The sequence below is a fragment of the Vitis riparia genome, chromosome 8, assembly GCF_004353265.1.
Source record: "Vitis riparia cultivar Riparia Gloire de Montpellier isolate 1030 chromosome 8, EGFV_Vit.rip_1.0, whole genome shotgun sequence".
Classification (NCBI taxonomy): domain Eukaryota; kingdom Viridiplantae; phylum Streptophyta; class Magnoliopsida; order Vitales; family Vitaceae; genus Vitis; species Vitis riparia.
The window spans coordinates 974,360-1,039,105 of NC_048438.1; the positions used below are offsets into that span (position 1 = coordinate 974,360).

The 64,746-nt window shown below is 32.7% G+C and overlaps 4 protein-coding genes and 1 long non-coding RNA gene across 12 annotated transcripts; 3 read left to right on the forward strand and 2 right to left on the reverse strand.

Moving 5' to 3' along the window:
• The first annotated feature begins 14,165 nt into the window (after positions 1-14,165).
• LOC117920885 (putative pentatricopeptide repeat-containing protein At3g23330) lies at positions 14,166-22,800 on the forward strand. Of its 5 annotated transcripts, XM_034838561.1 has the most exons (8): positions 14,166-14,367; positions 14,453-14,492; positions 15,444-17,865; positions 17,944-18,095; positions 18,192-18,263; positions 20,688-20,858; positions 21,982-22,104; positions 22,231-22,800. In XM_034838561.1, the coding sequence occupies exon 3, from the start codon at positions 15,559-15,561 to the stop codon at positions 17,854-17,856; it is 2,298 nt and encodes a 765-aa protein (XP_034694452.1). In that variant the 5' UTR covers positions 14,166-14,367; positions 14,453-14,492; positions 15,444-15,558; the 3' UTR covers positions 17,857-17,865; positions 17,944-18,095; positions 18,192-18,263; positions 20,688-20,858; positions 21,982-22,104; positions 22,231-22,800. The 5 variants fall into 5 exon arrangements, with proteins under 5 accessions (XP_034694452.1, XP_034694451.1, XP_034694450.1 ...); XM_034838560.1 differs by having other exon boundaries at positions 15,444-18,095; positions 18,176-18,263; XM_034838559.1 differs by having other exon boundaries at positions 15,444-18,095.
• Positions 22,801-23,532: 732 nt separating this feature from the next.
• On the reverse strand, positions 23,533-38,159 carry LOC117921202. Of its 2 annotated transcripts, XR_004652301.1 has the most exons (5): positions 38,023-38,159; positions 37,256-37,318; positions 36,510-36,651; positions 30,850-30,966; positions 23,533-24,189 (listed from the first exon to the last, which is right to left on the reverse strand). It is a non-coding gene; the product is annotated as an uncharacterized LOC117921202 (long non-coding RNA). The 2 variants fall into 2 exon arrangements; XR_004652300.1 differs by lacking the exon at positions 23,533-24,189 and having other exon boundaries at positions 30,633-30,966; positions 38,023-38,158.
• A 4,525-nt stretch (positions 38,160-42,684) lies between these two features.
• Positions 42,685-49,283, reverse strand: LOC117920210 (UBP1-associated protein 2A). 3 transcript variants are annotated; one of them, XR_004652220.1, is made up of 3 exons: positions 47,813-49,283; positions 45,317-45,406; positions 44,452-44,819 (listed from the first exon to the last, which is right to left on the reverse strand). XR_004652220.1 is itself a non-coding variant. In XM_034837615.1 (2 exons), exon 1 carries the CDS (start codon positions 49,202-49,204, stop codon positions 47,813-47,815), a length of 1,392 nt encoding a protein of 463 aa, XP_034693506.1. In that variant the 5' UTR covers positions 49,205-49,283; the 3' UTR covers positions 42,685-44,272. The 3 variants fall into 3 exon arrangements, 2 of the variants coding, with proteins under 2 accessions (XP_034693506.1, XP_034693505.1); XM_034837615.1 differs by lacking the exons at positions 44,452-44,819; positions 45,317-45,406 and adding an exon at positions 42,685-44,272; XM_034837614.1 differs by lacking the exon at positions 45,317-45,406.
• A 2,960-nt stretch (positions 49,284-52,243) lies between these two features.
• LOC117920194 lies at positions 52,244-53,670 on the forward strand. Its single transcript, XM_034837582.1, has 4 exons — positions 52,244-52,523; positions 52,668-52,844; positions 53,347-53,603; positions 53,665-53,670. The coding sequence occupies exons 1-4, from the start codon at positions 52,244-52,246 to the stop codon at positions 53,668-53,670; spliced, it is 720 nt and encodes a 239-aa protein (XP_034693473.1).
• Positions 53,671-53,882: 212 nt separating this feature from the next.
• LOC117919598 lies at positions 53,883-54,684 on the forward strand. Its single transcript, XM_034836791.1, has 4 exons — positions 53,883-54,078; positions 54,161-54,291; positions 54,397-54,472; positions 54,566-54,684. Exons 1-4 carry the CDS (start codon positions 53,949-53,951, stop codon positions 54,667-54,669), a joined length of 441 nt encoding a protein of 146 aa, XP_034692682.1. The 5' UTR covers positions 53,883-53,948; the 3' UTR covers positions 54,670-54,684.
• The last annotated feature ends 10,062 nt before the right edge of the window (positions 54,685-64,746 follow it).

Below are 64,746 nucleotides of genomic sequence, written 5' to 3' on the forward strand. Positions count from 1 at the left end.
ATAAATAAAAACAAAATCAAATTTCAAAATCCCATTAAAAAAAATATATGATTGAGTACGAAAAATGTATATAGAAAAAATAATTAAAAAATAACTAAAATACAAATTATGGATTCATGCATAGGGTTGGTTTTTAACTATATATATATATATATATATATATATATATATATATATATATATATATATATATATATATTAATTTTAAGACCTGGAAGACTTAAATAGCAAATTATGTAGGAGAGACAGAATAGACAGGGGAATTATAAATGTAAGGAAAAATATTTTAGTAAACAATATTTACATGAAAAAAAAACCCGAAAATTATAAGTCAATATCTATATGGACAATATTGAAATAAAAATATAATATATGATATCGAAGAGCCTTTTGGTTCAAAACATATAATATCTATATAAAACAAAATACAATTTTTATATAAAAAGTAAATCCAAACTTGAGTTTGATGTTTTAAAATTAACTTTCACTTTTTTTTTAAATATACAATATATTTTAAATTTTGGTTTTTTTTTTCAAAAATCTAAAAATAAAAACTAAAAAAATAAAATAAATTAGATATAGTCTTAGCTTTTCAAATTGGGTTTTTGGGTTGACTCCATTAATTGACTCAATGATTCAGTGGCATATGTAATTTTTATAACATTGAAAAAAAAAAACATATTGATCACATTTGGTAACATATTAATTTATTTCAACTTAATCAACTTAACTATAAATATTAAAATTTTAAAGTATGGACTATCTATTTCAACCTTTTAAATTTTGCTTGCTTATTTGCAAAGTGTCCTAGGATATATTATAAAAATTATATTTATATTCTCAATCATATTTCTTTTTTAGTCCTAATTTTTTTTAAACTTATTTGCAAAGTGTCATAATTAATTAAATATTGTCCTAGGATATATCATAAAAATTATATTTATATTTTCAATCACATTTTTATTTAATTCTAATTTTTAATATTAACCTAAACTATGTCCAAATATCTAGGGATGACAACGGGATAGGTTTATGACGAGTAGCCCCCATCCCATCCCTACACTCTTTATTCAAAATAATTATTATCATCATCCCATTAAAAATAAAATAAAATGAGGCAAGGTGAATATGTGAATTTCCCATACCCACACCATCCTATCTGGTTTAACATTTAAAAAAAAAAATTAATGAATTTTTTTTTCTAAAAAAAATTAATGAATTTTTTTTTCTAAAAAAAAATCATTTAAAATTTTTTAATTACATTAAAATAAATATATTTTATAAATAATTGAAATATTATAAATTTTATAACTTATTTTATTGAAAGGTACTTGCTCCTAACCTATTTATTTAAATTTTAAATCGGCCACGTTAGGAGTGGGTGGGATAGGTATCTGAAAAATACCCGTCCCATTGTCATCCCTACAAATATCTAAAAAAAATTTATAGCGGAACTTTTTCTTCAAAACTTAATGAAGAAAATCTTGTGACAAACATCTCAATAAATTACACGATGTTACAAATTTTCTTATTTTAAAATTTACTAAAGAGTTTAGTTAAAAAAAAAATTGTTATTCTCAAAATTTTCTAAACAAAGTTTAAAATAGAAATTAAGACTTATGATATCTCATTCTTTCTTACAACTTTACTCTTTTTTTTTTCTATGTTCATTGTCAAACACCCTTCTTATTTTTTATTTAAAAAATAAAATTAGATTTACCAAATATGTTCAAATTCATAAAAATTTAGAACATAATTTAAAACCCATTTATATTTTCTACTTTGAAATAGATAAAACAAAAATATATCATAACATTACCTTAATTTTATAAATATTTAAATGTCTATCACATATTAGTTGGTTGGCATCATGGGTGTGAAGTCAACAAAAATTGGTGAGAAATGTGAAGTGTTAATGATAACACTATTATGGGTTGTAGACTCAATCTCAATATCATTGAATAATCTAATCTCAAGATCATTGAATCATCTAACCACTATGGTAGCCCAAAATAAATAAATAAATTATATTTATATACTTCAAACACAAAGCATTTAATATTTGTCAATTTTAGGGAAGGTTTACAACATGTTTGAAAAATGATTTTGAGAAGTATAATTACTTTAAATTTTAAAAATTATAATTAATAAATAATCGTTTGATGGATAATTCTTTCAAAAATTGTTTATTCATTATATAATACTGTAACAACCCGCTTTCAGTCACAACTTTAAAATGTATCTTCATGGATAAAAAGGAACTCATACTTATATAGACAAACAAACTCTCATATCAGGGTTGGGAATTGGCTTTGATACCATCTATAATTATCTACTCTCAATCGTGTAAATTTTGTCTACTTTAAATTCAAAGACGTCGTGGTTTTAAAATGTATCTACATAGTTAAAAGGAACTTATACTTATATAAAATTATGAACTTTCTATATCACAAATATACGACTCTATATACTATTAAATCATTTTTTTTCTTATTTATTTCCAAATGGTTGATGATTTTCCTTTAAAATGTTTATAATGATAGTATTACTAATAAAAATATTATAAACTAAAAACACTTTAACCATAATCACCTTTACCTAGATCATTTTTTCTTTTTTCTTTTTAATGAAAGGAGACTATAAAATAAAATACCTACAAATACGATTGAAAGATGGGTTGTAATAATCTTTAAAACTAAACTTTCTAACATCTTTAGATAAATTTGACCACCAAATGTTTAATTCTAAATTACAAATACTTTTCTTTGTTAGACAATATATTGTTCTATTTGCTTCCCTATAAATAAGACAACAATCATAAATATTTGGATCATGAGATAACTTTCAAATCCCCTCTATTAATAATATAATAGAACTAGAAATATTACTTTTTTTATTATAACAATCTATAACTATTCTCGAGTCTCTCTCAATCTATAGGTTTAAGAACTCATTGTTCTTAAAAGCTAATATATTATCTCTTAAAGTCATATATTTTACAATAATTATTGAAGCATTACCTATGCCTACTTGCAACCATTTTTATAGCACCATTAGAGTATCTTTATATGATTATTAATTTGTTTTTAGAAATAATAAGAAATATTTAAGTATTTTACTAATATTTTATTATCTTATCTTTGCCTCTACCCTAAAGAAATCACCAACTAACTTTCATAATTTAAAATTAATATAATAAATCAATGTAAGGAAAAACCAACTCAATTTTTTATACCTAATATTCTTAGATTAACTAATCACAAAACATATAAAATCAATTTATGTACTAAGACATCATTCTTTTTGTTCTATTTTATAAGATTCTAGTGCAATAATTTAAATTATTAATTATAAAATTGAATTATTGAAGCTACCACAACTCAATTTCCTTTCCCATTTATGCAAGCATAGTGTGTTATTTTTAGGTGAACATGATGACCCACCAAAGAGGTTTTGGTTACCTTGGCAATCACCTATTTTAATTATTAAAAAAAATAAAATAGTAATTATTTTTAGGTGCATTTGAGGGACATTTCAACCACCATTAGCATACTAATCTCTATCACTATGAATTATTTTGAATTTCAAATCCAAAACTTTGGTCATTTCTCCAAACAAGCCAATGAGATTTGATTGAATACTATTGAGATTTTGTAATTGACATAGGTTCAAAGTTGTTTAACTAAAATGCAAATAAAATCCCATATTGATATGATGGGTTTTGTATTGAATCATTTCATTTTTGGATGCTTTCCAAGTATCCAAAAGGAGAGGTCACAAATTAAAGAGACAAAAAGGCAACTTTTTTATTTATTTTTAATTGCTTTCTAGGGTTTTGTTTTTAGGAAACTTCCATTTATTATTCTATTATTTTTTTTAAAAAAAGTGAATCATTGTTTAATTCATTTTGTATTTTTTATTTTCGAATGACAAAACAAACATATCGAAACCGAAATAATAGATTAAAAGAATTCACAAACACATTAAAATAGTGACAAATTGCATGTGCAATGCATGTGAAAATATGATATTTTTTTGGGCACCAAATCTCAAACCCTAGGGACACAATTTACCAAACAATTATTTTTCCTACCTAAAAGGTCTACCATTGATAATGTTTATCTAGAGGAAGCACATGTCACCAAATATCTAAGTGGACCAAATCATATCCTCTAAGGGTAGCCTCCAAAATCCCAAATGGACCAAGGCCAAGGGCACCATTGTCCCTCCAACTAAATGGGTGATGGTGAAGATGATAGACGAGTGACTCAGCACACATTGCAGGACCAAATTGGAAAATGATGTGTGAAGGGTGGTGCATGGGCCAATGTACCAAGCCCAACTCCATCAACATGTTCTTTGATTCTCAAGAATAAAACATTCAAACAATGAAATCCCACATCGGTCCCACATCCCAATAGCATGGGCAGATATTGTTGACTTTGATTGATAGGGTATTTTCATTTTCTCGTATTATATTAGACTGACATTTAGAACTTATTTGAATTGATTTTTTTAGGTTTTCTAAAGTTCAAATCTTTTTTTTAAGTTGATCAAAGTTTTCATTTGAATGATTTCTTTGAAAAGTTTGATTAACCCCATATTCAACCCAGAGTTTCACCTTAGGTATTAGAGACCTCGATATTTTTTTGTCCTTTTTGAAGTGGAATAATTACCTTAAAAAGAAAGTTAATGAAATCAAAATGATTAAGGTTAGCTAAAGGGCATATTTGACAACTATCTTCAAGAATATTTTTTTATTTTTTAAAACAAAAAATTAAAAAACACATTTGATAATCAGAAATTATTTTTTATTTTTAAAAATAAAAATAAAGAATATATTTTAGTTATTTTCACTTATTTTTTAGAATTATTTTAAAAAATAATTATACAAACATATATAATGATTAAAAATAAAATTCTAGACATAAAGATTATTTTTTAAAAATATTAAAAATATTTTAGATTTCAAAATAGACTTTTATTGAATAAAACACTAAATAATAGTTTTTAAAAATTATTTTTTAAAACTATTTTTAAAAATAGATACCAAATAAAGTCAAAATCCCTCTTTTTTACATAATACTATGATTACTAAATGATATTCTTAGCTTTTTAATAGAATTTTCATCAATGAAAATTAATAATCATGGTAATCTTCATATGGAGAATTAATTCTTTGAGAAATAAGAGAAGGAATAATAGTAAAAAGGATTTTTAACTTTTTATGAGAATTTATTATTATAAAAATAAGTATAAAATTATTAGCCCTAGAAAAAACCCCTCTTTAAATTTATTTATTTATTAATAATAGATGGAAAATAGGGTTCACGTGAATCCCAGATTAAATATTGCATATTTTAATTGTGCCATGCATGTGGACTTGGTAAGTCAAGCAACCCCTAAATATCATCGACAAACCCATGTGGCTCTTTGTTGCATTAATGGAGCCACCACTCCTATTGGTCTAGGATCACCAACCTATATATATATATAGTTGAAAACATTTTAATTTATTTTAATATAATTTTATTAACAATATAAAAACTACTTTTTACCTATCAAAAACTTACAATGAGTTAAAAAAATTTATAATCTATTTTCTTATTGTCTAAAATATTTTGAAGTAGAAGAGAGTTTTTAAAATTAATTTATATTATAAAATAAATATCATTGTATAAGAACAACATAGGTGTTGGTTATAAAATAAAACAAATAATAATTATAATAATAAAAATAGAATACGAAGATATACAACTTTTCACATATCTTTTGAAATAAGAGCGTTTAAAAAAAATACATAACTTTCTTGATATAATTTAGTGATTCAAGTAAACAAAACTCTTGCGGATGGGTTCTTTTCACTGTTTCTAACCCAAACATCATGCTAATAATGTGTTATAAGATAAATGTAGATGTTGAGAAGAACAAAATTTTAGAAAGCCTTTACATCGTTTTTTTTCCTTTTATTTTGACTTTCCATACTAATATAAACCAGAGAAATATTTAACAAAATTAGTTTTTTCTCAACATTTTTGTAAAATACAGAAAGAAAAATTGGATGAAATGTAGATTTCTTATTAGAACAGCTTATTCAAAAGGATCTCTCCTTCTTCCATAAAATATTTTGTTTTTTTTCCTAAATTTTTGGGTTCAAAATTGATTGCTTAGTTGCTTCATATAATTCATAAAACACTAATTTTCTCGAAACCTCTTATTTATATTTCTTATCAAAATATGTTATTCGATGATGTTTGTCTAACAAATCCCCTCTCCCTCACTAACCCCAGTAAGCATTCAAATATCTATCTTGCATTTATTCGATGATACTCTTAATGGGTTAAATACTATATCAATGAATTTTTCATCTTGCAAATAAGACATAAAATATAAGAATTCTTGAAAGAGTACATAGAAAAACGCAATGCTTTTTAAAATTGATTAAAAAAATTACTAACTCAAATTTTAAAATATTTTTTAAGGATATAAAATAAGTATTTATCTTTTGAATAAGTGCTTTTATTTTATATATATATATATATATATAGAATTAAAAAGAAATAAAAAAATAAAAAATGTCCTGAGGAAGCTTCAAAAAAAATTATTTTTCACATTTAAATTTTAAATCGGAATTTTATTTTTGAAAATAATTGAGAATTATTTGTAGAAGTATTTGGAAAACCTCATATCATACCCACAAAAGTTGGAAACGAAAAATCATAACAAGGAGGAGCAGAAGCAAAAATCATGAAAAGACAGCCTATTCACTCCATACATTACTATAAACAAAAAATGTACAAAAGAAAAAGACATGACACAAGGATGAAAGGCTCTTTTCCATGAAATATTACGGATATGGTTGGAGAGAGAGACATGAGAGTGGGTAGGTAAAGTCACTATCTTATCCCTCCGAATAGAATGGCAATCTCAACTTCAAAAAGGACTTCTCCACCACAAACCACTCATCAATATTCATCCCTAAAAAATAACAATAAATGAAAAAAAAAAAAATAGCCACAATATGGATTGTGCACACCCTAACCCTATGTTTGAATCTTAAAAATAATTTCTACAATAAATGTATTTTATTTAATTTTATAAAACTTTAAAATTTTGTATTGAGGTACAATAATGTTGTTTTTAAGTTTAGAAATAGGTCACCCGATAGGTTTTTTTAATAAAAAAAAGTTTAGAAGGCATGATTTTGAAGCCATAAAAGATTTGATGTTTTTTGCCTACCCGTATTGGACACCGATTGTTTGTTAATAAGATGATTAAAACTTGTTCCATGAATTATTTGGTATTAATTTTTACTTTTTTATTTAATATTAGAATATAAACTTATATTTGAAAATTATATTTTAAAATAATTTTATTAAAAATGAACATAATTTTAAATTTTATTATTATGGTTTTTAATTAAAAAGACTAATGTTCCATGAGAACTAAAACTTGGTCTAATGAGATTTCTATTTAGATACTTCTAAAAGCTATATTTAACTCTTTTTAAGTGTCATCCAACATGATCGATAGAAAAATAACTGTTATATTAATTATTGTATAAAATGAAGTGAAAATAAATCGGGAAGGCATAATGAATATATGTATTTATATAATGCACTCATACAAAGGATAAAAAAATCGATATTATTGTTTCATGAGAGTATAATATAAAAGTGACTAAACTTTAATTTATGATAAAAAGGTAAAAACAAAAATAATTTATAAAATTTAAATTGACATTTGAATCTATTCACACTTCCTATTTTTTAATGTTGAACCATAAATAAGAAATATTGTTTTTTTTCATTATTTTTAGAAAAGTAGTGTGATTCATGCAAGTGAAATTAAGGGATTTACCTTTCTAAATACATATAAGAAATAATAATTTTATACAAAATTACATCATATGTCATTTTTTCTCATAATTACCAATTCACTGGATCCTCTAAGGGTATCAATCATTTGTCTTTTTGACAGAATTGCTAATAAATTATTTTGTTATGATAATTTCTTTATATTTTTATTTTTATTTTTATTTGTTTTTTTTATTTTTTTCATTTTTTGGGTTTAGCAAAATATTGCAGCAATAGAGCTATCATTTGAAAGATGTGAAGACACCATCAATGGACCCAAGCTCACTTTTTGCCATAGAGATGCATGGCCATCCAACATATTCAAGGTGGCCAAGATATCTTGAATGGATTGATGGAGAAACAAAATGATTTTATGTTTTATGGGTCATTTTAGGTTAATTTTTCGATACCATACAAAAAAAATTGATAATCCGTCAAAAATGCTCATATGACAAAAATGTTGTCATTTTATTTATACCTTAGATTTATAATCTATTTATCAGTAATTATATTTTTTTATTTGTGTCTAAGTTCCATTTCTTTATATTTTAATTTATTTATTTTTCATATTTTATATATACATACATACATACATACATATATATATATATATATAAACTCATTAATGTCTATTAACTTTATTTTATTTAATTTACAAAGCTTATATGCAAGTTTGAAAAAAATATTACTAGCATGGTGACATGTTAAGAATTAAAACTCAAATAAACTTGATATAGTACCCAATAAATTAGGATTTGGGATCAAATTGTTAATTTTAAAATAATCATTTTCATATATTTTAAATTTTTTATTTCTCTTTTTTCTTTATTGTATAAAGAACTAAAACCTTAAAACTCTAGATATTTAAAAAAAAATTATTAACATATTTTATTCTCTTTTATATTTTTGAGTTAAAGCAAATAAAAGAAAATTTGAAATGCTTTGAAAACTATAGAATCCCTTTAGAAGAAAGAAAATATTTTATTTTTAAAAATAGAAATGAAAATAACAATGGAAATACATTTAGTAAAACATTTTAAACGTTGATTTTCAAAATATTTCCTAAAATTGAGTTATTTTTAGAGAACAAGTAATTGGGTTTTTTTGTGGAATATGCCTAATTTTATGGGTTGGAGAATACATTTGAAATTAAAAGCACAGTGATGGCCATTTGCTCTGTAAAGAAAAGAAAAAGTAGATTTGATTTTTCATAGCATCTAAAATGGGTCCATCTTTTCCTTTGAAAACAAACAAAGAAACAGAAAGGGGCCTATTATTTTTGAGTTTATCAACATCAATAGTGGTGGTTGTTGATGTAGTAAATATTTTTATAATTATTTGATTAGGTGCCATAATATCATCTCCTTTTCCTTGATTAAATAATAATTAGAGCATGATGCCTAATTTTCAAAATAAATTTTCTTTTTCTATAAAAGATGTGTAATTACAATAAGTACCAAGAAAATAATATTGGTCTACTTAAACAATAAATTTGAAAAGAAGTTTGAGATAATGTGTCACATCAAATTTGTGCCCAGATCGTTACGCCTTTTGTGCGGGTCGGAACTTACCCGACAAGGAATTTCGCTACCTTAGGACGGTTATAGTTACGGCCGCCGTTCACCGGGGCTTCGGTCGTCGGCTCCCCTGTCATCAGGTCACCAACTTCCTTGACCTTCCGGCACTGGGCAGGCGTCAGCCCCCATACATGGTCTTACGACTTTGCGGATAAGTGATTTTCGCGTAAAATGATCGAATCTTGATTTATTAAATAGCATCAAAATCATAGGTCATGGGTTGTAACCATTTCTAGCCTTAGTTCAATGTCATTTCCTACTCCATCAAAACTAGGTTTGAGAGAATGTAATAATGCACTATAATCCATGTGAGGACATCATGCATGGTTTTTGTTTGTTAAAAATTTTATTTTATTTTTTATTCTGGTATAAAATCCTTTTAGACAATGATTTGCTCTTCAACGAAGATTTGAGGTCACTGATTAATTAACAGAAACATCATAAGTAAGTTTGAAAAATGTTTGGATAAAAGCAAATTAATCTTTCAAAATGTATGGGTAGGATCCAGAGATTAAAATCGAGTTAAAATGTTTTAAAATTTTGCAAGAGTGCTCAAGTGTTGCCAAAGCACTCAAGCAAATCGAGTACTTATTCTGAAGATTATCAAATTGTGACGGTTTATTTTATTTTTAAGAAGTTGATATTTTATTTTTTAAGAAAATCTCATTTTTGATCATCTAAACTCTTACACTTACACTTATATATACCCTATCCATTATGGTTGAATTGTAACTCAAAATAGATCCGCAAAAGGGTAGTAACCATAGAAGAGGATTGCACAATAAAATTTCAAATTTAAACTAATTCTTTTACGTAATACATGCAAAAAAAATCATTGTAAGTTGTTTTAAGAAATGAAAATAATATTTTTTTAAAAAAAAAAAGAAAAAAGAAAAAACAAACAAAAGGTGGTGCAAATGGATAGGATGAGGATGTGGAGTTGCCACACTGCCTTTGAAGCAAAGCCACCACACCCTTTTTAAAAAGCTTCTACTCACATGTGTTGGCCTCACATGGCCTCCATGCAACCACTCATTGACCCATTAGTTGAATGTTGCCTTTCCTTTTACTTATTAATTAATTTATTATTTATGGATTTATGGGGTCTTGATTTTGATGCAGATCTACATCTAGGTTTTCATTTTTTTTTTTAAAAAAAAAATGATTATTGAGTAATTATTTGATAAAAAGGATTAGATTTACATGAAATGAGGGAGTATTTAATTGGGTATAGACCCTAATCTTCAATAATCAAATCATATGATTCAGTTGTATTTATTGGAGGATGCATGTGCAATATTCATTTTATACTTCATAATTAAAATCTACTTTCTAATAATTTGTATTTTGAGTTTGATTAAATGATTGGAAGAAAAGAAAATTTGATTTTTTTTAGAGAAATTGTTTTAACTATTTTTTCTAATAAAATTGTTTTAAGGAGAAATATGAAGGAAAAAAAAAAGAAAAAAGAAATGAAAAGAAGAGAAATATAAGCATAAACAAAATAATTCTAAGTTAAATAACATTTGTCAATCATATATTTCTAATTTTATTACATTTTCTTTGTGTGAAAATCAAGAACTCAAAAATATATAGGTTTTTTATTTAAAAAAATTCATTTGTATTCAAATTTTATTATATGATTTTTTTTTATTCTCAATTGTTTATATAATTATATATTTTTAAAATACATAAAATAATATTTAATGGTCTGTTTAGTAACTGTTTTTTAGAACAATTTCATATTCTCTAAAAAACATAAAAAGAAAACATATTGACAACCAAAAAATATTTTTTGTTTTCTATTTTTAAGAACATGAAATAGGTTTTTTCAGAGAATATATTTTAGTTGTTTTTATTTGTTTTCTTATAATTATTTAAAAATAATAATTATATAAGCATGTATAATGATTAAAAATAAAATACTAAACATAAAAATTATTTTTAAAACATATTTAAAAATATTTAAAATAGATTAAAAATATTTTAGATTTTCAAACAAACTTTTGTTTTATAAAACATCATAAAACAATTTTCAAAAATTATTCTTAAAAACTATTTTTCAGGACTATTTTTTACCAAATAAACCCAATTGTTTTAAAAAAATATTACCCATTTTTAGAAAAGACTAAGATTTATAAATTAAGATTTTCATTTTCATTATATTTTTTTGGTACTTGAAAAATAATAATAATTATTATCAATTGATAATTACGTTAATCCACAATTTGGTATGTGTTATATTAACGTAAAAAAATAAAATAAAATTTACTTTATTACATTTAAATCATGTTAGTTTACAACACCACTCGTATAACTCATTTAGTAAATAGGTCTCACTATATAAAATTGATACAAAAAAATCATTTACGTATATATTATATGAACACAATTATCATGAGGTTACATTAAAATAATTTAAAAATATTTTGTGTATTATGAATTATTTACAAAGTATTTTTGAGGTTTTAAATGGTAAAAACCCCAAGGTTGGAAACGTTAATGTCAAGTTAGGGCTTGAGGTGGGCCTTATTCTTGGGCCCAAGACTCTGTCCAACCCATTATATGGCCCAGCCCAATTTACACTCCCCATGACAACATTTTTCTTTCAAATACACAAATGCTTTCAAAATTATTTAGAGGTTTTCTAAGCCAAGAAAAATGATAAATTAAAAATGTAATAAAAAAATTGATATAAGTTATCAATAAGACCCTTATTTCCTAAAAAGAATTCTTGAAAATTAAATTTTTTTGAATAAGTGTCTTAAAACCGAAGAAATAGAAATTTAATAAACAAATTAAACAAATTGACATGAATACTACACTAACACAACCAACTTCGATCAATACCCATTAATTTTAATTTTTATACTTAATGTTTTATATATTTTTTAAATTGTTTGAAACCGTATTTTGAAACTGTAGTTTTAATACACATTTAAAACCACATTTTCAAATTGCAATTTCAAATTGATTTTTTTTTTTTTTAAGAAAAAAAAAGGCTCATTTGAATAATAGTTTCAAAACATGCCTAAACCCTACCTTTTGTTTACATTTAAATTATTTTAAAATATATTTGTGCATTATGAATTATTTACAAAGTAATTTTGAGGTTTTTAATAGGTAGAAATGACTCCAAGGTTGGAAACCCCTATCTCAATTCTCAAGCTAGTTAGGGCACTCAGTCCAGCACATTATTGGACCTCAACTAAATGGGCCACTTCCTTCTTGACCTCCAGCCCAGCCCAAGTTACACTCCCACTGGCAAGGCCTTTTTTCCTTCTTTTTTTTTTTTTTTTGTATTTCTCCCTTTTTTATGTTCTAAGTTATCTTAGATTTTCTCTTATTTACTCCCTCAAATACACAAAATAAATTCTAAATAATTTGGAAATAGGATTTCTAAATGGTGTGTTACTCTAAAATTCAAATTAAAAATAATTCACAATTATTGGAAGAAAATATTTATTGTCATTTAAGTTTTTGAATTCTGTTTTTAGTTAAAATTTAAAATAATTTCTATTATTATCATACAAATTATGCATGTGAAAAAGATTTATTTTAAACCATTGGAGTATTCGGCTTTTTAGTAATTAAAATTAATTAAAAATCATGCATTTTAAAAATATTTTTAAAATAAATGTAATGAATCTGAAAAACATGTAAAAAAAGATTTATTAAAACTATTTTTTATTTTTTCTTTTATATTTTCATTCTACTATAACTTTTCTCAAATTTTTTAAAATCTTTTTAACCTTTTCTTTAATGAACATTGAGAATGTTAGAGTGCATTTGATAGTGTTTATATTTGAAGTGTTTTTAATGAAACTGTTTTATCATAAAGTATTTTTCCATCAAACACTATAAGTGATTTTCTAATTTTATAAATAAATTTTCAAAATTTTAAGAGGTTATATTTTGTTTTCGAAAAGTATTAAAAGAGAATTTTTTTTTTAAATGATTTTTTTTTTTTTTACTATGAAAAATGTGAAATAAAGTAAAGTATAATTAAAATTATTTAAAATTTTATATATTTTAAAATTATTTAATAGGAGATTCAAATAAATGAAAAAATAAAATAATTTATTAACTTAAAATCTATTTTTTATTTTACTTTTCATTTATAATTTTTTTCTATCTCGTATTTTCCATCAAAATTTTATAAGAATCAAATATAGTCAAAGTATCTTCTAAATTTGGTTAAACACTTATTTTTTATTTTATTTATTTTATTAAAAACACTTTTTAAGGTAAAAACATTTCCTAAAATCACAATAAAATGGATTCTAACTATTTTATTTAATAAAAAAAAAGTTAAAAACAAACACTAACCTCTGTTAGTCTCGTGAGAACATAAAAAAATTCAACTCACCCATTCAAATATAATATAGATTATATTAATAAATTAATTTGTTGTTGTTTGGTCATGTATATCTTAATTTTATAATATAATTTTTTTTATTATCTAACAAAATTGTACATGTAATTTTTATTTTTATATTAAATAAATATATGCTAATTTTTTAAATTAAAATGTAATAAATTAATTTTATTTTTTTAAAATATCTTCATTTGTAAGTAATTTTGAAAATTATTTTTCAGTTAAATTATTTTTAAAATTTATTTGGGACAGACAGAGTCGAATGACCGAGAATTCCTTGTTCATCAAATAAATAAAATTTAAAAACATTTTTCATAATTTAGCAATTTTCTAATTATTTTCTTAGAATCTTCGGAAACCCTTTCTCTCTCTCTCTCTCTCTCTCTCCTTCCAAACACATCCAAAGCCTCAGCCTTGGAATCCAAATTCCCATTTTTCTTTTAGATTCTCTTCCCACTTTTCTAGTTTCTCACAAAATTTATATTCCCCTCGAATTCTTTGCTAAGAAAATGTGGGTCCGCTGATCGTAAACCTAGGGTTTCGGGGAGCTTTTGAGGTAGGGATTCTTTTTCAATCAAATGTAGCTTTGTCGTTATGGGAATTATCTGCGTTAATGGTGATTTGATTTTGTTTTGTTTCAGGATTAATGTACAAACTGGAGAAGAGGTGGTTATCAAGCTGGTATGTGAAATCTTTATATATATGTTGAAGATTCCCTATTTTATTGTGTAGTATTGAAATTGAATGAGTATAAATCCTGTTTGATGGTGTATCCAATGGAATTGTCTGTAATTATGCCAAAGAGTGCAGGGGCTGAAAATAAAGTTGATATAAGGTTTTGTTCAGTTGATTTTCTTCATTTCAGCTCAATAGCAATCTTAGAAGTCTGATTTTATTTATTTTATTTTATTTCATTATTTTTATTTTTGGGTTTTGGGATAATAACAATGAGAAAGGGATCGTATTATGAAGGGTTTCGCCTTGGTTAGACATGAGAAGATAATTTCAGGCAACTAGAAAAAAAGACTTGCAAAATGGTTTGCATTAGTTTTCAGTGAAGGTTCAAGAGGTAGAGAAAACATGGCTCTAGTCTAGGAGACCCATGAAGAGATGACATTCTCTTTTGAGTTGAGACATATTGGCTATCATTTTCTTTTCAAACACTAGTTCTTTCTTACTTACCAATAGAAAAAATAGTGGAAATTTTAAAATTAGTTGATCTATATTCACATATGCAACATAGATATTTTAGATTTTGCCCATTTTACTTGCATGTCACTTACACTTTTTGTGTTTATAGAAGCTGCAAGTATGCAGCAAAAAAGAATCTGTCCCTTCACTTGCAAATTGTCTTTGTGTCAAACTTGCTTCCTTGCTGGGCCTTTCAGTTACTCACTTGAATTAAGTTTTTCTTTGATTGATATTAGGACTAGTTTTTACTTCAACTTGATGGTATAATTTTCCTCCTAAGAAACTGTAATGGGCCAAGTTTTGTTCATATTGATTTTGATGCTAGTTTTGCTTGTTTGTTGAATTGGTTATAACTTATAAACATGTTGTACACTAATAATTCTGTGGTTATTTTCTTTTCAATTTCTAATTTACTATTTTAACTTTCCCTCTTTTCCTCAGGTATCTGGGAAGACAAAGCATCCTCGACTTTGCTGCAAGTCCATACACATGCTACAATCATGAACCTTGACTAAACCATTGAACACCATCATCACCATGCACGTAGGGAATCCTGATGAATACCACCCAAAACCTTTGCAAAACCCTCCTTCAAAATCCCTCCTCTGTCAAATCCAAATCTCAAGCCAAACAACTCCATGCCCAAATCCTCAGGACAAGCCTACCATCTCCCTCTCTTCTCTCCACTATCCTCTCCATCTACTCTAACCTCAACCTCTTACATGACTCCCTCTTAATTTTCAACTCACTCCCTTCACCACCCACTACTCTTGCTTGGAAATCCATCATCAGATGCTACACTTCCCATGGCCTCTTCCTCCATTCCTTATCTTTCTTCATTCAAATGCTGGCTTCTGGAAAATACCCAGATCATAATGTGTTCCCTTCTGTGCTAAAGTCATGCACTTTGATGAAGGACTTGAGGTTCGGTGAGTCAGTTCATGGGTGCATTATTAGGCTAGGCATGGGTTTTGATCTTTATACTTGTAATGCACTTATGAATATGTATTCAAAATTTTGGAGTTTGGAGGAGGGTGGGGTGCAGAGATTTTGTGATTCCAAGATGCTTGGTGGAATTCCTGAACCAAGGGAAATTGGGAAATGTAGTAATTCACATGACTTGCCATGTGAATTGGATAAATGTGTTGCTGGTATTGATCAGAATGGGGATTTGAATCAAATGAGCAATATACTGTATCAAGTTAACACATACAAGAAAGTTTTTGATGAGGGGAAAACAAGTGATGTTTATAGTAAGAAGGAAAAGGAGTCTTATTATTTGGGAAGTTTGAGGAAAGTGTTTGAAATGATGCCTAAAAGAGATATTGTTTCATGGAACACTGTAATTGCTGGAAATGCACAAAATGGGATGCATGAAGATGCTTTAATGATGGTTAGGGAGATGGGGAATGCTGACTTGAGGCCTGATTCTTTTACTTTGTCCAGTGTTCTTCCTATTTTTGCAGAGTATGTGAACCTTCTAAAGGGCAAGGAGATTCACGGGTATGCTATTAGAAATGGTTATGATGCAGACGTGTTCATTGGGAGTAGCTTGATTGATATGTATGCAAAATGTACTAGAGTGGACGATTCATGTAGGGTATTTTATATGTTACCTCAACACGATGGCATTTCATGGAATTCTATTATTGCAGGGTGTGTGCAGAATGGTATGTTTGATGAAGGTCTGAAATTCTTTCAACAAATGTTGATTGCTAAAATTAAGCCCAATCATGTTTCCTTTTCAAGTATAATGCCAGCTTGTGCCCACCTGACAACACTACATTTAGGTAAGCAGCTCCATGGATACATAATTAGGAGTAGATTTGACGGCAATGTGTTTATAGCTAGTGCACTGGTGGACATGTATGCAAAATGTGGGAACATTAGAACTGCTAGATGGATTTTCGATAAGATGGAGCTATATGACATGGTTTCATGGACAGCCATGATTATGGGCTATGCTTTGCATGGCCATGCCTATGATGCGATCTCCTTATTCAAGCGGATGGAAGTGGAGGGAGTAAAGCCCAACTACGTGGCATTTATGGCTGTTTTAACTGCTTGCAGCCATGCTGGATTGGTAGATGAAGCTTGGAAATATTTTAATAGTATGACCCAGGATTATCGAATCATTCCTGGATTGGAGCACTATGCTGCTGTGGCAGACCTACTTGGTCGAGTGGGAAGGTTGGAGGAAGCTTATGAGTTCATCTCTGACATGCATATTGAACCAACAGGAAGTGTGTGGTCGACGTTATTGGCTGCTTGTAGAGTTCACAAGAACATTGAATTGGCTGAAAAAGTTTCCAAAAAACTATTTACAGTTGATCCCCAAAATATTGGAGCTTATGTTCTCTTGTCAAATATATATTCTGCCGCTGGAAGATGGAAAGATGCACGAAAGTTGAGGATTGCTATGAGGGATAAGGGCATGAAAAAGAAACCAGCTTGCAGCTGGATCGAGATTAAGAACAAGGTACATGCTTTTGTGGCAGGTGATAGATCCCACCCATATTATGATAGAATAAACGAGGCTCTCAAAGTTCTTCTGGAGCAGATGGAACGAGAAGGGTATGTTCCAGACACAACTGAGGTGCTCCATGATGTGGAGGAGGAGCAAAAGAGATACTTATTATGTAGCCACAGCGAAAGACTTGCCATAACGTTCGGCATCATCAGCACTCCTGCTGGGACGACAATTCGTGTAACCAAGAACCTTCGGGTGTGTGTTGACTGCCACACAGCAACGAAGTTCATTTCAAAGATTGTTGGGAGAGAAATAGTTGTAAGGGATAACAGTCGATTTCACCATTTCAAGGATGGAAAGTGTTCATGTGGTGATTTTTGGTGACATAAGAAAGAGAGATATTGTCAACCTGATTAAACCTGAGTTCATCAAATTTATATTTATTTTAGTTTTATTTCTTTTTGGATGAAGTGGGTGTTCTTAATGTCAAATGGTTTGGAGTTGAGGGCGAATACAATGACATGGCCATTAACCTTCTTGGATGAAGCCTCAAGGACTTGTTCAACTACTGCTATTGGAAGTTTTAATTGAAAATAGTTGTAATGCTTGCAGATCAACTAGAAGTAAGCTGATATTTTCACAAACTTTTCATTTGTAGTATCCATACTTATGCTTTTCTCCTATATTTTATGTGGATTAATAGAGTTGAATAAATGCAGTCAAGGGGTTTTCGACACCACGATATAAAGCCTGATAACTTTGTTATGGGATTAGGACGCAAGGCAAATCTGGTACATTCTACTATTGAATACCTTTAATTGCTTGCATGCATGCTTGCATTTTCCATACATTGCTGCAGTTTGACCACTTTCAGTCTGTGGTAAGATTCACATGGTTACATTATCTCGCAATATCAAGATCTCTGTGAATCTAAATAATTCATATGGTTACATTATCTGGCAATATTAAGGTCTCTATGAATCTAAATATTGCCAGAAATTTCATATTTTACTTGTGTGGTTGACTTCTATGGGTAAGAATTGCCAAAGTTTGTAGCGGAACTTCTCTTGTGTATTTGAAGTTGTTTAAGTATGTGTTGTCGGAGAGGTTACTGATGCAAAATTGTTTCCAAGGATGAGAGTTTAAATTATCTCCTCTGATTAAACTTTAAAATCTTAAAAAAGTCTTTGTTATAACTAAGAATCATGACAAAGCAAAAATTTCATATGCTAAAATTCTAGACAAACAATTTGCATAATTTTTATTTAATCGTATATACTTGTATTTAATGTGGTTTTTCTTGAAATTTTATTTTATTAAGAATGTGTGCTACCCTGTTTTCCCCTAATTTGTCCCTGTTTTAGTTATATTTAGGCTAAAACACACGTGCCATTTCCATCAACTCAAATTTGTTTCAACTCATACTGACAGTTTCTTTCTTTTTTTTTTGTTTTTTTTAATTACATCTTTGGATATGCTTTAATGGACCTTGGGGTCCAAGAATTTACAAGAACAGAGAAGGGACACTATGAACACAGTTTGAAACTTTGAACAAGGGTTTTAGCACCAAGAAAAGAAGAAAAAGAATGTTACGCTCCTAAAGGTCTTCTCAACTCTCTTCTCTACATGTTGACCGGGCATTGGCATTAAACAATGCTAATCCATCTGTTAATTCTAGGTCAAAAGCTAGTGTAGTAGTCCACTTCTGCCCATTCCATGACTTAAGACTGAACAATTCCTTGAATTCAACCTTGTAATAGGATTTGTTTGGTACATATAGGGATTAACTATTTGTTGCCTGTATCCATTCTCATTGGATTACATCATTGATTATTGAGGACTTTGAGGTTTGAAAGAGCCCTAGTTCCTAGTGAAGGATTTGTCAAATAAAGCTTTATTTTGTTTGTTTCTGAGGTTGGTGTTTGTGTGTATTTAACTAGTTATTGGACCCTCAAAAAATGCAAAAGTGAAAATTTTTCCTGCTTTTTTCCTTTTTCCTTTTACAAATCATGCTTTTGTATCTCCATGGTAATATTAAAGTTTATATATTAATTGACTGTGTTTTGTTCCCTACATTTTCATCTTTACTCACACTGAAATGCTCACAATCAGAAAATTTGAGGAATATAGCAAGGAACCATCATCATCAATTAGTTCATGTTTAGAGCGTCCTCTTTTCCCCCTGCAAAAGATGCAACAACTTCGAACTTCATTCCATGAGAAGAACAATGAAATGAAGTGATGATAGGATAACAACATGCTAGATTAACAGTTAGTTCTTCCCTGATAATATGGTGAAAATAAAACACATTTATTTGGAGAGAAAATATCATCTGAAGGCAAATATATTTGGATTACATACTTGAAAGTTTTAATCCTCTCATTTAAAACATGATAATATTTTCATTTAATGTCACTATCTGCTACTGATATGACACAATCCACATTGTACGTGTGGAAAACTTCCAGTCCTTACAAAAAACTCTGATATCAGAAATTGAGAAGGAAAAATTTTAGCCATGGAACCCACAATGTTTTTTGTCTTATTTGCTCATCCAGCATATATGGAATTTAGCATGGTGGATGCAGAATCTGTAAAGCCACTCATGCTCCACTTTAAAGCTTCAAATTTAAATATTTCTGTCGGCAGCATGATTTGGGTATTTTCGGTTTCCAATTTTCATTATGAGTTAGATTGAGTAAAATTTGGTCATTTTTGTTGTTGTTATGCTTGTTAAAGTGCAGTATACATTCATAAACTTTAGAGTTGTCTAGGCACTAGTGCTTCTCTTTGTGAACCCCCACCCCCCCCCCCCCCCCCAAACATACCCTGGTTGGGGGTAGGCCTGCCACTTCACTTTCAACTAGGCTCTTTGCACTCTTATCATCGTCTAGTGGCATTGCATGCGTTAATTTAGGTTCTAATGGAATGTTAATTTGTATGGTTGTTATTCTTTCTGTAAGAATTTAATAGTTTCTCAATGGTTATATACCTGTCAAAAAATAAAGGTTTCTTAAAGATTATATATTTTGCTAATGGTGTGATCAATGCTTACAGCTCAGCATTAGCATAAAGCTATCATAGATGAATAGTTTCAAATGGCTTATATTGAATCTATCATTGCATGATAAAGGTCTCATCAAAGAAATTCATATCATCAGTGTGATTGTGGCGTTTTGAATTGCTACTTCTGAGGGTAAGTGTTTTCATGCAGATGTACTATACTAGAGAAATTTGCTGATGCTGAGGTCTTCAAAGAAGAGAAAATAACTACTGTTTGAGTGTTTGGAGGAGGAAACAGAATATCTTAGCCTTTAGAGGCATAAAATGGGTGCTGATGATTTTGAGCCATTGACAATGATGGGCAAGCGTGCATTTTGAGGAGGTATGGCTTTCTTGCTTTATACTGGATTATGTCTTTTACTGCATTGGGGGGGGGGGCTTCAGATTATCGCATTTCATGTGTCTGAATTTATTTAGTAAAATTCATTTTCATAAATTTTTTTACTGAAATAATTTTTCAGAAAATTCAAGGCTTGCCCTAACATTTTTTGTTTTAGTTTATTTGCAATGTGTATATAACCCTGTCTACAATTTGACAATTTTCATCTTTTCTTCGATTTTTTTGGAATTACTAACCACATGCTTGTTTTTGGATATGTTTTGCCTTTCAGAGTTGAATGGATTCACTAATAAGGATCATGCAATGTTTTCTAAATACAACAGCTTATCAATATCAATTATTTGTTGAATCTTCTCTTTATTGTATTATCATCAAAGATTGCCCCCCTTAATATACATTTGTGACTCGGCCCCTGAAAATGATCCATAGTGCATATTGTATTGTTTCCTTTAGCCTTTGTTTGGTCGCCCAAAAAACTGTGGAAAAGAAGGGAGAAACTTTATGTAATGTTTTTGAAAACAGTTCTCTAAAGTCAATTTTTTTATAACAGTTCTATTGTTTTTAGGAACAAAACTATTTGGGAACTAAATTCTAAAAAACTGCATTCTTGGTCTATTCTTTGTGAAGGTACTATGTTCATATGCACGATATAATATTCCTGGCCTACTCTCTGTATTTCAGTTGTTTCTCATAGCACTCAGACAAGAAAACACCCGAAAAAACACTCCAAATTTGTTCTAAAAATTACTCTATTTTCTAAAGAAATTCTCAAAAACTTATTTTTAGACTAAAATATTTAGCCTAAAATTTGTAAAACATATTTTAGTCTAAAAATTAGTTACGACACTAAACTGGGGTTTCATCTTACATTTTAGAAGTTTTGCTAATGGCTAGTACCACCTCTTTCTGCTGCATATGAATCTAGAATGTTTTTTATCCCTTCTGCAGGAGCCAGTATTCACTGGTGATTTTCTTTTCTTCATTTAACCAGCTTCCTCAATTGTCCATCAATCCAGTATTTCAAATGTCTTGTGAAGGGGAATTGGACTGCACTCGAAATAAAAACATGAAAACATACTTATTTACTTTATTTTTATGTGTGTAGTGATGTCGCTGGAGTGGGACTGAATCTTGGGGTTTGCCTGTGAAGAGTTGGAAATCAATGGTGCAGGATCAGTTCCTGCATTGAAAGGTTTGTTGCGTTAGGTTGCTGGCACTGATACTAGAGGTTGGAACTACTGTAAATAAGTGGTTTTTGGAGATTTGTCTGTACTGTCTGTTTTCTTGGATGCTGTTACAACAGTTAATTCAACTTGTCAATTACATCCTTGGTTCTTCCTTTACTGTTGTGCAGGTTAGAGTCTGCAGGGAGAAGAAAACTGGCCATCTTATATATATATATATGCTATGAAGAAGCTTGAGAAATCAGAGATTCATTATAGAGGCCAGGTATGAGTTTTGTTAGCTGATAATTTATTTAGGGTTATGTTCATTTAGCTTATTGCAAGATTTACTTCTAAATGTGTTGATTGAAGATGTGAAGGCTGAGAGTAAACCTGTTTGTAGAGGTTGATAGGGTTTGAGTCCTACAAATTTGTGATTTGTTTTTACGCCTAAGTTTTTGGGAAAGTTGGTCGATTTTTTAAAGTTGGAAACTCAACATTTCCAAGATTTAAGAGTTTTTCTTTTATCTCGTAATGGAATATTGAGTTAGGGGAGATGTGATAACTTTGAGAAGTTGGAATTGACTTAGATATTGTAAGTTAAAGCGCAACATAATTTTTAGTCGGGATCAACATTGATACCATTTGATATTTAGTAATGTTGGAAACTCAACATTTCCAAGATTAAGAGTTTTTCTTTATCTTGTAATGGAATATTGAGTTAGAGATGTGATAAATTTGATAGGTTGGGAATTGGGTTAGATATTGTAAGTTAAAGAGAAATATAATTTTTATTCGGGATCAGCACTGATATCATTTGTTAATTATTTATGGATTTGAGCCCATTGTCTATCTTCACGTATTCTTGTACGTATATTAGATGCCATAGACTAGAGAGAGTCATTGGCTACTTAATACAAACAAGATAAATTTCATCTCATAATTTCAATAATTGAATCAAAATTGTTGAATGTACGAGGATGAAATTGTTATATAAAGTCATGAAAAAGGCTTTTTTTGTGTGATTATTATATAATTATCAAATGGGATTTTGTTTTCTTATTTTTTTATTAAAAAAAATAATTTTTATTGTTATATACTTAGGAACAAAAAAAAAAGATTTAATTTTTTGAAAAAAAAAATTCCACAACATTATTTAAAAAACATGAAAAAATATAAAATATTCAAACAATAATGGTAGAATAAATACTAATTAGAAATGTTCTTATAAAATATTTGTATATAAGTCTATTAATATTCTTTAATATATAAATCTTCAACTACTTTCAGTTTTTGAAAAGTGTTTCTAAAGCTACCGAACCTCTTCCGCTATATTTGGTTTTTGAAATATTTAAAAAAAAATCAATAAAAAAAAATTTAAAAATCAATAAATTATTTTTGCATACAAATTACAAACTCATTTTTTACTTATTTTAATTCTTTTATATAAAAATGAAACAATTTAACAATGCAAACTCTGAGAAGATGGGTTTCAATTCTTTGTACGTTTAATGCAATAATTTCGAAATTATTTTCTTGGTCTAACTTCAGCAAATAGTCTATATTTAGTCACTACAATATCATTCCTTTGAGATAAAAAAAAAAAATAAATAATAATAAATATAAACAGAGACAATAATTGAAAGTAGCAGTTCCACTATCATCGTTTCAACTTCTTTGATGACTTGCCATTCTTTGAAGCTATGCATCTGTCCACTTCTTCATCGCCATCGTCTCTCCTCCCTTTCGTTTCTTCTTGCCTCCACTCTCTTTAATTTTCTAAATTTGAAAACTATTTTATATTTTCAAGAACATAAAACTGTTGTCAAAAATGATTTCCAAACAAACCATTACTAACTAAAAACCATGTTGCCATGAGAGCATACAACATAGGACCTTTAATGTATCTGCCCAGGACAACAAATTTCATGAGGGCAAGGGCAATCTATGAAATTCTAAGCACTATTTCTCAAACTAGTTGCACAAATTTATATCATCCCAGCAACCTTTTTCCTGGAATGTTGAGAGTGGTGCCTACCAATAAGTTTCTCTATCTGTATGAACCATTCCAACTCATACTGATTCACCAATGAGATGGCTACCCCAGATCTTCCTGCACGAGCAGTTCTACCCACTCAAGGTATGGAATCCTGTAGGCCGGTTCCAAAATTACAAATTAATAAATGGTAGAATAAGGGAAGACAAATGATTATTTCCATGGTATATTAATCTAAAATAAAACCAGGATCAATAGAACATTTTATTAGGGAGGCGTGACTTCCCTTCCTTGTGATGACTAATTAGGAGTTGAGGAATTTTTTGAGAGAACATTTGCTTGGTATATAACCGACTTCCAAGAAAGTACACATAATATTTATAAAAACTCTGCACCTTGATGAATCATTCAAGCACAAAATGAAATTATCTCAAAGATATTGTTAAACCTCTCTCCCTTGTCTTCATCAACCAACTGGTTAGATAATAGAGGCTTTCAATGATAGGCAATCACATCATGCTCCAAAATGTCCATTTTCTTCGCACAGTTATCAAACAAAAAAGGGCCTCTTTAGTCACCGAAGAACAAAAAATTTCCCATCTGACTCTCAACTTTCAGAACTATGAATGTGACAAAAAAAATTGTATCAAACTAGTTTTGGAAAATTGACGGTATAAAATGGAATCAAATGTGACTAAAAGCAACTAAATCTTGCATATTTTTCCTGATTGGTAGCTGACTATTATCAACCAATCTTAAACATAAACAACAGTAAGAGCGGTTTCCTGTATTGGAAATTTGTGCCAATAAAATTACCAAATTTTAAAATTTTGGTCTATTCATGCCCATGCTCCAGCTCTATCTCTAGCTGGCCTCAAGTAATCAAAGCAGTCATCCTGATCTATCATATAATCATGCTAAAGGTGACATCCTGGAAATGTGTAATGATGGTGAAATATAGTCCAATGCTCCATTCCATAGAGCATCCATAGTCCTTCATTGGTCCTCAAAGATCTTGACATTCTTCTAAGCCAGATCACCAAAAGAATCACACATGTAGCTCCCTGCCAATAAAATACCTTCCTAGGTTCTGATAAAAAAAAAAACAAAAAAAAAATAGCCTCCTAGGTTTCCTCCCAAGACCATGGAAAGCTATCACCATCATACCATCAATGTCTTTGGAAAGGACCCAGGCAATACCAGCCAATCCACACAACTTTCACTAAAACATCAAGGAAACAGGAGAATAGAGAAAAGGATGATAGTTTACCTTGTTGCTCCTTACTTTTAGACGCTCTTTGATTTCTTTTATTCCAAATTGTCAACAAAACAAAAAATACAAAGGGGAGCCACTCTCCAAACCTTCTTATGTTTCCTACCCATAAAAGAACCAAGTCACCCTAAAATAATGTCCTTTACTAAAGAAGGAAGGACCTAAGCAATGCCGAACAAAGAAAACAAAAACTGCCAAAACGTTTTTTTTCTTTTTTCTATAAGTAGAAACTGTCAAAGCGATTTCACTACGTCACAATGAATGAGAATATGTTCTATTGATTCCTTTTCACATTCGCAAAGAATACATCCATTCATCAATGCCCACTCTTTCTTCTAAATTTGATCCATGGTCAACATTGCCCCAACTAGCTTCCCATGCAAAAAAAAAAAAAAAAAAAAAAAGCTCTTCAAGGGATGCTAGAATTCTAAATGACGGTCATGGCAAAGAGAATTGTAGACCCCCACTTCAGAATGGAATAAAAAGGTTAGATAAATAAGACCCCATTCCTAGAACCCGTCTAAGTCACTATATCCTTTTATATATATATATATATATGTATGTAAAAGCAATTGTATTAAAAATAAAAGTATACACAATATATACAAGAAACCAAAAACAAAAAGACGCGGACACACAAAAAACAACCGCACCCTACGAAGCTCCTAACCAATCTATAAAATCAAGTGTCAACAAGGAGCCTTCCCTAATATACAATCTTACCCAATCCCAAAATAGATACCAAAAAGAACTTTTAAAAGAATGATTTGAACATTCACAATTCTCAAAGGCTCTCTTATTTCTTTCCCTGCAAATGGACCAAAAAAGGCATAACGGAGCAACCTTCCAAGCCTTTTTCCTTTTTCTACTAACAAGAAAGTCTCCCCAACTCAATTGTAAACCTCTCACCGAAGAGTGCATCACCCATTGTACACCAAATAAAGAAAAAATTAGCTGCCACAAAATACGAGCTTTCAAGCAATGAAGAAGGATATAATCACTCGTTTCTTCTTCCTCTTTACACATGTAGCATCTATTAGGTAACTTCCACCCCCTCTTTTTAAGTTAATCCAAAGCCAAAATCTTGGCCCAAGTTGCCTCTCAAGCAAAGAAGCTGACTATAACAGGGGCCCAAGAGTTCCAAACTATATCATAAGGGAAAGCATCCGCCCCCCTACTAGCCAAGGAGGAGTAAAAAGATTTAACAGAAAAAAAACCACTATTTATATCAACCCACTCCACTAAATCCTCAAAATCCATAGAAAGAGAATGACCATGCAATCTCTCAAAGAAGTTGTCTACCTCCTTCAGGTCCCAATCATTCAATTGTCTAATGAACCTAGGGTTCTAGCTACCACCATCACAAGCATTAGCCACCTGAGCATCTTTAGAGGAAGCTATAGAAGAAGGTTTGGGAAAGCATCCCTTAATGGCTCATCCCCACACCATCTATCCTTCCAGAACTTCACCCTGTTCCCAAAACCAACCTTGAAATGCGTTCTAACTTTGAAAACCTCCCAACCATTTCTGATTGCCTTCCAAACCCCCACTCCATACCTCTCTCTCACCCCATTCATGCACCAACCCTCATCTTCTTGCCCATACTTGCCAACGATTACCCATTTCGAAAGATGATTTCTTTTAGTCACAAATATCCAAGACCACTTCCCTAAAAGGGCTTTATTAAAAGTTCCAAGACTTCTAAAACTCAACCCTCCTTTTACTTTTTCTAAGCAAACAACTAAATAGCTCAAAAGATGGGGCTTGTTAACCAAAGGTCCCTCACCCCAAAGGAAATTCCTTTGAATCTTTTCCAATCTAGCTGCTACCCTCTTAGGAATAACAAAAAGGGACATATGGTAAATGGGTAAGCTAGATAAAATGTTCTTAATCAACATCTGTCTTCCACCTTTTGAGAGATACTGCCGCTTCCACCAAGCTAGCCTTTTCTGAAACCTCTCCTCCACCCCCTCCCAAACCATAGAAAACTTGTAGGGAGGTCCAAGAGGAAGACCAAGGTAGGTGGTTGGGATGGAAGTCACTATATCCTTTACATCATTCTTCTCAAACTTTCCTTATATTTTTGTGAAAACAATTTATCTTTTTATGCATATATTACAAAACTTTATAAAGATATCTTCTCAAAAATGACTTTTTCTTGCAAAAATATCTCAATTATTATTCACTACTAATTCCTTTATTTTGTTGATTTAAAAGAAAAAAAGAGATCTAAAGAGATCAAATTAGGCATATCCTTTAATAAAAAATTCCTAAAGTTAATTTCCTAAAATTTGTCATAATATCAAAACTTTATTGATTTATGAAAAAATGATAGGTTAAAGAAATAGTTTTAAAATTAAAAAACATGTTAAAAATTATTTAAAAAAAAAAAAACAAATCTTGACTGTCAAACCTTAAGGTTGCTACAATTTTCTTTAAAGAAACTTTATAAAATAAGTTAATAAATTTATGAAAATTTGTCTTAGAGAAACCAATTTGTAAGAATTTCATCCAAATGAAACTTCCTAAAAACATTTTAAAAACTCCCCACTTTCAAACCAATTACTTGTAGACACTTCAAATGGAATAAAACTCTTTCGTGCAATCTCAAAATATATTATAAGTTTTAAACCTTTAAAAGCACTTCAAAAGATGCAATTAGGAATACATAAAAATTCCAAAATCTCACACCTTCAATTCTTGCCTTTAATTGGAGATTTTTTTCCAAAGTTTCAACTTGATGCGAACTTTCTCCAAAGCAATGATTCTTCAAGTTGGGTATGAGTAGGCAATATTGACTTAGTAGTTCTTGTCCTTGTTAACAGTTTGAGTCCATGTTTTTTACCCACGTCCAATCTTTGGGTTATCGCTTTGTAGAAAATTGCACATTGAGTTGGAGATGTGAAAAAGATTCTTCAATCTAAGGAAAAGGTTGAAAATGAGAGATTTGAGAATTTTTTTCAATCCTAATTGCATTTTAAAGATTTTTTTGAAGGTTTAAAATTTTTCATATTTTGTGAAAGTGCATTTTAAAAAAGAAAAAGTTCTATTGCATTCAAAATTTTTACAAATAAAATTGGTTTGAAAATACGAGATTTAAACTATTTTTAGGAAAGTTAATATAAAATTCTTACAAATTGTTTTCTTTAAGACAATGTTTTTCGTAAATTTCTAGAGTGTTTTTATAAACTTTTTGAAAGAAAATTGTCCCTGATATATGGTGCTTATGTCAATTGATAGAAGACCTAAATTGATTGAACATTGCTTTTCAATAGATTGAGACAATGCTTATTCATTTTTAAAATTTAAAAATGTCTTTCAATTTCCAAAATTCTTTGTTTAGCCAATCAAAATCCTTTTAGATAAGTGAAGTTTTCATACTGTGAGAACTTTTAGGAAAATTAAATTTTAGAAATTTATTATTGGAGGATATTCCCGATCTTTCTAGGTCACTTTGGTCTTTCAAAACTACAAAATTAAAGGAGTTGATAAGGAAAAATTGTGAGATAATTTTCTGTAAGCAAAAAAAACCTCACTTTGGGCAGGTTACCTTTGGAAAAATATTGGAAATTTGAAATTTATAAATTTCTATATTTGACTCAGGATTTGTGTTTCAAAAGTCTTAAGTTCTTTTTTTAAAATTTAAACCCTTTTATCTTAGAGAGATTTTGATCCGCCTAGATTCCTAGTGCTTGAAATCTTTGGGGGGATATTATGTCCCTTAAAGGAGTTCAAAGGTACATGTCTTTGAGGAGTTCAAGTTGTGTTCACTAAAAAGAAGATTGATCATATTAGTGACTTCATTGAGCGTGGAAGTGCCTAAAAGTCTAGATTACAAAGGTTATGAGGAATGGATGGGAAAAAGGTGTTAGAATTTAAATTATTTTTTAAAATTTTTGAAGCTCCCTTTATAAAATATTACCTTAATGAGTAGGATATTTTAATTGAATATCCTACTTAGTCAATAGTCTTTAAGACTACAAAAGTCAAACATGTCTATTGGTTTTTATAGTGCTATTTACCTTTCCAACAACTGGGATGGAACAAAGAAGACCGCTTTGAATATCTTAAGAAGATTGCTCAATTTTCTCACCATAAAAAATGAGTAACCTTACCTTTTGGAAAGTTAAGAAAAGGGAATTATAGATAACAGAAAACTACATTGTTCTTCTTCTCCTTCATCAAATGAATCAAGTTTAGTCTTCCTTTTCCATTTTGATTACTTCTATTCTACATATTTTCTTGGAACAACTTCATTGAAGACAAGTTAAAAAGTCATCTTGTAGAGGTGCCAATAGAGTAGGCGTCATTATGAGCCAAGTGAAGTTGTATCTTAGAGAGGTTATTAACTATCAACATCCACAAGTAAGGAAGCAATAGCAACTTTAGGATAATGAGTGTTCATGTGCCTCTTTTCTAAGCACACTATCCTAAAGTCACTATCACCTCCTTATGTGCGGGCACAAGTAGTCAATAGCCGCTCCAAGATACAACCCCAATTGATTGGCAATAGCATCACCTCTCTAGGCACATCCACAAGAAGGTCTTTTAACCCATCCTTAATCAAGTTATCCAAGAAAATATGTAAAATTGGATGATTTGATGAAGGAAAAGAACATAGTTATCTGTTCTTTATATTCTCTTTTCTTATATTTCCAAAAGGTAAGGCTACTCACATTTTATGGTGAGAAAATTGACTGTTGTTTTCTTATATTTAGCTTTTACAATTTTAAAGACTATTAACTAAATAAGATATCTAATCAAAATATTCTACCCAATATTTTATAATTAAGAGAGTTCTAAAAATTTTAAAAAATAATTAAAATTCTAACAAGAAGGCCACTTGGTAAAACTCTATGACTTATTAGTTACTCTAGTGGGGTTTCTTTGCAGCCAATCAGCTTGTGATTTTTTGCCACATGGGTTTTCACATAAACCAAGTGGCTCATAATATGCAATTGATTAAACCTTGGATAATTTGAATTAGTTCCAAAAGGTCTTAAATTCGGGACATTAACACCACCCCCTCCCAAAGGTAATTTCATTGATTCTTCAACCTTGTTAATTCATCACATCGTTGTTAAAGAAGAAAAATCATTCTAGAAAACAAGTTTGTGAGAGATTATCAAAGAGGCTTCCTATAAGAAGTGAGAACCAGAATTATCAACACAAATTGAGCATTAATAGTTACAACCATCACTAATTTTTAGTTGTAATATTAAAATAAATGTGCATTGAATAAGAAAATACCATAATTCAAATGCCATCATGCTTGAGGGCATTAAACCCATAACAATAATAATAGATAATGAAGAAACAGGAGCAGCTCAAAATCATAATGATGGGATATGGATATGCTTTTGAAGAATTGTAATATGCATAGGTAAATTTTTCTCCCCAATGGGACTTGAACCTGAAACCTTCCACAAACCCTCCCCAGCCCTTCACCGCTTGAGCTAGGCCTCAAGGCCTTTTGAAGAAATTATGATAATGGAATGTGGATATGCTTTTGGAGACATGGAGAAACATTTAAATAAATACCTTTTTTGTCATAGTAGCAAAAAATAAATGTCTTGGCTCATGTGGGATAACACTTCAAATTTCATCAATTGCTTTCTCAAAATCCTCGTTCAGTAGCCTATCTACCTCATCCAAAACCTAACCAACACACAAGAAGATCATGTAACTGGCAACAAAAAGCAATTAACAGCAGAACCATATAATGAAGACACCATTTAGGCATTTTTTGAGCCATGCCAAAATAGATGACAAGGGATATGATGTAACAATATCGGACACCAGCATCCCCAGTGTGATTCATTTTCTTTGAGGTTGTTCTATGAGACACTAGCACCAATGCCAGTGTTTTAATCATATAAGAACATAGATAGATTTCACAAGCAATGTTATTTAGTTTGAGCAAAGTAAAATTCATGATAAATACAAAGTTCATAAATTGCCCAAGGAAATGACCAATAGCAAACACAAAACGGAAGGTCAAAAGGAAAAATATGCAGCAGTCTATCTAGTCATTAGTATAGACATTACAATTATGCAACTTTTTTTTCATAAGAAAGTCACAATCATTGTAAAAAGCTCAAAAGCTTAGAAATTAAAATGTAAGGCTGAATACCTCCGCAAGTATGGCAAATCTGATAAATGAAAAGAAATTTAAATAGCATAGAAATATCATTGGTATATGATAAAACCCAGTTGCTATTAAGTTGAAACTTGTAACGGTAGGATACAGAGTACAATAAATTAGTTTATATTTCCAATTAAATTATAGAAAAAACATTGAATGATATCATAAATTCAACTTACAGAAATATGATGATAGTAATTAGTATAATCAGAACAAGCAGAATGCTTCTCATTATGCACTACAGAAAAACAAACTATATTCTCCAAGAAACTCTAGTATGAGTTAAAGGCATAAGTCAGTATCTCAGATACAAAACATGATGCATATTACACCCATATGTGAACAATGATTTATTTCATTTTTGTTGAATTTTTTAGTTTCACAATACAGTATGCAGAAGATACACACACACACACTCCTCATACAGCATAGTTCAACTACCCTTGGCATTTTAACAATGTACCGTTCTCAACTTCCTTTTCTCCCAAGCAAAAATTTAAAAAAGAAATATGCAATAAGAAAGAAAGGTGGCACTTAAAAATACCTTCAAGAAACCATATGATTAAAGACACTGTAGGGTTAAAGAAAAATATTGAGATGCATTTTGGTCTTCTTGTTTCTATTTGCTTTAACAGCATAGACATTTGTAGAACACGCATCATTTTCTAACCATTATATTATGGATTTACCTACATGCATTTCTCCCTTCTCCAACATCTTGATGAAAGTTATCTAGTGCACTTAATATAACAGATTAAAAATAAGAGAAGTCCAGAAGATAATCAACAGACAATGATGCATATGAAAATTATTTTGATTTGCTATGCAGCAACAGTTTTTCAAGTTCCTTGCCATAGATTGAAGTTAACCACATGAAATTTTAATCATGAAATGTACTGCACAAAGGCAAATATTAGGTGCCTACCCTATTGGTAAAAGAATACAAATAGCAAAAATGAACTTTCAGTAGTTCAAATCAATATATAACAGAATCATACCAAGTATTTCATTGTGCGAAGAGAAAAATCTTTTGTATTGGAGAGATGATCCATGAGACGTCCAGGGGTTCCCTCCTATGTAAGAGCAAAAACTCCTTTAAATATTCTTATTTGCAATTATGTGTCTCTGATAAATTCAATATATTTTCAATTTTGGTATATTAGAGATAAACTCATTAGATATCTTATTCATGCTTCAAAAGGTATACTAAAATTTGAATTTTCTCTACAAATGGAGCAAGAACGGATTAAGTTTGGGAAATTCACTCTTCTAGATCACAAAGATATAGAAGGTTTAGACATATCACAAAAATGCATTTTAGACAACCTCTGGAATGCAAAAAGTGATATTCAAAAGTTGGAAACTTTAAATGCTTTGTCTTTTCATTTTAAACAGTTAAATGATAATTTAGACAGTTTTCCTAACCCTTCAATTTTTGATATGCATTACATCCCAATGGATACAGATCTTGAAAGTTTCAATTGCAGGAAAAGTGCAGAAGAATCTAAAGCTACATTTTCAAAATGAATTTCCAACACTTTCTGAAGAAAGCCTAGAATTTCAAAAATCAAGATTTTCTTTTTTCAAGCAAAAGAATTTGAATCTTCCTCAAGACCTTAGATAGATAATAAGTCAAAAGGCTCAAACTACAGGGGAAGTTAAGTAAGAACATATAATGCAATTTCTTACTGACTGTAGCACTTTTGGAGTTACTATTCAAGGGATCAGTTTCACTTGGATTACTCATTATGACAACACCAATTATGATTGTCAAAAGTTTGATCCCTTGTGTAGGGAAATTCCACTAGAAAGGCATGCCTGTAAGTGTACTCTTACTTACAGTATTTGTAAAGCCAACATTGACTTAAACAGATACAAACCAGTAATCATCAAGTTTAACAATGAGTCAATAGAGCTAACTCCTGCTCTCCTCATGGATTATGGATTGCTTTAACAACTAATTTTCTTCCATCCTGATCAAACTGGTGGATTTGGAAGAAAATTAATAGTTTGTGTTTTAAATGTCTTCATCAGAGATTTCAAATCAGTTGAACTCATTATCGAAAGCAAGTCTCCTGAATGGTCGAATGATGGAGGAGTTTATCCTGCTCAACATCTCATCCTTCTCAAAGCCAATCATAGAAAATATCAATTGTTTGGTACAAAGATCCCTTGACCCTGTACTAAAGTCAGCCTCAAAAAAAAAAATCAGACATTGGAGGTCAAGAATGATTGCAAGAAATCTTGATTCTGAGATTTATAGTTCTTCTAACTATAATCTCATCACCGAAGACAATATTCAAAAGATCATCTCTGCAAATGATTTTCCAGAAGTCCATCTTCTATTCCAAACTCAATTTTCTTATCTTGTTGATAAGTACAAAAAGGATTACGTCATTGAAAAGGAAATTCAACAAGTTTTTGAAAAATATCTCTTAGAAATGCTTAATTAAGAGATATCAAAAATCTTTTGTACATCTGTATCTTTGTACATTTATTCCCTTGTATTTATCCAGTAAAATTGTGGAAAAAAATGTATAAAAGAATGCATATAAAATGCAAAATATATATATGTAAAGAAGAAATTGTGAAGAATGCGTATAAAATGCAAGATAAAAAAAATAAAAAATAAAAAAACACAATTCAAATAATAATGAATAATGTCAAATAGTGTTCTTTGTCTACCAATATAAAAGTGATCTTCATCACCAGGCAGAGTTGGAAATCCTGAGAGCTCAAGAGTGCAAGCATAGAGTGTTCTAAAATTCTCTCGCTTTTATTGTTAGGATTATATTGTAACAATAATGTTTCATCTTTGACAGATTGACACACAGCTGTAGGATTTAATTGAGTTGTCATGACTTTCTTAATATTGTTGACAATATTTGACACATCACCAAATTGACACACTTCAATATTGGTAGACAAAAAACACTAGTTACCACTATTTATTACTATTTGAATAGTGTTTTTTTTCTTGCGTTTTATACGCAATCTTCACAATATCTTCTTTATATATATATATATATATATATATATTGCGTTTTACACGCATTCTTTTATACATTTTTTTCCACAATTTTATTAGATAAATACAAGAGAACAAATGTACAAAGATACAGATGTACAAAAGATTCTTGATATCTCTTAATTGAGCATTTCTAAGAGATATTTTTCAAAAACTTGTTGAATTTCATTTTCAATGACGTAATCCTTTTTTTACTTATCAACAAGATAAGAAAATTGAGTTTGAAACAGAAGAGGGACTTCTGAAAAATCATTTGCAAAGATGATCTTTTGAATATTGTCTTCGATGATGAGATTATAGTTAGAAGAACTATAAATCCCAGAATCAAGATTTTTTTGCAATCATTCTTGACCTCCAATGTCTGATTTGTTTTTTGAGACTGACTTTAGTACAGGGTCAAGGGATCTTTGTACCAAACAATTGATGTTTTCTATGATTGGCTTTGAGAAGGATGAGATATTGAGCAGGATAAACTCCTCCATCATTCGACCATTCAGGAGGCTTACTTTTGATAATGAGTTCAACTGATTTGAAATCTTTGATGAAGACATTTAAAACACAAACTGCTAATTTTCTTCCAAATCCATCAGTTTGATCAGGATGGAAGAAAATTAGTTGATAAAACAATCCATAATCCATGAAGAGAGCAGGGGTTAGCTCTATTGACTCATTGTTGAACTTGATGACTACCGGCTTGTAACTGTCTAAGTCAATGTTGCCTTTGCAAATACTGTAAGTAAAAGCACACTACAGTCATGCCCTTCTAATGGAATTTCCCTACATAAGGGATCAAGTTTTGGACAATCATTATTGGTGTTGTCATAATGAGTAATCCAAGTGAAACTGATCCCTTGAATAGTAACTCCAAAAGTGATACAGTCAGCAAGAAATTGCATTACATGTTCTTGCTTAGTTTCCCCTGTAACTTAAGCCTTTTGACTCATTATCTGTTTAAGATCTTGAGGGAGATTCAAATTCTTTTGCTTAAAAAATGAAAATCTTGATTTTTGAAATTCTAGGCTTTCTAAGTTTTCATAAAAAAGTATTGGAAATTCATTTCGAAATTGTAGCTTTAAATTCTTCTGCACTTTTCCTGCAATTGAAACTTTCAAGATCTGTATCCATTGGGATGCAATGCATATCAGAACTTGAAGGGTTAGGAAAACTGTCTAAATTATCATTTAACTGTTTAAAATGAAAAGACAACATTTAAAGCTTCTAACTTTTGAATATCATTTTTTGCATTTCAGAGGTTGTCTAAAATGCATTTTTGTGATCTGTCTAATCCTTCTATATCTTTATGAATCTGAAAAGACAGATTACTTTTAGAAAACATTGGAAGAGTGAATTTCCCAAACTTTATCCGTTCTTGCTCCATCTGTAGAGAAAATTCAAATTTTAATATACCTTTTGAAGCATGAATAAAATATCTAATGAGTTTATCTTTAATATACCAAAAATGAAAATATATTGAATTTATGAGGGGCACATGATTGCAAATAAGAATATTTAAAGGAGTTTTTGAATTTTTTGAAATCAAATTTATTGATTTATATGGGCATGCACAAATACCATCACAATCCTTTTGATCATCTGATTCTTCTTCTTCCTAGCTTGACTTTTCACTTGATATTTCTTGAGTTATTAATATTTGATTATTTTCTTTTGATTCATAATATTCACTTGAATTTTCATTTTCTTTATCAATCATTAATCGTATCATTAAATTTTTGAGTTTATCACTAATTTCTAATGAATTGATCTTATTTTCTAATTGGCAATCTTAGCAAACAACTCCACAAAATAATTTTGAATTAGGTTACAATTATTTCAAAATTTAATAATTTCATTAACTCAAAAATATTAATTCAGAATTATTTATACTGATTAATTATCTACAAGTATCACAGCAATCAACAAACAGCACATTTTTTTTATAATTTTCTGTGTCTTCCTCTATTTCCTCAGCAACCTAAGAAAGATGCAAATAAGAAACAGCATAGTAAAAAATTAAGCAAGAGAATAAACCTTCTAGTGCATGAGGAATGGCCTCAGCCTGTATCTTTCATGGGGTTTTCCATCCCAAATTTACACAAGCCTCGACCAATTGCTCACATATTCCCAAATCCTTAAATGACTTGACATCTTTATCATCTTCTGCCATTATAAACTGAAAGAAAATATAAATTAGATGTTTTATAAAGTCCAAGATGTATCCATGAGAAAAAATAAGATGCATGGTTCAAGAGACATATAACAAGCACATTAATATAGAAATTCTTGCAATAATGCACCAATGCAACCATCTAAAGTTCAGCATGCTAGCAGATATGAACCAAATGCAATTACCCAGAAATGAACCAATCATGCAGATGACCAACAATGTAAGTTGATCATCAAAACTCTTTCCTGAAATTAGTAAGATAATTTCGCTAAAACAATTACCAGAATCCCAGGTAAAATAAATAAATAAACTAATTGAACACAATTATTTAGAATAGATTGGTTCAAATGAAAAATAACAAAGAAGATCCAAGTTCCAATAAAAAGATTCAGGAAACAATATCAAATGCAGGCTCTGGTTGGTTATCAAGGAAAAGCAGAGAAATGTGAACATATAACACATGTTATACATTTCAGAATTTCAAAATAATTTAAAATTTTTTGTTAACAAAGATTACAAAGGATTTTTCTTATCCCTAGTTTTATCCAAGAACAATTCAATATTTCAGGCAAATCAACAACAAAAGAGAGAAAAGGGGTTGCAACCAAACCGTAGTTCAATTTCATTTCTCACATTCCTCCATTTAGATCTCAGAAAGTGTGATAGACAAGATCTGCGGAAAAAAATAATAATAATTCAAATTTCAAAGGGCAGAAAAACAGAAAATAAGTTTGATATGAAGAAATTTTTTGTCTCAAATTATTCTGAAATTTTACTGTATTCATAAATATATATAAGGAAGAATTTAAAATGTTTGTCTATGAATTGTTTTCATTCTATTTCATTTTCCTCCTACTACCCATGACAAACCAAACAAGATAAATCCATACCCGGAAACGTAGATTTGATATATTTCATTTTCCTCCACATTTTCCACGGCAAACCAAACAAATAAATGTGAGATTCCCTCATACTTCACTTTCCTTTCCCTTATAATCTTTGAGATGCCTACTGCAAAGTTAATACAACTCCCTACCCAATTTTCTATTACGTAAATAAAAAAGCTTTTAGGGAACCATTCCATATCATCACGAACAAACCCTAACATTTACCCCGTAGACACCGAAAAACCCTAGTTCGTCCCTTTTTCAAATTCGGTAACAAGTAACAAGAAGTAGTATACGAATATGGCGTAAGGCAACATCGAAGAAAAAAAGGGTTATGCGATTAAAAGGCAAACAGTCCATCAGTTTCAGCTGCTATATTCCAAAATTAAAATTTCTTACAGTTTTCCTTCAAGTTCTTGGCAACCAAACCGAACCAATAACAAAAGCAATCGAAAAAAAAAAATTAATGCCCAGACTGGACAGCACGTACTTGAGTTTCGCCGAAATCCTCCGCCAGAATGCCGCGCTGGAGCCTCGTCGGCGGCGGCCGCGGCAGCGGGAGAGAAGAAAGAAGCACCAACTTAGAATCTAGGTGTCACGAGCAAAGAGGATGCAGAAAATTGGATTTTTATTATTTGAAATTTTACTCTCTTTTTTCTAATTATGCAGTGAATTTTTTAAATAATAAATATATTTAATAGTTTTCATTTTATTTCTTAATTTAAACATAAAAAAAAATAGGTTTTAGGAAGTCAAAAGTGCAAAAGTGTTTTTTATTTTTTAAAGTATGAGATGTTGACCTTTTAATTTTATTACTTCAAATTAATAGAAAGGAAACTTATTTGAAAATAGGAAAGTCTTTAACTAATTTAATTATATTTAACATTAAAAAAATTAATATAAGAAAAAGTTTTTTATTTATTTATTTTTTTCATTTCCTTAATAATTTCTTAGAACCAAAATATCAAAATTCGATGAATTTATTAAAAATGTTCTCAAATATTAAACTTTAATGAGTTTTTGGCTTCCTAGTACAAACCTTAAGCTATATTTTGATTCCTAAACGGTTTACGGGAAATAAATGAAGAGAATAAAATTTTAAGGAAAGAAAAAAGGTGAAAATTTCTTCTTCTTCTTTTTGTTTTTTTGTTGTTTAGATGTAAATAGAAAAATTGAAGGGGGTAAAAAACAAATTATAGAGAAAAACAATTAGACAAGACGTACCTCAAGTCATGACATAAATTTATCGAGTCTCAACCTTGAGACAATACTAAACTTATATCAAAGTTTACAATATCTTTGTTATTTTATATTATGATATAACTTTATGTTATACAATCGACAATTTTATTTTATATAAATTTTTTATCATATAAAAGAATTAAAAATCATATGCATTAATTGTCAATAGGAATTGTCCTGACAAAGTGTATAAAAATTACAAAAATAAAAATAAAATGCGATTTATATATCTTTTGAAATAAGAGCATTTAAAGAAAATAAGATTGTGTACTCGTAAGAACGCTTGTTGATGATTTCTTCTCTTTTTTTATAACTAGAGCATGTGTTTGATGCTAATAATTTGTTAAGAAATTAAGACGAGATGACTTCAAATTCTCTTTATTCACTCATAAACTCTAATTTGATGATAACAATTCAAATATAATAATATTATTATAAAAAAAAAATCATTTTTTTCATCTTACAAAAAGTTGTAAGTTTAAAAACAAAACTTCTGAATGAACTCTAAAGATTATTTTATATTCTTAAGAACTACTAATAAAATGAAACAAATAAAAAAGAACGAAGAGGAAAAAATGCTAGGGAACAATGTTTAGGGAAAATGCATTCCCCAAGAACTTAATTCTTTCCCCCAACCTTTCTATGAGCATCCATAGAAGAGAAAAAGTTTCCAAGAGCCAAACATAATCCAAAAGTAAAAGTCATTTGTCAACAGCATCAAGTATCAAAGAAAACCTAGCTCTCACTTGAGATAGTGTGCTATAAATCACTTAACAAATATAATATTTTTTATAGCAACTGATTAAGACGCATTTAGGCTATATTTGATTCCGAAGGAAAAAAAACTGATAAAGAAAATGAATTTCTCATATTTAGGTTCACATAGAAAATCAAATATAATTAAAATTTATTAAAAATTTATATATTTTTAAATTATTTAATTTTTATGATAAATAAATAAATAAAATAAGTTTAAAGAAACATATAAAAATAATTTATTAAATTTCAATCTATTTATTATTTTTCTTCACTTTTTCTTTCCTCCTATTTTTTCTCTCTATTTTCCTTCCTTCACATTTTCCCTCAAGAGTTCAAGAGTTTCAACTAAAAAAATCGTTTCTCTTATTTACTCTAAGGTGGTGCTTGTTTTTGAAGTAAATGCATAACTTAAAAGATATCCAGAAAGTTAAAATACAAAAGCCAAATCAAATTACACAGGCACATAATGTGGCAAATCATTCATAAACCCCAAAAAATATGGCCTAAAACAATCTTTCTTTTTCTCTTCTTTTGATTGTTAAACTTTTGTCGCAAGCACTGGGACTTCAGCACGAAACCTCCCATAAGTCCTCCCCAACTCATTAACACTGACCCATGCCTTAGGGCCATGGCCTAAAACAATCCTCTCCCTATCATACTACCTAAATTTGACATCCTGATATCAGGAAGACCTAATTTCAAAGAGGAAATAGTTTCCCTTTTCACAACTAGAGGAGGCCTTATCTGCTGTTTTAATACGAAACTGATTATAAAAAATTTAACACAATATGAGTGCCCCACTACAGATTTCTTTCTTAGCTGGTCAGCAAGAACGAACTTCGAAATATAGAGGCTAAAACATTTTTAAACATTTAATCACATACTATTTCACATCCTTGTACAATTCAAAGATGCAGAGCGTAACCATTTGTTTCTGATGAAAAAGCCCCGAGGGATCATAATGTCAAGAGAAAATCTGTTTGTGAAGCAGTCACTGCATCAACTCTAACAAACTTAGAAGCTAGCTAAATTCTCAAAGTTATGGATCAACACCCAATTGGTTCCAACACTTCAAACTCATGAGAGAATATGAGAGAGAGAGAGAGAGAGAGAGAGAGCAAGTTCAACAATCAAGATGCATGAAGTTCTAAGGTTCCATTTTGATTAACAATTTAGATAGGAAAAACTACATCATTTGGAGATGGATTCTCCACAAAAATGAGTTTCTATTTGTAACATAGAGCGATGCATGGATGATGAAAAACACAAAAGAAATGAATTTCAGACTTATCATTTTTTTTGAAAAATAAAAATCAGAAAAATTTAATGTGCATACTTTGCTGGTGGTTTGGTGTCCATGCACCACCAAAAGCCTCATTAACTAACCACAAAACAAAAGGATGCTAAACAATAAAAATGCAGGAGAGGGGAGGAAAGCTTCATTATGAAGTTCTATTACTATATTTAAAATGAAAGAATTGAAGCCATTAATAGAGGAGAGGAAAACTCTGGTTCTATGCTTAAGAATAAGCAAAAGGATTAAGACAATTGTTTTGATGTGCAAATGAAACAGAAAGCGATAGAAAGTCACAGAGAAATGGTGTTCAAGTTACAGGAGTGCATGCATTTCATGTGAGGTCAGATAACTGAATCCAACCTATCATTTATCAATATCCATTCTTTCTCATCTTTCTATATGAATAAGGATTGAGAAAAAACGAGGTGGGGAATTTTCTGGCTTAAATTTTACTTGGAAACATCAAGCATGTTAGCATGGAGAAGCATTATATAACCATTTATAATCCCATCAAAGAAAGGCTTTCCATGCCTGCTTTCTTATGGCCCCATCACCCTTGTCTCAGTTGGGGTTTCTCATGCCTGTTTTCTGGGAAGGCAAGTATTCTTCTCTTCCAGGGAAGTGATTTGGAAACAAATTCTCACCTTGGACGCTCTAGCTTTTTCGCCATTCAGAATTTATCAAAAGCTTCTTGGAATTATGGAGAGGAATTTCTGGGAAACAAAAAGGAGGAAAGTTTGGAGGATAGCTCCTCATATTTCGGGGAGTTGATGAAAGAATAGAGATCAAGGAGCTTCTGAAGGAAAGGATTTATCCATTTTCTGGTTAAAAGGTTTATTCCTTAGGTCTCGGTTCTTGTGGTCCAAGGAAGCCTTTAGGAAGAAAGGATGCCAGTTCTTTGACTTTGTAGATATGGTGGAGTTGGTGGTTGCCGGTTCTGTTCACCCATTTTTATGTTTTCTTTCTTCTTTTCCCTTTTTCCAATTGTTTACTATGCATCCCATGCAATAGAATTCATCCCATTACAGCATTCAATATAAATCTCCTATTATCTTTAGAAACAAGACATTAAAACCAGAACAAGGTCCACAGAACAAAATGCTCACAGCAAAATGCAGAAACATGAGAATCAGGTCCAGAGAATAAAAATGCGCAAGAAAAAAGACAGAAACAGTATGTGCTATGGCAATACAATATCATTGGATGCAAAAAACTTACCACAGGGACAGAGGTGCAAAACTCCTAGATGATGCCTGGAGTCAAGGAGATCTCCAAACATCAGGAAGTACCATCTGTTTAGCATGAATCCTGCCCTATGCAATAATTCAAAAACTGCATAATGAAAGCTACAAGGTAGAGAACAAAAAAAAAACAATTTTTGGTACCCAAGTTGGTAAAAAAATGGTGTCACAGGATTTCAAAGCTTCAATTTGGGTCAAAGGCATATGCCGAATCTCCAAAACAAACTTCCCATACCCCTCCAAACAAACCAAGAACCAAATTAAAAGGTTCCTGAAGAAGTAACATACGCTCCAAGATTAGCTGAAGATTTCCAAAACAGAACATTTAATCAACACCATAAAAAATATCATATCAAACTAATAATTTACAACCTTATTGTGCACACAGACAATAAGGAAAAAAGGCAAAAAAGAAACAAAGGAGGTGAAAGGTGAGATTTAGACCAAATAAAGGCAAAAGAAAAGGAAAGCCAAAACAATTGACTATCCACTTTTAAAATTTTAAATTAACCTCAGACAGCACTCAAAGATTAAGGTCTCATCCTCAAACAGAATGTTAGGGGTCTAAACCTCCAAGAGAATGTTAGGGCATTTTTATAAAGAATTAAAATCATATAGAATTCTCACTTTATACTTACAAGTACATATATGTTTATATAGCACAGATTGAAAGTTAAAAACTCTACTTTCTAAAGCTGCTATGTCTTCTTCCAAAAAAGAAGGAAAAAAAAAAAAATAGTTAGCATTCGTTCATAAAAATACAAAGCAACAATAAAATTTACTAGTTTACACCTACATGTATACGTGTAGTCATATGTCACAGTTTACATTTGATTTATGCCTATATAAATATTAGAGTACACATAAAAAGATCAAAAGGTTACAACTTACTGAAAGAAACCTTAGTGGGCATGAACTTCAAACCTCTAAAACATTAACCATATGGAAAGCAATCCCAATACCAATTAGCTGCAACATTGCATCACATGATAGCTTCTTTCTAAATAATTTTCCCCATAAGATCGGACTTCTTCCTAACTCAGTAACAAAATGCCTCAGGTTGTGAAAATTATTTATTAGCAAAATATAAAGTTCTCTTATTCAACTTAAAAATATTAATCCTAACAAAACTTAAAATTATGTCAGTACACACACTGACATTCCAGAAATTGTCCAAAGGTTAAAAACCATTGATTACAGAAATTTCCCTTCATAATAATATTATTATTACTAGTAGTAGTATTAACATTTATTTGCATTGCCAATGCCAGGCAGCAATGCAACCAATTCTCCAGCCTATCAAGAAGTTTCCAAAAAGAATTGAAAAACCATTCAAGGCCCCATTTTCAGCTGCTAGGACCTCAGCAGATTTTCTGAATTTTAGAGTTAAATAAAATAAGACTTTTAGATTATATTTATAGTTCAACTGCTGAGAAAATTTACAACATTAGAATTTCAATTCAAATAAAGAAGCTCATTTATTATCTGTAGTTGGTTAAATATGCAGTTTCTTACCTCCATTCCAGGGGAATCGGCCAGTTCTCAGCGGATGATCATCAACTTACATGCAACCATTTGGAGGGTCTTGCGGTAAAACAACATAGATCATATAGGAGAGTAGATCAATGAAAACCTCAACCAATGCAATCAAGTTAAAATAACCATTTGAAAAGAATGGGCAACGCATTGAGCCAATCCAAACTACCTTAAAAAACTATAACAAATAGAACCCAAACTTTATGTTCTTTAACAGCATTTAGACCATATATAAAACAACCTCATAACCAAAATAACTGGTGTAATTGTCCAAATGGAAACAATTTAAAATTTTCCTGTCTATCCGATTTTTAATACTAGAAATGTAAAACTCCCTTCAAAGAATGTCAAAAGCCAATGTTCACAAAAACTATTCAATTGCAAATACTGCTTCACATAATTTAACCAACAAAAGTTACCCCATTTGGACCAATAAGTAAGCCTCAACTAAAAATTTTATGTCAAATCCAATATTTAATAATGAAGCAGGCCTTTTTCAGAAGAGATTTTTGAAAAGTAAAAATTTTTTCCAAGTGAATGAAAATCAACATGAATTATTTTGAGTATTTCAAAAGCATTCCCTCCGATAGAGCCAACTTAATTATTAAGAATAGAAGTGGTGCAGTGTAGTCAATATGATTGCTCATGCTGCATGAGGAAAACACCTGCAGATAACAAATCTGATAAGCAATCTGAAAGGACACAAAAGATGGGGAAACAGACAATGAGAGATCACTTCATATTATGATATTTTATGATATTCAGAAATTGAGAATCATATCTACTTAGAGAACATATCATGAACTTAGCTGAATGAAAGAACATCCTACCACATAGACATATCAGTAACTAACAACTTCAAGCATTATTAATAAAATTCATAAAGATAGAAATTTCAAAAATCATGTCTCTCAATCTCGACAACTCCACAAAGTACATGATAGGCTTACACTTAAAAGGTATTCAACCTGGTCCCTGAAGGATTTAAACCAAATATAGGAACTCAAAGTACTACAAGTTTTTTAAAAGATTGCAAACGCAAAGAGGGCATAAAAAGAAGAAAAGAAAACAGTAACTCCAGCAGTTTTAAGAGTCTGGATGTTGTAGTAACCAAAGAGTAACATTTCATCATAAATATAAAGACGTCGTTTGCAAGAGCTCCTGAAACTTCAGAAGAATCACCAGGCCAGTTCTAAAAGAGTGATGGGGAATCTGCACAATGAATAAGTAAAACGTAAAAACCAATTTAAAAAAAATAAAAAGGCCTGAACCAGAATCCTTTCAAAGCAGTTTTCAAATATAACAGCACAAATTAAACTTTCATACTACAGGAAATTGAAATCGAAAACTTTGAAATAGAGGTTTCCAATATTTGCTCATCCATATACAATAGTAAGATTAGTTTGTTGCCAAACAATGAACAATGCAAAAAAGCCAAACCTGAAATTTCCAAAAAAGGGCCATGATTAAAATCAGTGAGCTGGATAAAAGTATATTTAAATAGAGCACAAAAAAGAATTCAAATTTCTTGCTAATGTTTAGCTCAAAAGGGATGCCCCAAGAATCTTAACCTAAAAAGCATTAGTAATGACTTGAAACGTACGCAAAACCACACTTTCATATTTTGAATAGGATTTTCATATAACACAAGCAAGACATCCAACAAAACAACCGTGACAGTGGCTACAAGAATCAAATTTCACATATACCTGAAAAACTAGCACCTTGAGAAGTCTGCAATGCCTCTTTAAATCCTATATGCTAAAATATAGTAAGCTATAGATCTTTATTCACAGCAGCTGCAAAACATTCCCACTCAAGCATATTGGTGAATTACGATCACTTCCTCAGAGACATTCCATGACAACTTGAAGACAAGTGTATGACTCAACTAAGGCTTTTAGATAATCTAAAATAAGATAAGTGATTGCACCATATTTCCATGGATTTGATGGCACTTTCATATACTATTAGATGACAGAGAACATGCACATTTGCATTCAAGTGTAACAATCATAGGTCAACATTGTTAGCACCAAGAAACGATGTATAACCACCCAAAAGGGCAATGAACGAAGTGTAAATCACCAAGAAACAAGAAGAAGAAATCCAAAAGTCTTAACAGACAGGACATACACTGAGTGGCATGTGCAAGCACCAAGTGTTCAGGAATTCCAATTTAAGCACAACATACACCGGAATCATTTTTTCCCTTGAGTTCCCTACCATTTAGTACTTTTTATTGAACTTACCTCAAACATTACTAACAATGGTGATAAGATTCATCTTCACTCATCTTTTTTATAGGCAATTCAGCTTCACTCATAGATTCAGGTATCTTTTGGTGGTAAAAAAAAACAAATGACAGACCTGTTGAACCAACATTATTGGATTAAAACACTATATTGTTAATCTATCCCAAAGTTGAGTTGTTATATCTTTTTCATGTAAATGATATAATAACTAAAGTCCTTATGTATTGCTAATTTCATTTTTCAATTTATTTATTTACTCATTTATTTATTGCTTTTTATAACCAAGGAACCTTACATGGCAAGAGCTCTTCCAACTCCTCATGGGGAACCAAACCGTGGGGAGCCTAACTGCACCTGCCGCAGCCACCTCTGCGTAATTGATACTAACTAATCATTTTTTCCTAGAAAATTGTTTTCAGTAGATTATCTTGAACTCCTTACAGGAACCCTCCTGGATCGAACTATGGTTTTGAAAGACCAGAGCACTTCAAGTGCAAAGGCCTTCTGGGATCTAGGTGCAAGGCACAAACCAAACCATGCCTGAGCTAAGTGAGGCACACAAGTACAGTTTTATAAAATCTTGTAAATTTGGATATGCAAATATATATATATATATATATATATATATATATATAATTCACATGCAAATAAAATATTTAGCATTGAAAAAATATATCCAAAAACAGATTCCAGTTCAGGAACTGCTGAAAATACATAAAAGTACAAAACAAATTTCTTTATGAAAAAAAACCAACTAGTATGTTCTTACTCATAGTGTGTGCAGATATAAGGTCAACATTATGTGGGGGGTGGGTGGAAGTTATAAGGGGTTGGGGAGGTGAAGAGAGAAAAATTCAGGGGATTCACTTTTGGAGTCAAAAGCTAGGGCCCTCCGCAAGGTAAGCTTCTTCACCAACCCATGAGAACTAGTAGAAGCAAATGGCTCACTCATGGGTCCTAGCAGAAGAAGATGGCTCACAGGGTTTGTGTGGACCTAGGTGATATTTGGCTTATTGGGTTTCTTTTTTGATGAATAGGGCCAGGTAGGGGTTAAAAGGATTAAATGAAATGGTGTAATCCTGCTTCAGTTTTCTGAAAAGGTAAAAGGTAGAGGCGAAACAACATCGTTTTACTCAGTTTTTTTTAAAAAAAAGTTGAGGCTCAAAACAACATCGTTTTGGGAAAGGAAAAAAAAGGTTTGCAAAAGCACATATTCACCTGGCTCCAGGTGTGCACCTGGTTCCAGGTAAGGCGCTCTGACAGATGAGTCGCATAGCCTTGCACCCAGGCACACCCCTTAAAACACCAAATCTGACTCTGCTTACACAATAAAACTAATCCTTCAACAGGTAATTATTTCTTGCACATGCTAACAATAAGTGGGTTAAGTTCTATTTCAACAGATCTCTTTGATTATAATAGTGATATAAAAGCTAATTTTTTAGAAACTGGATTACCATCAGCACTTGGAAAAATAAATAAATAAATAAACTAATACAGGCATACAAGACTGAAGTTTTATTGGATACTTTATTTTAATTCTAATATAACAGGTTCAAAATTAGAATTTCCATACATTGGTACTCTTTCACAAGATTACATGCATTGAAGTACTTCTAAGTGTGACAGTTGATCTCTAAATTCCCCATCTATAAACTATACATCCCAAAAGAATTTCAAAGCCCAGGGCAAAATAACTGCACATGCAATGGTGAGACCACATTTTATAAATTATTTACCAAATGTCACTACCTTTGAGCTACACCTCAGGGACTATAACCACATTTTATTATTACCTACCCATCTCCAAAATTCTATGATTCCAGAATTCAAATAACACACTCATTTTTTCATCAACCACACCAAAAATCAGAATAAAAGCCGAAATCAAGTAAAATAAAGCATCATTTATCACAAAAGCATTAGTAAAGAGTTTGCATCAGTTTATACCTAATGACCCATGTAAGGAGCCATGCCGCCCATGTGCCCAACACCATGCTGCGACCTACCACTCGAACTTCCCTGCCCCATTTGCTGGTTCCCATAGGCCCCCTGACTCCCATAACCTCCAACCATTCCTGAGCTAATATTACCAGCCACAGCCTGGTTTGGATACCCACCCTGCATTCCATGTCCTGCACCAGCCACACTCGGGTTCACTGCCGCCCCAACACTAGCTGAACCCAGCGTGCCAAGCAGGTTGGTCAGGCCCAACCCAGCACCCTGAGTCGCAAGCAATGCTGTCAAAGCTTGCCCTAGCGCAGGGTTGAGAGCTTGTGCTGCAGACCCCTGATTATAGGGTATAGCAGGTGGCCCCGATGGGGCCATGAGATGCCCTTGAGGCCCCATAAAATTAGTGATTTCACTCTTTGTGTAGTGGGTGTTCGGCAGGTTATGGTGATGCTGCTGCTGCTGTAGCTGTTGTTGTTTACCCGGTTTCGGACCATCAATGGCCTTCTGGCAATGCAAAATATGCCCATCAAAGTTTTTGTGCGGCTCATCCAATGCCTTCTTTGCACCCTCCGCCGTTTTGTACACGAAAAGACAGAACCCCTTTGGCTTACCTGTCTGCTTATCTAGCCCTAACGGCCCCTCCTCAACCTCTCCATACTTCGAAAAGAACACCAACAACTTCTGCGGATCCAACTCCGCTCCCACATTGCTCACATATATCTTCCTCTGTGTATACTCCGACACCGACTGGGCTGCCGATACAGACATGGCAGCTTGCCCCACCGCCGGAGACGGCACCGGACCAATCGAAGCAAGCTGGCACGCTGTCATTCGGTTCCCAATCTTTTTCTGCGGCTGCTTCAGCGCCTTCCGAGCCCCGCTCCGAGTCTTGAACAGAATGAACCCATACCCCTTCGATTTCCCAGACAATTTATCGCACACCGCTCTGCAATCCTCGATCTCACCGTAGTCTTTGAACACACTAATAAGGGTTTCCGCATTCGTGTCCCACCCAAGCCCGTGCACGAAGATCTTCCTATGCACCGGATCCTCATCGGCCACCCTCCTCAACCTCTCCGCCACATCCGCATGCTTCTCCGCAGCTTCACGAAGCAAATTGATCAACTGATCCTTGCTGAACGGCTCCAAAATCTTCTGAATCGGCTCTTCGTCGTCGTCGTCGTCAACGGCGGACGTCGACGCAGATTTCTTCGCAGCATTCTGAGTGCCACCACCCTCCTCCTCTTCTTCCTCCTCTTCCTCTTCGACCTCTTCGTACTCTTCCTCTTCAACTTCTTCGTCTTCTTCTATCTCCTCTGCTTCCTCTTCAACCTCTTGCGGTGGTGGTGGCTCGACGATTTTGGGCTCGAGCTTTCGCTTCTTCACCATAACTACTACTGTGACGAGCTGAAAATTAGGGTTAGGGTTCGGGTTTGGTTTCGATGGTGCGAGGGTTTATATAGAAAAAGGGGTTATACATATGATACATCATGGGCTTTGGACCATTTGTATTGAAGCTATGGGCATTTTGGACATTTCATTTCCATTTATTAATTTGGAGTAATCCATGACAAGTGTAATAAAATGAGAGCAAAAGGAAAAAAGAAATGTACATATCAATTTGAAGAAAATGCATTATTTGTTTAATATGTTAATGAAAATTAATTTGAATTTATTGGGAGGGGAAAAAAATTCATGAGAAAAACATTTTTAATCATATATGGGAAAGAATGAAATGCCGTGTTTGAAATAAATTAAATATGATCGGCTTTTGGAAAATGTTTAATATTTTTGTAACATGTTTTAAAAATGTAAACGATGTTTGTGAAACAACATTTTATGTTTTTTTGGTACATACGTAAGTTAATGATTATTTGATCATTATGGTCAAACAAGAAATCCGTGATCTTCATTCACGACCAAGTCAACAACTATCCAAATTTAAGCTTTTTATCTCGTAACCGAAATATTCTATTTGGATTTAGATTTTATTATTTTATTCAATGAGTCTAACCGTTATAGTTGAGAATAATAAAAGTGCGACGAGGAGTGGGTAAGCGAGGTATATATTTCAATCATTGAGATGCATGATTTGAAAAAAGAGATGCTAATTAAATTGCTTGAATTAAAAATAAATGAAATGACTAATTAGGGTTTTACATTTGTGCAAACAAGAATGAAAAAAAATTGGTTTTTATAGATGGTAACCCGATTTTATGGATATATTGGGATGTATAAAAAAAAATATTAGTGAATATTTTTATACAAAATATCCATGAGATGAAAATTGATCAAAATTCATGAAAATATTGAGAAATTTTTAAAGAAATAATATAAGTAATAATAACTATTCCAAGCTCGCAGAAAAATATGAAACACGATACAAAAGTATCATTCTATTATAATTGAGTCCTTAAAAGAATAACACGATGTAATAAATTTTAAATTCATTATTTAATAATATTCCAATTTCACTTTTATCTATCATATTTTCATGCATTACACTTTATGAGTATCATCCAAGGATGAAAATTTCTGTTTTTTTCGCCGAAATTTAGCGAAATTTCGTGTTTCGGCCAGCGGCGAAACGAAAGAGGAGGGCGAAATGTCGACGACAGAAATATCCAAAAATTTCGCCAAAAATCGGAGAAATTTCTCCGAAATTTATGTAAAAAGAGAAATTTCGGCGATTTTTTCAAAAAATCGCCTCCAGTTGGAAAATTTCTGAGAAATATCGTTTTGTTTCGGTTTATTTCGGCGATTTTTCTTTGATTTTATGAAAAGAAATTTGTACCTGTATTCATCAAAACGTCGATGTTGAACAGAGGCGTTAATGGCGGAAGACGGTGGTGTTAGGGCTTGAAGATGAGTTGATTTCATGGCAGAGAGAGAGAGAGTTGAGTCGATGGGTCCGACGAGCAAGGCGATGGGTCTGGCGAGCAGCGGCGATGGGTTCAACGAGCAGCGGCGATGGGTTTGGCGAGCAGTGGTGATGGGTCCGGCGAGCAGCGACGATGTGTCCGGCGAGCAACAGTGATGATGATGGAGGCTTGGAGCTGCTTTGGCAAGGTGGAGACAAAAGTGGCAGCACATGTAATTTTGTGAGGAGTGTCTTGCACCTGCTGCTCATCCAACGGCTCTCAGTTTCTCTGCGTTGATCTGATGGTCCAGATTTGGTCTAAGCTCCAACGGTCAATTTTATGTACATCTAATGGTCTAAATTGAAGATGGATGTGATCTAACGGCTAGAATTGAACCCCAACGGCTATGTGATGATCCAATGGTTAGATTTCACCCAGATTTCGATCTAACGGCCAATTTTGTTTTCCAACGGTAAAATAAGATTCCAATAGCTTTTTTAGCCCCATTTTTTTCTATAAATAGCTTGTTTTTCACCAATTTCATCCACATTTCATATTTGATATCTCATTGCTCCCAAGATTACTCATTTTGTTTTTAAGGTATGTTTGTTTTAAATTTTTATTATTTTGTATTGAAGTTCAATTAATTAGTATATTATTTAAATCTTCAATTTTATTTATTTTCTTTTCAATTGTCATGAATTAGTACATCAATGTTTTTTTCTTTTCATTTATAATTATTGAATTAATTAGTACATTTTTTAAATCTTGAATGAATTAGTAAATTTTCATAAAATTAATTTAGTTTAGTTAATTTATTAACTTAATTAACTATATTAGTAGTTTGCCAAAATTTTCAATTTTTTTTAATATTTTCATTCGTAATTAATTAGTACATTTTTTAAATCTTGAAAGAATTAGCAAATTTTCATAGAATTAATTTAGTTTAGTTAATTTATTAACTTAATGAACAATATTAGTAGTTTGCCAAATTTTTCAATTTTTTTTAATATTTTCATTCATAATTAATTAGTACATTTTTTAAATCTTGAAAGAATTAGCAAATTTTCTTAGAATTAATTTAGTTTAGTTAATTTATTAACTTAATTAACAATATTTTCCTAAAATTTTCAATTTTTTTTATATTTTCATTCGTAATTAATTAGTACATTTTTTAAATCTTGAATGAATTAGTATATTTTTATAGAATTAATTTAGTTTAGTTAATTTATTAACTTAATTAACAATATTAGTAGTTTTCCAAAATTTTCAATTTTTTTAATATTTTCATTCGTAATTAATTAGTACATTTTTTTAAATCTTGAATGAATTAGTAGATTTTCATAGAATTAATTTAGTTTAGTTAATTTATTGACTTAATGAACAATATTAGTAGTTTCCCAATTTTTTCAATTTTTTTATATTTTCATTCGTAATTAATTAGTACATTTGCAATAAGTTTGATTGACATGATTACTATATTTGCAATAAGTTTATTTTTAATTACTTGTTTAATTTAAATTTTTATTCAATTGTAATGAAATAGTATATTTTCAATAGAGTTGCAATGGCTAGTGGAGGTGGAGGTGGAGGTAGAGGTACAGGTGGAGATGGAGGTGGTGGGAGTGGCACATTCGGCCGAGATTTAGCTTGGAAGTATTGTTCACCATTAGAGGGAAACCGAAATGGGACGATTTGTAATTTTTGTGGGCTGGTGATGAAGAGTGGAGGCATTAGTCGATTCAAGTATCATTTAGCGCATAGAGACCCGAATAACAATACCAATAAGTGTCTTTCAGTGCCACCCGAAGTGAAAGAAGAGATACGAGAGATGTTGCATGAAAAAAGTAAAGCAAAAGAAAAGAAAGCTATAGATATTGAAGAGATCAGAGATCAATTACGTGGCACTATGGGGGCTAGGCATACACATGACATGGATGAGGATGATGATGATGATGATGATGATGATGATGATGATGATGATGATGAAGTGTACATGTATCCAGCAAATATGGACCTGGATGAGCGGGATGCTTATCGAGAAGCGGTTCGTGCATCGAAGGCAACAGAATGGGAGCGACAACAACATGAAAATCTTGTAGGAAGCAAGCGTAAAACAGGGGAGTCGTCACGACGTAGTGGTGCATCGATAATGCGAAAATCTCAAAGTATGCGACATTCAGACCCATCACCGCCTATTGCACCCTCACTCTACAAGTCTTCTAAGGCAAAGCAAAAAAATATTAAAGATATGTTAAAGGATGGTTCAATTAAAGAAACGATGGGACGCTTAATAAGCAAATTCTTCATTTATGATAGTGTCGCGCCCAATAAAGCAAACTCTCACCACTTCAAGAATATGATTATTGGTGCACAACAAGCAGGTAATTTTTAAGTTCTCAAATTTTATATTGTTTTATACCTTCAGTAGGTGTGGTCTTTTGTGTCATGTTTTAAATATTTCTTACATATGATTTGTAGGAATGGGAATCGAACCTCCATCTCCATATGAAATAAAGAATAAGTACTTGGAAATGGAGTACAAAGATATGGAAGCTTATGTGAACCAGCAAAGAGAAAAATGGAAGACATATGGTTGCACCATAATGTCAGATGGATGGACAGGGCCCACGAGATTAAGCATAATTAATTTCATGGTTTATTCAAAAGGGAGTACAGTGTTCCTCAAGTCAGTTGATGCATCCAATAGTATCAAAGATCACAAATACATATACAAGCTATTGAATAATGTTATCAAAGAAGTTGGGGTAGATAATGTGGTCCAAATTGTCACAGATAACAGGTCAGCATTCGTGAAAGCAGGGAAGTTGTTGATGAAAAAGTTTAACTTATATTGGACCCCATGTGCGGCACACTGCATCGACTTAATGTTTGAAGACATTGGAAAAAGACCTAGTACTGCCGAGGTAATACGCAATGCTCGCAAGATAACTAACTTCATTTACAATCATTGTTGGTTACTTGCAGAAATGAGAAAGTACTGTAGTGGAGACATTGTTCGACCAGGAGCTACAAGGTTTGCTACAAACTATATTGCTCTTGAAAGTCTTCTTAAAAAAATGGCTGATTTGAAGAAATTGTTTATGAGTGATGAATGGGCACTACACAAGCTTAGTCGGACAAACATTGGACGAGATATAGAGAAACTAATGTTTGATCATCCATATTGGGATTGAATGAAACATGTTGTTTCATACTTTGAACCACTATATGTGGTGCTTCGAATCATTGATTCAGAAGTTGTTCCAACAATGCCGTTTGTGTACGAGCTTATGCAAGTGATGAAAGAAAATCTCAATCGTCAACAAATTGGCGATTGGATCTTCAAAATACTTAAAGATCGTTGGGAGAAAACACTAAAACATCCACTTCATGCAGCAGGTACTTAATTTTCATAAATTGTTACTTTGATTTTATTTCATTTTCTCTTACACAATACTAAATCTACATAATTTTATTGTAGCATACTTCTTGAATCCAAGGTTTCAATATAGGCGTGGAGTTGGTAGTGATCCATATTTAATTCAATCAGTCCATGAAGTATTTGCTAAATTAGACCCAAATGCTGAATCGGTTGGTCAATTTGGAAATGAGGTAAATAAGAAACTCTTATTTTACTAAAATCACTTATTTCATTCATCATTTTATTTGAACATTTACTAACAAATATTATTAACAATTTAAATTATGAATACATAGCTTGTGCTTTTTCGAGATGCAAAGAGAGGATTCAGTGATCGAGCGGCGATTGCATCAAGGTCAACCATGGTGCCCGGTAAGTACTATTTCTTAATAGAGAAAAAAAATTGATTATCATTATTGTAAGTTCATCACATAAGTATTTATATAATTATGAATTCCCTTGCAGCTGAATGGTGGTTCATGTATGGGAACCAAACACCTATATTGAGAAATTTGGCCATTAAAGTTCTCTCACAAACTGCGTCATCTTCTGCTTGTGAAAGAAATTGAAGCACATTTGCTTTAATCCACACAAAGCAACGCAATCGTTTGGCTTACTCCAGACTACAACAATTAGTTTTTTGTTACTACAATATGAAGCTAAAGTTACGCGATATGGAGGCAGAAAATGATCGAGTTGCTGAGAAAGACTACCTTGATCTTCTTGACATTTCAGCCGAGGTGGGTGAAGAAGAAGATAATCAATTATTCCAATGGGTCAGGCCTATACACTTAGATGATGAAGTTGGTAATCCTGATCCACGAATTGCTGCACATGCTCGAGAATTTGGAGTTGATGTTGAACGTGTGTTGTCCGAAGAAGTTCACAGTGAAAGTTTTAGCAAAGATACTGAGGATTCATTTCAAGGGGCATTGAATTCCCACCAAGAGGTTGACTCCACAAGTATTGGCCAAAGTAGTAGACCTAGTGCTGCTGGTACTTCTGCTTCTGGTTACGATGGTTCAAGAGGTGGAACTGATGATGGAAGTGATCAAGCAGGAGGAGATATTGGGGAACGCCAACAAAGTCAATATCCAATGAGTCAATTCACTTGTGAAAATGATTTCACGCATTGCACACAAGATGAAGACCATGGCTCTAGAAGAGCTAGTCCAGGTATAGGAGCTATTGGGAAACCATACAAAGGAAGAGAACGAACGATGGCTTCATATAACGAGGAGTTACTTTCAGGGAGTTTTGAATCTATGAGTATAGGAACTCAATTTAGTGACTCCTCAAATGAGGCTAACGTTTACTCTCCTTATGTGATGGGTTATGGTCAACCTTCAAGTTCAACTGATGAAGAGTATGGTATGCCGACCTACCCCTCTACTGCACAAATGTCTTACCAAGTTCCATATCAAATGCAAGGAGGATTTGACATGAACACATGGGTCAATCTTGAGTATCCTATCCATGTAGAGGCAGTGGGTAGGACTCAAGAGATATATGCATGGCATGTTAGAATTTTTAACCAATATTATCGAGACTCAATGAGTTGGTACCAATATTGTCTCCAACAGCAAGACGGGGTTCCTTCATCTACCAATTCCATTGAACCACATCGATCCTCATTTTGGTACTAAAGGGTCATTGCAATGTAATATGTACAAATTATTGATATTTAATGAAATCAAGTCTTTCATGAAGCTTCATAATGAGTGTACAATTACAAAATTCACATTTCTTATCCACCGACATGATATAATTACATTTAATATTGCAAATTATATCATACATATATCAAAATTTTCAACAAAACAACTTTAAATTGTCTATTATATTTCTAATTACATTACTATGAGGTTTTTCTTACATTTCCATGAGTTTTGATCACATTTTGGCATACCGAAATTTTTTTCCAAATTATCCGCCGATATTTCTCCGATATATCCGTAAAATCAAGTTACCGATATATCCGTGATTACCGATATTTTCATCCTTAGTATCATCGCCTAACATCTTTTGCATTGTACATGATTTAGGTGCGTTAGAAGTTATATGGAAGATCCAAGTCATGAGTTTCTTACAAATAGATGACTTGTTCACAATCGGTTCATTGGTCTAAGCAACCCACTAGAGTTAAAAAAACTCAAGTATTCCAAATTTAATTATTTAATTTCACATATAAATAATGATGACTTCCTTCAATGAAGAAGATCGACAAGATGATTCCACATGAGAAAATAGGCTTTACAAAGAAAAGAAATTTTTTTACAAAATCTCTTTACAAGTTTGACAAATGTCAAAAGTATTACACTCACGTTATTTGTCATTTAACAAATTCATTTAGGAACAAGCCACTCAATGCTCTCAAATGATCTTCAAAATTAAGAAAATGTTTTTGTCGTCGTCTTTCAAAGTATGATCAAAGTGAAAGAATTATACGAAAAATATTATTATATAAAAAATATTAACATAGAGATAGTACCCTACAAACATATAATTTTAATACAAATTTTTATTTTGCATATTTTTATAAAGTTTTGTTTATTTTTACAGAACTTTACAAAAGTTGTACATACAATAACATCTTGGAAATTATAGATTTGAGAATTTGTTACATTTCATTAATTTATCATCATCCCTAATGGGAGGGATCATCGTCTATATCTCTTTAAAAATAATAATAATAATTCAAAGCATCTAAATAGTAAAAATAAATGAAAGAGACTTGTGGGGACCTTCTCCCATGTGTCTGTCCATGTGGCAATACCATTGTTGAACCACGTGTCACTCCTTCCATTATTGTCGGGACAACCTTCGAGGCACCCGGGATCACTCTATTCGAACCCTTTGGGGCCACTGAGCGAATCACATCCTCCTTATAGCCCCAAATCCTCCCTGATATGTGAAACAACGACATTTTGACACTGGAACGACTGATGGGACCTTCCTTATCCATACATCAACATCAATGGATCATCCTGCCCATCACTCATACCTTCAATAGGCTTAAATGACGGCGAGCTGCGTCATGACGCGCCGTCTGACACAACCACCAGCCATCTTGCAACTGCAATGATTGCCATGTCACTTACTACACATTCATCATTGCAGCATTAGGTCAAGGCGCCAGCTAAGCACTACTATGCTTTCCCCCCTTAAGCACTATAAAAACCCCACTGAAACAGGACTCAAGTACGCAACACTAAGGGCTCCCTTATTTACTTTATCTCAAAGGGTTCCTACCCACTTCAGTATCTGACATGGGCTTCGAAGGGTGTGTCTAAACAACCAGTCCAGACATCTTTTGTGCAGAAAAGAGGGGAACCGATCTCTAGCAGCTAGGCACAAGCTTTCCCTGCCACAACCAAGGGAGAAGACCATCCTCAGTTGACCTGGTATCAACATTGGTGTCGTTTGTGGGAACGAAATAAAGATGTCAACACCCTCAAGAAGCTTATCGTCGGTGTGGACCCTCACCCGATCCACCGAACCGGCGCGACTCGCTTTTAAAAGAAAAGAAGGAATGAAAAAAGTTGAGTTTTCCAGTTTTGAAAAACCCGCCCCCCGGTGAGGAACGATGTTGTATGGAGTCGCCACTTACTTTTATTTTTATTTTTAAAATGGGGAAAATTAAGTAAGAACAAAAACCCCTAATGACCCTAGTACGGAAAAAGCGGTCTGCGAAAACTAGATTATGGGTCCAGGGATCAGGTTACCCATTGGGAAGGTACCTCATGCGAGGTAGCACCCCTCTAGGCCCGGAACTCGGTCTCTACTAATGAATTGGGTATGTGGGAGCATATGGGTCAAAGATGAAACCCTAGGCTAAATAGATGTCAAGAATCACACAATCCTAATTGGTATTTGACATGCATATGCATTCAACCAACCAAAACAATGGGTGCGTACTTGTGGTCCCCAACCATGCGCTGCATAAAAGGTCAGCCAAACACAGATAAACATGTAACAAACATTCAGGATTAAGCACTATGCATGCATATGATTTAACAATCAAAACCAACGATGCATACCTGTGGTCCCTAGCCATGTGCTACAACAGAGGGTGAGTCAGCCACGCAACATGTATTCAGAATCAAGCATCAAATTTTGTGCCAAAAAGGAAGAAAGCTGGTCGAAATCAGGTAATGGACTCCCTCAAATGTCATACAAATCAAACTAGACTTACCTAGACCACACCGCCCATAACCTCAAAATGGGCCCACACTAATTGAAATCAAACACTGACTTAAACCTTCAAGATGGCTCACAAGTGCCCCATAGCAAATGGGTTTGAGCCCCAATAGATACGGGCTTGAAAAATTCCAAAATTGAGGGCTGCCCAAAGTCCTCTTCCAGAATAGGTTGAACCAGTTCTCAACTGGTACAACCTGTTGAGAAAAAGTTCCCAAATTTTTTTAGAAGACTCCTAAATAAATAAGGAATCAAACAAAAACAACGACACTTAATCTCAAGCCCAGACGAGTGAGAACCAAACAAAGCCCGATCAGGTGCTCCTCATGACTGATAGAGTCAGCCAACCATGGTGCTGAACCTGTTGAACCGGTTCCCAACCAGTTCAGCCGGTTGATAAAAAATCCCAGATTTGGTCAAAAATTTCCTAAAAGAATAAGGAAGCAAACAAAAGAAACGGTTCTCAATTCCGAGCTCGGATGAGTGAGAACCAAACAAAGCAAGGTCAGGTGTTCCTCATGACTGACAGAGTCAGCCAACTATGGTGCTGAACCGGTTGAACCGGTTCTCAACCAGTTCAGCCGGTTGATAAAAAATCCTAGATTTTGTCATAAAGTTTCTAAATGAATAAGGAAGAAAACAAAAGAAACGGTTCTCAATTCCGAGCCCGGATGAGTGAGAACCAAACAAAGCAAGGTCAGGTGTTCCTCATGACTGACAGAGTCAGCCAACTATGGTGCTGAACCGGTTCCCAACCAGTTCATCCGGTTGATAAAAAATCCCAGATTTGGTCAGAAAGTTCCTAAATGAATAAAAAAGCAAACAAAGGAAACGGTTCTCAATTCCGAGCCCGGATGAGTGAGAACCAAACAAAGTAAGGTCAGGTGTTCCTCATGACTGACAGAGTCAGCCAACTATGGTGCTGAACCGGTTGAACCGGTTCCCAACCAGTTCAGCCGGTTGATAAAATCCCATATTTGGTCAGAAAGTTCCTAAATGAATAAGGAAGCAAACAAAAGAAATAGTTCTCAATTGTGAGCCCGGATGAGTGAGAACCAAACAAAGCAAGGTCAGGTGTTCCTCATGACTGACAGAGTCAGCCAACTATGGTGCTGAACCGGTTGAACCAGTTCTCAACCAGTTCAGCCGATTGATAAAAAATCTCAGATTTGGTCAGAAAGTTCCTAAATGAATAAAGAAGCAAACAAAAGAAACGGTTCTCAATTCCGAGCCCGGATGAGTGAGAACCAAACAAAGCAAGGTCAGGTGTTCCTCATAATTGACAGAGTCAGCCAACTATGGTGCTGAATTGAAAACGATGAATGAATTAAACTTGAGCCTAAACGTGATTCTAACACATCAAGAAAACAATCATCCTCAACTGTAATCCTCAACCATTCATAACCAATCAACAACAAACATGTGTGGCCTTTATTATCCACACCCAAGCAATAGAATCTTCACATCAAAGGAAATAAAAAAAGATGAGAAAGAAGAAAAAGCATACGAAGACGATGAAGATGACCTGTAGGTAAAAAAAATTTAGCATACTTACCTCAGAATCTCCGCCAAATATGATCCATGTACGCTAATGATGACTTCTAGAATCCGAGATGCTGTAGCTTTCCTCCACGCTCTCAACTCAGAAAATGCTCCTCACCCCCTGTTTTTCTCACCAACAAAATATCATCTCTCTCAAAAATGCCAAAAGTCATTTGCTATCTTATCCTCTCACCTTTTATACTCATACCCCTCTCAGCATTTGAGCCTCCTGGGTTCCTTCCCCTTCAGCACCACCCCCATCAGCATGGGAACCACACCCCCATTATTTCTCTTGCACTTACGAGGCCAGCTCACTCTCTTCAGTTTTCAGCTTGCTTCACCACCAAGAATCCATATGGATTCATGGTGGGCTGCAAGGAACCCAAACCAAGGCCCAAAATGGGCCCACAACATTGCCCAAAATCGATCTGGAGCTTATGGGCCTGATCCATGTAGGATTTGGGTCCCAAAATTACCAAAATCAGTGTTTTACACCAGCTGACTCGATGAATCGGCTGAACCGGGTGTCAACCGGTCGAACCGATTGCAAAAACATCTTGAAAATTTGATAGAATGTTCCTGGAAGAGTGAGGAATCCATGAAAAAAAAAGCGGTACGCAATTCCGAGTTCGGAAAAGGGAGATATGATCAAAATAATTACAAAAAATCAGTGTTTTACACCGGCTGACTCGGTAAACCGGCTGAACCGGATGCCAACCGGTCGAACCGGATGCCAATCGGTCGAACCGGTTGCAAAAATCTTGAAAATTTGATAGAATGTTTCTATAAGAGTAAGGAATCCATGAAAAAAACGGTGTGCAATTCCGAGTTTGAATGAGGGAGCTATGATCGAAACAAACCCGAGTACTCCGAACCTCAACATGCCCCTATAAACTCCAACTAAGCTAAGACATCGGGATGATCCCACTTCCTTCCTATAGGGTGATGTGAACGACTAGGAAAATGGCCACGATGACCCTCCAAGATGAACCACATACGCACCACAATGGACCACAGACAAGCCCACACGAGGCTCGGACACTGACTAAGCCCAAAAGGGGCCCTAGTGGTGCCATATGAGAAAGATGGGTGCAGGTGACGCCCAAAGGATAAATGCCAGTGTCGAGGGACAAAATTGAGGGTCTACAATCGGCCATGGGTAGCAAAGGCTAGTTCGATTGGAGCGAAAATATGGAAAAATGCTAGCGAGAGAGTGAGTGACAAATGCAAGCCCTACTCTATGAGACAAAGAGGCTCAAGGAGGAGAACGAGGTGTTGCATCTCCAGGTGTCTTCATTAGGTCATCCTCGTAGCCGACAACCTAGAAGTCACCGAACGAACTCCAAGCAAAATGAGGAGGCATCATATCCTGGGAATGCAAAGTTCCCATCTGATGAACAAGAAATACAGTCTGAGGAAAGATTCTCACCAGTATGCCACGCATCACTAGATAAAAGCTCTTATTTCACTAGCGCCTCGGCAAAAATGAGACGTGATAAGAGGTCACAACTACCATATGCAGTGCGCGCAAGACTAGGGCCTCAGATGCCTGGTATGGAGGGAAAACCACATATAGTAACGGCCCAAGAGGCATATCCGGATCCCTCGGCTTCACCAGTCATGACAGACTGGCTCCCTCATCTGCCAACACAACAACTAGTGGGGGATCTGACAAACCGAGGTCTCCTCGGCATTGTTAGTAGGCGACTGGATGACATGCTCTCCACGCCTTTTAACCCTTACATCATCAACTACGAGCCCCCAAGAGGGTTCATGGTCCCAAAGTTTTCCACGTATGACGGAATCAACGATCCATCTGACCATATCATGCATTACAAGCAACTCATGACCCTTGACATAGGGAATGACGCGCTATTGTGCAAGGTTTTTCCAACTACCCTCCACATCCAAGCTCTTTCATGCTTCCACCACCTCCCGATGAATTCTGTGAATAATTTTCAAGATTTTTCGGAGGCTTTCGTGGGACAGTATATATGCTTAACACGACATAAGCAAAACATCAATACCTTGCAAAACATAAAGATACAGGAGAATGAGTCATTGAGAGAATTTGTGAAGAGATTCGGACAAGTCGTGCTTCAAGTAGAATCTTGTAGCATGGGCGTCGTCCTTCAAATTTTTAAAAAGAGTATTTGCTCGGGTACACCCTTATTTGAATCTCTCATCAAAAAACCTCCTGTTACGATGGACGATTGGTTCAAATGAGCGAACAAGTACTCCATGCTTAAGGACAACGTCCGCGCAGCTACTCAACTAATCCTGGTCACTAATCGGAATGCTAGGAATGACTCAACCGGGAACTCTAAGCCCGTAAACCAATTAAGGCAAACTGGTAAGGGGCAGGGCAGACAACAATAGTTAGCCCAAGCTAGCCTCACTCCCCTCAACATCTCATACGACAAGCTCCTCCCCATGATCCGAGATTTGTCTTATTTCATATGGCGAGAGCCAATTAAGATAGATCTGGCGAAACGGGACCGGAGCATAAAACATGTCTATCATAAAGACCATGGCCACACTATAAAGCAATGCAGAAGTCTCCACTACACAGTGGAAAGACTAGTAAGAGTTGGGAACTTGAAGCAGTACATCCGTTCAGAGGGAAGACATGGGAATACAACCCAAAATCCAGTCGTCCAAGTCCCTACAACTTCGACGGCCCTTAAAGCCATAATCAACTACATTCATGGGAGGCCCATAGATGAGAAATACAATTCTAAGCGAAAGAGACAAAGATTACTTTGATTCGCCTCAATAAGAGAACAAGTTACCTCCATCCAACCTAACTTGCCCAGTGGGGACACATGCCCAATAGATGGGGTAATTACCTTCCCCCCAATAGACCCCAATCGGGTGTTATAGTCCCATGAAGATGTCTTGGTCATAACATTGGGAATCGGCGATTTCAATGTAAGACGGATTTTAGTTGATACGGGCAATTCAGTTGACTTGTTACAGATGTCCGCGTACAAACAGATGGGGTTCCCATCATCTGCCCTAGAAAACCCTGGGTGGATACTATCAGGATTCAATGAAGCCTCAACCACTTCTCTCGGACATGTTGTGCTACTCGTCCAGGTCGGACCAGTTATCCAAAATGTACAATTCTCAGTGGTGGAAGACTTGTCCCCTTTCAATGCCATCATTGGACGCACATGGCTACATGGCATGAAGGTCATTCCCTCTACGTATTACCGAATGGTAAGTTATCTAACTGAGGACAAACAGATCAACCTTTTTGGCAGCCAGTTGGTCCCACGACAATGTTATCAGATAGCACGCGAATCCATATCCTCCAGTAGTAATGAGCCACCTACAGAACCAACAAACACGAAGTAATAATAGCAATTACAAAGCTCGATGAAAAAGGATCCCTTGGCAACCAACCCACTCCTACATTTATGTCTCTCATAAAGAGGAACGCGTTATTTATGTCAGTTCTCTGGTAGCACCTAAAGAGTTGAAAATACTCGAAGCAGTGTTTCAGCAAAATGAGGATATCTTCGCATGGACTCATTCTGATATGCCTGGAATCCACCCTTTAGTAGCCTCACATTGACCCAATATCATACCTTTTTCACAGTCTGCCCGACAGAAGGTCGGACACTTCCATCCGGAGAGGCAAAAAATAATCCAAACCAAAGTGGACAAGCTACTAGCAGTCGGGTTTGTCCAGTAAGTAGAATATCCTGATTGGCTGGCGCATGTTGTTGTAGTCCCAAAAAATGGAGGGAAGTGGCGAGCCTGTGTCGATTACACTAACTTGAATGACACTTGTCCAGAGGATAGTTTCTCCTTGCCCCAGATAGATTAGATAGTGGACTCTACCGCCGGGCATGAGATGCTCTCTTTCCTAGACGTTTTCTTTGGGTATCATCAAATTCCTATGTTCCAACCGAATGAGGAGAAAATCGCCTTCGTGACACCACACGGGTTGTATTGCTACAGAGTCATGTCGTTTGGGCTCAAGAACGCTAGAGCCACATACCAAAGGCTAATGAAAAATATTTTCAAACCACTAATCGGCCATACAATGGAGGTATACATCGATGACATTATAGTAAAAAGCAAAACCAGGAGCGAACACGCCTAGCATTTAGAAGAAACCTTTCACTTGATGAAAATGTACAACATGAAGCTCAACCCGGCTAAATGCGCCTTTGGATTCAACGCAAGCAAATTTCTAGGATTCATGGTAACACAAAGGTGAATAGAAGTCTATCCAGACCAAATCAAAGCTGTCATGGAGCCATCCGCCCCAAGTTTTCCCAAGTTTTAAGAAGGAATTGCAGAGCCTCATGGGCCGCCTAGCCACATTAGGAAATTTCGTAACCCATTTCACAGACAAACTAAGGCCTTTTTTCCTCACACTAAAAGGAGTTAGTGCGAACGGATGGACAAATGACTGCAAGCAAGCATTAAGATAAATTAAACGCTATCTCACAGAGCCACCCATCCTAAGTAGTCCTCAGCCCGACGAACAATTGTACATGTATCTATTAGTTTCTGATTGTGCTATCAGTGTTGTACTCTTTCGCCATGAGAAAGATAAAGAATGGAGGCTCATCAACTATGTAATCAAAGTCATGGTTGACGCAGAAACTCGATACTCCAAGATGGAACAGACGACTTTAGCTTTAAAAAGTGTTGCACAGAAGCTCCGCCCTTACTTTTAAGCCCATCAGGTAATCGTGCTCACGAACCAACTGCTCAGAAGTATATTGCATAAACCTGATTTGTCTGGAAGAATGTTGAGGTGAGCCATAGAATTAAATGAGTACATAATCAAATACCAGCCCAGACTGGCCATGAAGGGACAGGTCATAACTGACTTTATAGCTGAGATCCCTCAGAAGTCGTCATAGCTTGCAAGATCTCTTAAA

Excerpts from the sequence above, each read along its gene's own strand:
- LOC117920885 (XM_034838560.1), top strand. The coding sequence starts at position 15,559 with ATGAATACCACCCAAAACCTTTGCAAAACCCTCCTTCAAAATCCCTCC.
- LOC117920210 (XM_034837615.1), bottom strand. The coding sequence starts at position 49,204 with ATGGTGAAGAAGCGAAAGCTCGAGCCCAAAATCGTCGAGCCACCACCA.
- LOC117920194 (XM_034837582.1), top strand. The coding sequence starts at position 52,244 with ATGGCTAGTGGAGGTGGAGGTGGAGGTAGAGGTACAGGTGGAGATGGA. Across the intron at positions 52,524-52,667 it reads AGAGATGTTGCATGAAAAAA|TGTACATGTATCCAGCAAAT; the intron begins GTAAAGCAAAAG and ends ATGATGATGAAG. Across the intron at positions 52,845-53,346 it reads GATAATGCGAAAATCTCAAA|GGAGTACAGTGTTCCTCAAG; the intron begins GTATGCGACATT and ends TTTATTCAAAAG.
- LOC117919598 (XM_034836791.1), top strand. The coding sequence starts at position 53,949 with ATGCCGTTTGTGTACGAGCTTATGCAAGTGATGAAAGAAAATCTCAAT. Across the intron at positions 54,079-54,160 it reads ACATCCACTTCATGCAGCAG|CATACTTCTTGAATCCAAGG; the intron begins GTACTTAATTTT and ends ATTTTATTGTAG. Across the intron at positions 54,292-54,396 it reads TTGGTCAATTTGGAAATGAG|CTTGTGCTTTTTCGAGATGC; the intron begins GTAAATAAGAAA and ends ATGAATACATAG.